This window comes from Pinus tabuliformis, chromosome 7, assembly GCF_031772625.1.
Source record: "Pinus tabuliformis cultivar Carrire ecotype Pingquan chromosome 7, CPIR1, whole genome shotgun sequence".
In the NCBI taxonomy this organism is placed as follows: Eukaryota; Viridiplantae; Streptophyta; class Pinopsida; order Pinales; family Pinaceae; genus Pinus; species Pinus tabuliformis.
In genome coordinates, this window is record NC_142293.1 from 1,529,394,840 (window position 1) to 1,529,466,928 (window position 72,089).

Here is a 72,089-nt window from a genome sequence, read left to right on the forward strand (position 1 = left end):
TCCAATTAAAATTTGTTAGAAACCTTAACTTTAGGAATACTGAATTTAATAGTACGCTCACCTTTATAGTACCGCCCTGCAGTCTTCTCTTTAACCATCAAAAGGACCACTGTATAAGACCTACAAGAGTATTAAGCAGTTAGCCTTAAGCTGTACCAATTTTACTATTCCAAGTTCCTTGAACAGAGATTATTCCGTTGAATTTTTATTTCCATCTTAGTTAAAGCCGACACTGGCAACACCTACTTACATCGATGTCTCGATCATCTCATAGGGAATGTTGACCATGTGCTTATCAAATCACATATTTGATTAAGTGATTTTTGAACAATGACATTACAGTTTACAACATCAACCATCACCCTTTAACAAAATCATAACTGAATCAAACACAGGTACTGAATTTATTGCTAGGAAAGACATTATAGACAGCTAGCCTTCACATCTGCCGTAAAAGCTGCAGCAGCCACAAAGCGCCCATTTGGTGAAAGAATAGTAATGTTATTTTTCAACTGATTTGTGTCCGTAGCTCCCAATAATTTTCCATTCTCTCCTTGCCAATGTTTGATGTCTGTACCTTCAGAGCATGAAGCAATGATCGTACTGCCATTAGCACTGCCATATGTTGCAGAAGTGCCAAGAAGAGTTAAGATTCCCTTTTTGTCATGCACTTGGTCCTTCTCCTATTTCAGTTCAGGCAGGGGTAGTTTGGATTGCTGATTTGCTTCTTCAGATGATTTACCTGATGCCTCTGCATACATGTATAAGGATGATCCCAACCCTTACGAAATATGTTCGGCCTATTGTGTCCAACTGAAAATTGGGTTCCATGGGTTTGAACTTCCGACCGATCAGCTAACTATCACCCAAGCATAACATACGCTAACCATCTGTTCTTATGGCCATTCCACTGTTACAGAAATTAGTCATATTCAAACTTTCAGAATAGGGATATCGTTGAAACTTATAAAATAACTCCTCGTTGCATAACTCAGATCGATTTTTTTTTTATCTGTAGAATGGACTTTAAAGCTTACAGGTAAATACGAGGCCAGGCTTATATCTGACACCCGCCTAGTTAACAGACTGCGTGCTAAGATATGGCGCGAGGTTTGTAGCTTATCGACGCGTAATGGTATATATATGCTCCATGGGCTCTTACGTTAAAGACCATAGGACATGATATTCGTGTAAATGAAACATTGACCCATTTGTTACGTTTGGGGCCTGACACCTATCATTGGTTAAAAACCCAATGCTCCATTAATAAAAGGGAGTGGTGCCCAACAATATAATTACATATCATAGGGCTCCATAAAATTAAAACTTAAACCTTGATTCAACTACCGATTCAAATTATATATAACTATTTTACAATGTAAGGTCGGGTCACTGTTTTCAGTATCCACAAACATAATTCTCAATTATATCTGTACCTAGATTTATCATACCATTTCCGTCATATTTAATTATTATATTTTATTTCCATAATTTAATTTTTGTCAATGGAATGACAACAAAAAAATTTGGTGGTGGTTCAATCCAGAAAAACACCAAATTTCAATGTTCAGTTACTTGTGACTTAATCGTCCAAACCATAATATTCCTTTGAAGTATGTAGTCAATTAAAGGGTGGTTAATCTTCACCTTTTTCCATAAAATGTGAAGTACATGCGTCGTGCCTACCGTTGCCTCGATACTCTGTGTTGAGGCCAACATCTAGCAGTGAATCACCGCATGTTGTGATTTTTTCCTCTTAACACCGATTGATAACCGAGTTCCAAACCTCATATTCACCTTGTTCATTTTTGACCTACCATTCGGGTGGGGCAGAACACCGGGAAAATGGAACCCCGATAAACGACTTAGTGGTACTTTGTTAATCAGAAACAAGGGAACTGAGGTTCAGTGGCATTTTAGTGTTCTGTTGATTCCCTTGGGATTGAATTCTCGGGTATCTTGTATTGAACACAATCAAACTCATTGATACAAGTATAAATAGATTTCTTTAATTGAAATTCTTCGCGTAAAAACATCTACATCTAATTGGACGAACGTCCAAATGTATCTGTTACGGTATATAGGAACATTAGCAAATGGTAGAGGCATTTTGTTCCTATCGTGACAGTTTGTCTATTTGCCTTTTAAACTTTTGATTTTGATACCCTACTTTGGCTTAAAAAAAAAGAGGGTGTTATATATTATAAAACACAAGCTATACAAGACGAAAAACACTTCCTCCTACTAATCATTTTAAATTAATAAATATGTGTAAATAGGTAAGACTTTTTATCGCATGATAACCACAATGAGCTTGGAATTTTATAATTTAGCTCATGGAAAAGAACTTGAAAAAAAAAAATTGAATGTTTACTTTTTTTTTAATTATTGGACAAAATGTCGAATAGACCAAGTAGGGTTGATTTATTTTTAGATAAATTGTAAAGTTGAAAGAGTTTATGTTAAAAAAAAAAGAAAAAAAGAAAATTATCAAGACCCATGCATTAGAATAAGTATTATTATGCATTAGGATAGAATACCTTGCATTAGGACAAGGAGGTCGCGAGATCACCCTCCTTGACCTCGGTACTAGTAAGATCTGCCTAGCAGATAAAAATAGCAAAACAACTATACCCGTTTATAAATGTGAAATTGCAAAAACTATATGTTAAATCTGAATGTATACCTAAATTTTTTATAAAATTTTATTATGTATAGAGGAAACATTACAATGGTAAGGACATATGGGCAACGACGACATGATCGAGCAGCAGCACCGTTATTAATGCCACCACCATTGTCATCATCATCCCCATCGCCACCATTATCATCATCGTCTCCACCGAGACCATCATCAACACCAATCGCTCCAGCACCGGAGTTGACTGTGATAATGAATTCATTGGAAGCCTTATTGGAAACATTAAAAGGGTCAACTATGGCTGAGAACAAAGAAGAACTCCAACCCTTAGCAACCAATTCAGCGGAACCAAAGAATTTTCAGCATAAAAGATCCAAAGAAGATATTTCTAGGGAGCTTCAAAAGATTAAACTCCCAGAATTTTCAGGAGGTTGAGCAGGTGAACGTGCTGAGGCATGGTTAGAAGGAATGAATAGATATTTTAGATTAAGAGAATATTCTTCTTCTTCAAAAACAAAAATTGTTGTATTTCACTTAAAGGAAAGTGCCTTGATTTGGTGGGGAAATCTGGAAAAACAACTGCACCTTACATCGTATAATGTCCCTTGGGAATTGTTCGAGGAAAGATTCCGCACAAAGTATTTACCTACAAACTTTCAACAATAGCAAGCCAGAGCCTTCCATACATTAGTTCAGGGTAATAAAACAATGGAAGAATATGAGATAAGGTTTATGGAGCTTGTAAAATACATTCACTACTTAGATTCTGATGAACGTCAAGCTGAACGCTTCATATTTGGGTTAAATCCTCGCATCAGGGCCTTGGTGAGCATGTGGAAACCATCATCAGTAGCTGAGGCGGTAGAATGTGGTCGTTATGCAGAAGAACATCTAGGAATAAAAAAGGATGTAGGGCCAACAAAACCTTTACAATCAGGATTTCCAGGAAAGACTCCCCAAAATTTCTTCAGGGGAGGTAGCTCAAGGCCACCTTATGGTAATAGATTTACCCCAAGAAATGTAGGAACAAGAGCTCCCATGGCAGTTAATACTATAGCCGCTGAATCATCAAACACCAGTCCATGGACATCTCATGGAACTGCCAATAGAGGAAGAAATTCGAGAGGAAACAACATGAGAGGACGAAGCTCTTTATCTAGAAATTCACGTCCTGATTCAAGAGGATCAACGCAAGTTAATTGTTGGGTATGTGGAGGACGAAATTTTCAACGTGATTGTTCAGAAGCTTCATCAAGTATATTGCATAGGACTGGAAAGGAACCAATATCAAATAATCAAGGTAATCATAGAATTCGTGCAGTAGTCAGCAATGACCAAGCAGCACATCAATCCACTGTAGTGGAATCTTCAGGTATTATTAATGGTATAAAACTCAAAATCTTATTTGATACTGGTGCCACAGATAGTTTCATTTCGTCATATGCATTAAACAAATGTGGGTTAGCTACTCACAGACAAAATGATTTTAGATAGGTAGAAATGGCCTCAGGAGAACTCCAATCCATAGACTTAAGTGTGGATCAATGCAAAATTGACCTAGGGGTCTGTACGACTAAACTGAAAGTTTATGTCACAACCTTAGGAACTTATGATCTTGTCATAGGTATGGATTGGCTAGAAGTTCATCAAGCTTGGGTAGACTGTTATGGGAAAAGAATTCTAGGTATAAATGATGAAGGAGAAGCGATCCAAATTCAAGGAATCAAAAGAAAAGTATCTTTACGTTACATATCCACAATGAAAATGAAGCATTGCTTAAGAAAAGGTTGTCAGGCATATGTAATTCAAGAAATAAGTAAAGAAAAAGGACCATCCTTAGAACAATATCCGATGTTAGCCGAATTTCCGGATGTATTTCCAAAGGAACTACCAGGATTACCCCCTGTAAGAGAGCTATATCTCACTATTGAATTGAAACCTGGTACTCAACCAATCTCTAAAACACCTTATAGAATGACAACTCCAAAACTTCAAGAATTGCAAATTCTATTGAAGGAACTATTGGATATAGGACATATTCGACCCAATATATCACCTTGGGGTGCTCCTGTAATTTTTGTCAAAAAGAAAGATGGATCCTTAAGATTATGCATAGATTAAGATGCTGCTGTCTTTTCAAAATTTGATCTTCGATCAGGCTATCATCAACTAAGGATTTCTGAAAGCAATATTTCTAAGACTGCATTCCGGACATGTTTTGGACACTATGAATTTACTGTGATACCATTTGGATTAACAAATGCACCAGCAGTATTCATGAATCTTATGAACAGTGTTTTCCATGAATATCTTGATCAATTTGTACAGGTCTTTTTAGATGATATTCTCATATATTCCAAGAATAAGAAAGAGCATAAAGATCATTTACGGATAGTATTGTCCTGCCTTAGAAAACATCAGTTGTATGGAAAATTATCCAAGTGTTCATTCTTTCAAGAAAAGATTCATTACTTAGGTCATATCATATCAGGTGAAGGGATTTCAGTAGACCCTGAGAAGGTAAAATCAATCATGGAATGGCCAATACCAAAAAACGCACATGAAGCATGAAGCTTTATGGGTTTAGCTGGTTACTACCGACGATTTGTGGAAGGATTCTCCAAAATTTCAAAGCCTATTACAACCCTTCAGCGTAAAGGTGTTAAGTATGAATGGACTGAGGAATGTAATAAAACATTCTTTGGACTCAAAAGACTACTGACCAGCGCACCAATCTTAAGAGTCCCTGATATGGACGAAGATTTTACGGTATGTACTGATGCATCCAAACAAGGGCTGGGTGCAGTATTGATGCAGGATAGAGGAGTAATAGCATATGCCTCCAGAAAGTTAAAACCTCATGAGGAACTCTATGCTACTCACGATTTAGAGTTAGCTGCTGTAGTACTAACTTTAGAGATTTGGAGACATTATCTAGTAGGGTGAAGTTTTATGCTTAAAAGCGACCATCAAAGTCTACAATATTTGTTCACCCAAAGAAACTTAAATGCTAGACAAAGACGATGGAGTGAATTCCTAAGTGAATATGACTTTGAAATATCATATATTAAGGGAAAAGAAAATGTAGTAGTAGATGCTTTAAGCAGAAGACCATGGATATTCTCTCTCATACCTATCAAAGTAGGCTTAAGGAAACGAGTACTAGAATATCTCATAAAAGATAGCTGTTATTTAAAGGTGAGATCTGGTCTTGAGGGTAAAAAGCCAAAAGAATCTAAGTTTGAAGGATATGAACTAGAAGATGATGGAATCTTACAATTCCATGGAAGGATGTATATTCTTGATAATAAGGATCTTCCAGACACTATCCTTAAGGAAGCCCACAGAGCAGTATATTGTGCACATCCTGGAGTAAAGAAAATGTATACGAATACTAAGAAACTCTTCTTCTCGTCGAGCATGAAACATGATATCGTTCAATTTGTTGAAAAATGTTTAGAATGTTAACAAGTAAAAGCAGATCATTGTCATCCAATGGGTCTCTTACAACCTCACGACATTCCTATGACCAAATGGGAGATTATTTCTATGGATTTTATCACTGGGCTACCTCTTACTTCTCAAAGACACAATGCCATTCTGGTAGTAGTGGATAAATTAACAAAAAGTGCCCATTTCATTCCCATAAGAGATACCTATGAAGTTGCTGACGTAGCACGAGTATTTATAAATGAAATTATCAGATTTCATGGAGTACCTAAGAAGATTATATCCAATAGAGATTCACGATTCACTTCAGGATTCTGGACTTGCATGCAGTTAGCCTTAGGAACCCAACTAAATTTGAGCACTGCTTATCATCCTGGAACTGATGGGAAAACAAAAAGGGTAAATCAAGTACTTGAAGATATGTTGAGAATGTATGTTATGGATCAGCAATCACACTGGGAAAAGTACTTATCCTTAGACGAATTCGCATACAATAACAGTTACCACAGTTCGATTGGAATGCCTCCATTTGAAGCATTATACGACAGACCTTGCAGAACACTGTTAAGTTGGGATAAGTTAGAAGATCGAGTGATAATAGGACCAGAATTAATCCAAGAAATGGAAGAGCAGGAAAGACAAATTAGACAACGGTTAAAGGAAGCATAAGATAGACAAAAGAGCTATGCCGATGCTCACAAAACTGATAGGAAGTATGAAGTAGGGGATCAGGTTTTCATCTGCATCAAACCAAATAAAAGTACTATTCAATTTGGAAAAGGGACAAAGTTGTCACCTCGATTTATTGGAACATTTAAAGTCATGGAAAAAGTTGTACCTGTCGCCTATCGTCTTGCACTGCCACCTCACTTGCATAAAATTCATAATGTCTTTCATGTATCTGTATTAAGACATTATATAGTTGATCAATCTCATAACCTTCAATGGAAGGAACTGCAGGTATTGGACAAAGGAATCATATCGGTCGAACCATTACGTATACTGGAACGTAGGGTTTGACAGCTCAGGAATCGTCTGATAGACCAAGTTAAGGTCCAGTGGGACAAGTATAGTCCTGGATCAGCTACTTGGGAAGATACAGAGAACATATGTCAAAAATACCCTAATCTGTGTCAATTTTGAAGAACTTTAAACTATGTTTTGTATATATTTACTTTACTGCAAGTCAGAGACTCAGAGCCATTTTGAATAATCATATATAAACGTGAATTTTTATGACATAATATTTGTTTAAGTTCGGCTGGTACATGGATACCAAGGCAGAATATGTTATTGATCTTACTAAATTATAGTTCTCAAAGTAAAGTTTAAAATATTTAAGTGATTTTGCTTCTGATGGGAATTAAGATATTATAATTCTGTTTTATTTATGTGTATCAATATGATTGATGAGATAGAAATCAAAGAATAATTACATTTTAATATGAAAGTCAATGACATGAATAGAATATGGCAAAATATGTTATACTGTAGTTGACATGTGTGAATTATACATAAGTTATTTATTTTTGAATATGTTAATGCAAATTTTATAAATGCATGGACAAGTGTTTATGATTGCAGATAATATCCGTTACTAAAATGACCACGTGATGACAAAAACCTCAGAACAATTAAGGCTCAAAGAGATTCTATGACAGGGTATTAACCCTAATTCTATTGGGAAGGGGGGAGGTGTTGCCCACCATCTATCCTCCAAACCTTGGAGTCATGGGAGGACTGTGCGAATCACACTCCCCTAGACATGTGATGATGACTACTGGATGCTTACTGGGAATCAAGTCGGTATAACCAATGCTGTCATCCTTAGAGTTTATGAATGGTTAGGTCAATAAAATTGACACCATGGCATACTCCAGTAGAGGACGGATAGGATGGGAGCGGAAGAGATTAGGAAGGATAGGATGATTTTAGAATAGCTTGGGAACCTGGTTAGGGCAAAGCATGACCATTAAAATTATAAACCTAGAAGTATTCAAAACACCAATTTTATAATATCCTTACATTAAATAAGAATTTAACCTCGATTTACAATCCTACGAAGAATGTACTAATTTCTATCATAAGTAATCATATAAAATAAAAAAACTCTAACTTCGGGATGAAGTTTTCTGAAGGGGGAGTGTATGTAATGACCTATCTATAAATTATATATTTCAGATTATTAATAAAAATTATATTAATAAATTAATAAAATGATTATATATATATATATATATATATATATATATATATATATATATATATATATATATATATATATATATATATATATATATCTATATATATATATATATATATATATATATATAAGAAATAATCTTAATATCAAAAGAAGTACTTTAATAAATCATAAAGAAATATAAATAAAGAATTTAGGCTTCTCTGATCCATATCAATTTTGTGATCCATAAAGAAATATAATTAAATAAATTATGCCCTTCCTAGTCTAACTAGCCGTTCCGTGGTCAATCTCGCTGTTATTATTTTAGCCGTTACCCGATCTGGAAATTTGGTCATCGGACATTCTGCCCGATCTATTTATAATGCATAGCAAGATCTGCTTATTCAACTTGTCCTGACGATGAACCACACTGGTTGGTTCGAAACGCGTCGACAAAATAATATCTCTATGTGATTTTCGCTGAAGATTCTTCTAAAAAAAAGAAATATAATTAAGTAAATTATAAATGTAATAAATACATACGTGACCATAATAGAGATATATATGATACGTGACATGGAAGATGTCACGAGAAGGCTAAGCAGTGGGCTGCTGGTGGAAGAGTGGCCACCGCCAAGAAAACAGATAAAAACCACTGAGCAAAATTTTAGAGGGAGTCGCGGGGTGGGGGGGGGGGGGGGGGAAGAATGAAAAGAACGGAGGAAAGGAAAACTGAAGGAGGAAGAACATGATAAACTGAAATTATCCACATGAAGAGCGTGGATTGTTCTGAGGTTTCTAGGCACGGGGGAATAGTCTGCTTCAACTAAGAAGCTTATTGGACTGAGTAGCCAGGTTTTGCTCAGTTTGGCTGGGTGGATTCGGTATTTTGGTAACCAAAGCAAGGTAGCTGGAGGCATCATTAACCATAGGTGCATAGGTAGGTACCTCAGCAGTTCTGTTAGTTAATTTTGTAAGTTTTCAAGAAATTAATTACAGGTTCATGATATAAACTCCTTTACTGTATTTGCATCTGTTTTTTGGTTCTTACATGAACTTATAAAGAGTGAATGGCCAAAGACCAAGAACATTTGCAAAAGTAACTATATACCGCCTCACCATAAATAATTTCCAACATTCTGTTCAGAATCTGTCTAGGGACGAACAATAAATGATCTCTTCATTTTAACTGAAGCAGTTGGAAATTTTCCCAATGTACCTTTGTATGATTCAATTTCTTGGAGAGTCTTACTATCAAGAAAAAATGTTGAGGAGAGGCCCTTAGCTGATGCAACTACCTCCATAAGCTCTAGTCAATCATCATTAATGAGTTCCATAGGCTTTTTTGCCAGTTTATGTGTCGTGGCCCTGTCATCAACAACTCTTTGTCTGGAAAATTCAACCATATTTTGTAGTGCTTTTTGAATTGAATCTTCTATCCCTTTTCTCAATCAAGGCTGTCTTTCACTTCATTCATTCCTAGTGTACCCCCACGACAAATTTGTAAAGCTTTGGAGATGTTGATTCTCATTTGTTCAAGGATGATGGGGTTTGTTAGTTGGATTGGGATTATTATTATTATTTTTAATTGTTTATTATTTATTTATTTATTTAATTATATATTTATATATTTATTATTTTTTTTAAGAAGAAAAAATATGTTATATTTTATAAATAAAAAGAGAGTACATATACATAGATCTTAGAATTTTCCAATCTTCCTGTTTCTTGCATAGGAACAAACTTTTCAACTCTATCACTAGCAATGGCATGTTGGAACCAAAAAGCCAAACAAAATCCAATCACTTACATTTTGTCAAAATGATCTTTCAAAAGAAAATAGAGCAGTTACAGACATGAACAATCCTACCAAAAAGCATATTAACTCTCAAATATTCAAAATCTAAGTTCAGAAAAATTTAGAAAATATGAAAGCTCCTAGTGTTGACCCTATTGTCCTGTATATATGAAGCGTAGGAGATGACCCCAGGTGTGCTAGTCACACCTCTTTTGGGAAGCATATCTACAATATGGTTTTTCTCTTGGAAAATGTGCGCAAATGAGATGTGCTGAAAGTTACGCACTATGGATCGAATGTGCTTCATCCAATATGACATCATTGGAGGTTGAAAGAAATTGAGCCTTTTGATCCAATCAATGCAGCCTTTTGAGTCCCAAAATACTTGAATATATTTGATGTTGAGCCATTGATCCGAGTATAGGAGACCCCAAAGTGCAATAATTTCTACTCGATTATTAGTACCCCTGCCATCGTACCACCATAAATTAAAATAATGTCCAGGTTCCCTAACAATGAGGGAACCACATCCACACTTATTAATGTTGCATGCAGCATCAAAGAAGGTAACTGGAAACTTCCTCCAAACATCCTACGTAATGAGCTGTCTCCATTTGATGTCACGCTTCATGGGGCCTATCTTAGAAAAATATGTTGCGATTGCCAAGACAGTTTGTCTAATGTCCACCTTCTTGTGTTCAAAGATATTGCTATTCTTGCATCTACATATGACCTAGATGATATAAAAAGGAAAGGAACAAAATTCTTGATGAGTAGTAAACCATAGTTTGAAAAAAGCCTCCAAGTTGAGATGCGTCTGGTGTCCATCAATCTGAAATAAATGAAGAACAAAATGCCAGATTTTTGTAGCTATAGGATAGTTGATAAGGAGATGTGAAACATCCTCTGAATAAAGCATACAAAGCGGGCATATACCAGGTCCATAGAAGCCTCTTCAAGAGAGATTACTCCTGGTGAGTATTTTGTCATGTAGAGCGAACCATCAAAAGCATTTAAGTTTTAATGGAAACTCCCACCTCCAAATATTATGCATCGAGTTAGGAACCTCAGTAGTTCGGAAAGAGGATTGGTGATATGTTTGTAGATATCACGTAATGCAATTTAGCTCTAGAAAGTGTTACCAAACAAGGTCATCATGTCTGTCTCTTCATTGAGATAATTCTAGTGGCCTCAACCTATCTAATGTAGAGGTCCCATTCTGTAGCCAATGAACCCGTAAGTTCAATGTCCTCTGCCCAATACCAAGATTGAATATGAGGAAATGAAAACCTATGAGAGAAAAGGAACATATCTCTGCCATGCAAATGCTGGAGAAGAGGAGAAGATAGGGTATGAGAGACCAAAAGACCTTTTACGATGTCTAAGCCAACCGTTGTCCTGTTTCCATTGCCCACCTCCCAACAAAGATCTACGGAAATCCAATGTCAGTTCCTCATCATGCATCACCAGATATAAGAGGATGAGGGTGTGATAATGGCGCCATCTTTAATCCATTCCTCTATGTCCTTATAGGCCATGTATTTTCCACGAATAATCAGTGACCAGATGCCCCTACCAGTTAAACCTCTCCACAAACTCTTGCAGATGAGTGCACGATTAAAATATAGAGTATCGAGGATCTCCCATCCCCCATTGTCAACAACTTTGGTAAGAGTAGCTAGACAGATGAGATGGGTCTTTTTATGTTCACCTAAACCAGACAATAGGAAGCTAGTGAGTATGGCATCAATATTTTTAATAATGGCCATTGACAACATATAAAGATGCCTCCAGAAAACAGAAATAGTCTGTAATATAGGTTTAATCAATATAAGTCTACCCCCCATGGTAAGCCACCTATGGGACCAATGATTGATTCTATGCTCAATTTTTTTAATGATCCAACCCCAATCTGAAATCTGGTAACAATTTGGTTTAATGTGAAATCCTAGGTAGGTGAAACCAGAGTCCAAAGACTGGGTTTTGATCCCAAAAAGTTGGAAAATTTGTTCAACCTCTCTCACATTCTCATGCTCTATTATCAATTTTGATTTGATAGAGTTCATAAAGAGGCCAGATGCAGATCCGAAAGAAACAAGGATGTGATGAAAGCATTTCCACTATGAGATAGAAATAACACCGTTGAAAAGGAGATCATCCACAAACATGAAATGTGTGACCTTAACTTGACGGGTCATAGTAATACCAGTGATCAGTCCTCTATCCCTATAGTCGATGATCCTCCTACTGAGCGCTTCCATGACCAGAATGAAAAGAATAGGAGATAGAGCACACCCTTGGCACAAACCTATAAAAACTTTGAAAAAGGAAGTAGGAGATTCGTTGATGATAATAGAAAAAACAGAAAAATTCACACATGCCATGATCCATATGACATTCTGGTGAGATATTCCAATTTTGAATAGGATTAATCTCAAAAAATCCCAATCTACATAGTCAAAAGCCTTGTTGATATCAATTTTCATAAGACATGATTTATGCCTCCTTACCTTAATAGTATGAAGACATTCTTGAGTGGTAGCCACCACATCTTGGATTTGCTGCCCCTCAATACACCTGAATTTCTCCCGAGAGATGTGAGTTGTCAAATATAGTTTAAGCATGACTGCAAGGAGCTTAGAGATAATATTATAAACAACATTGCAGAGAGAAATAGGCTGAAAGTCTCGAAATGTGACATGATACTTCATCTTGGGGATAAGTGTTATAAATGTAGAATTAATGGCACCTGAAACATATCCCTTTACCTTGGATTCCTCCACCACATCCAGAAGGTCTTTAGACATAGTATCAAAGAAATGCAAGTATAGTTTGACCCCCTACTCATCTGGGCCAGGACTCTTGCCCTTGGCACATGCTTGTAGTACAATAAATCATAGTAGGCCGACGCAAAATCACATTCTCTTCATCCTGTACCATCTTCGGCATGAGATTGATAAAATCCATTTGGTGCCGTTAAGATTGGACTCTATATGAGAACACGGTTTTAAAATGAAGATAAGAAGCCTGTTCGATATCAGATTGAGATGTATAAGTGGAGTCCCTTTCATCCTGAATGCTTTAGATACCATTTTCTTGCCTCCGCATTGATGCAAATATGTGAAAGAAATTTGTGTTCTTGTTGTCGGCCGCAACCCAAGTTTCCTGACTTTTTAATCTCCAAGACAATTCAAGTAATTTGTAGAAGGCTCACTTGTTAGCTTCTAGCTCCATAATCGAAGATTGATGAATTACATAATGGAGGGGTGGGTGATCTGGATCAGAAAGTTCCATAAGGGAGCTCTCAATGGAAACCAGAATTCGAGTCTCATTAGATTTCAATATCTTAACCCACTTATGGACCTCCTTTTTCAAGAATTTTAATTTGTAGCAGAAATTAACCATGGGGCTTAGCTATGTTTGAGACTCCCACTAGACCTTGTGTACAATGTAAGTGAACTCCACATGCTCTAACCATATCTGATTATATTTGAAAAGAAGGGCCTTATGCCCAAAATCCCCATCCTAGGAAAGAGTAATTGGGAAATGATCCAAAAGAGGGAATAATCGAAGATGTTAGTTCGTGCAGTCCCACTGCTAAATGTTCCTTAATCAGAAAATGATCTAACCGATTGGATATTCCATTAATCCCTGTCCTTCCATTATTCCAAGTGGGTACAATCTTGATAGGAGTGATATCATGGAGGGACAATGAATAGAAGAGTGCGTTGAAGTATGCCTCCAAATTGTGAGCCTTCACCTTGTGTCCCAAAATTTCATTAACATTAACAATCAAGTTGAGATCTCTGGCCACGACCACTATAAGAGAGGACAAATCCAACAATATAGAGTTCAAAACCAGTTCCCAGAAGCCTCACCTACTTGAGTAAGGCGCATACATGTTGACAATATGAAGACGGGTAGAGGATACCCGTGGATGTCCAAAAAGTAGGATACATGCAGGATTCATATAAGCCAAAAACTTAAGATGGGAGGGCTTCCAAGACACCAATAAACCGCCAGATAAACCAATAGAACTATGTGCACAGACATGCCATCAAAGGCACGTGTTGAGAATAATTTCCCAAGATTTCTCCTTGGGAATCATGGTTTCCTGTAACAAAATCACATCTGAATGGTACTTGTGAATGAGGCCTTTCAGGGAGAGAGAGTTGTGATAGGCCCCCAATCCTCTAATGTTGTAGGATAGAATGATCATGGGAGACTAGAGAGACAGGCTCGTCCACTCTAAGGACTTGGGTGTCAAGAGAATTTCCAACAGAGAGATCACCAAGTAAAGGCACAAAGTCTTCAAAATGAGAGGTTGAGGTAAGACGAGAGAGTAACGTCTTAAATTTGATAAGTTTCTTCTTGCTGGGGTTGGAGGTGTTATCTCAAAATTAGGCCCTGATAGGCTGCTGGTCAGGTTGACTCTAAGTAACTATTTCAAACCTACTTTAGGCTGAGGCTTAGCCTCCTCAACCTGAGAGGGCTCTCTCAAAGGGTTAATGATATTGATTAAAAAATGGATAGATGGCTAACTCTATGGTTTGTGATTTTATATGTTTGTAGATTGGAAGATGAAGACTTGCTACCATTGGGCTATGGAGTCAGTGACAGAGATAAGGATAACAAATAGCTCTTCTTATAAAACTGAGGCTTGTATATACTTCAATGAAAGAGTGACACATTCAAGAAAGTCTCAACAACTTGAAGTTCATAGGAGTCAGAGCATGTGGGCATGAATTCTGAGTCAACAACACCTCAATATAACAATGAACTCAACCTTACATGGAAGTCAGGGCATTCAGCATTTAAACATTCAGAACATAAACTCATAGGGGACCACACAGTTTATAAATGTATACAGGAAGTCAGAGCACATTCAGTGAATTCTGAGTGATTATACATCCATACCACTGTAAGAATTAAGAAAAGGACAACATCACATATTCTGAACATAAAAAATCCCTCATGAATCCTGAGAAGTAAAGTCAAGCATGTATTACTGAACTCAATTCACCATAGTTTAACACTTAAAGGAAGTTAGAGCATGTTCCTCCATGAATTTTGAGTAATAAGCATTAAGACTATGGAAGTAAAGCGTTTCAAAGATAAAATATGAAGCTCACTGAAGTACACTAAGAATCTCAGCTTCAGAAAAGTCCAACTGCTTCTGTATATATCAATCCCTGCATAGCATTTACAAAAGTAGTCTTTTTCTCTAATATTTTCCAACCCTTTGCTAATTCGACCTCTTGCTCTATATAAAGCATTTACAATTAGGATTCCATCATCCCTCATCAAGAGAATTCGAATTTTCCATCAGTGACACCTATTCTAACCATAAAACAAACCATTAATTAGAACTAGCTGTTAACTAGGAGTGCTAGTGACCTAATACAACTAGGAGTGTAACTCCTTATTATGATTACAACAACCTTATCTAAACATTTAAAACATTATTTGACACCTAAAACTCCATGAAGTCGAATTTGATGAAGCCTCCCACGTGGTCACCCAACTGCTGATGACAAACCCTAGAAATTAGGGAACATGTTTCCCTGTTTTTAGGTTTAGATCCTTGAAAATTGGCACGTGGGACAGAGCCTTTATCTCTTCATCCATGACACATTTTATGAAACTAAAGGAGGTTTTTGTAGCCCATGTTGTCCAGAACAAAAACATCTCCTGGTTTTTTAAAACATTTCTCCAGCTGTCCAGAAACTGTCCTTGAAAAACACGTGGCAAACAAGAAAAATCCGTTTTCTGAAAGTAGGGTCTCAATGAAAGCTTAGTATCTCCCAACTGAAAACACTTATGAATAAAGTGAGATAGGTTATTGTATCTGGAGAGTTTATGAAGAGAAACCTCCCTCAGAATTCCAAAATACATCTTCTTGTAACCAGAAACGGATCTTGAAAAAGATTGCTAAAACCAGAAGACAAAGCTTGACTTTCAGCAGTTTCGTAGCGCAAGTTTAACCATAAATTTCTCCCACCTCAGAATGGAACTGAAGAAACTGAAAGAGGTTTATGTAGTTCAGCATGTTAGAAAGAAAAGCCTCTTTCAGTTTGCAAAATTAAGTTCTCGGCTGCTCAGGAAAGCTTTTGGAAGTTAACTAGTAAAAACAGTTTTTCTGCTAAAACAGGCTGCTACAGGGGTTTCGTAGCGCGCTACGAAAACTCCTAGTTCAATGATTTCGTAGCTACTTTCAAAATTTCTCCAAAATGATGTGAGATATGACTTATAAACACCTGGTAAGACTTCTAAAACATGGAATGAGGCTGTCAAACATTATTTGGAAAAGAGATATGATCTTAAAAGACTTCTAACCTTATGACCTAACCCTTAAAGCATGAAATGACCTAGAGACCCTTTAACACCATGACTAGAAGAAGGGTTTGTAAATGAGAATGAAACTAATTGTGATGAGATGAATAAAAAATTATAAGACTATGACTAGAAACAAGGCAACTTACCAAAGCTTAGAAACAAAGATTTTAGGGTGATAACAGTGGCTCCACTAGGGATAGTGTGCCCTTGTGGTATACTAAGAACTTGTAGCTCCAGTGCCGCTATCCATCCTCTAGAAGAAAACTCTGAACCTCTGCCCAATTTTCTCCTCAAGCCTTTTATGTTTTCTGAACGAAGAATTCAAACTTCACCTACTGAAATAGATGCTCAGTCAACCTACCCTGAGCTTATTTGCACATTCCTACCTACCCTATCAGCTGCATTCTCCAATTGTAGCTCAAGGAACATGAAACTTCCAATGAAGCCAATCATCAATCTGATCTGAAACTTGGATCTCCTTACTGTGCTTGAAGCATAGATAAACCAGATACTGAAATAACCAAGGAAGCATGAGGTGTAACTGTTCTTCAAGATGAACATATAATTAGAAGCCTGAACAGTAAATCTTTTCCATGTAGTCAGCTATAGGGTCAAAAAACACATGGTTAGTTTGATGATTCTCATAACATTCTATATCTTCAAACAACTGATCCTCAGCCACACCAAATTTATTTGATATGCTATCCAACTGCCTTTCTAAATGATGCCCACAAACAATGTAATTTTCTTCATTATAAAGATCATTCTTTGATGCAAGCTGCTGCAAGGAATCACAAAAATGAACAACCTTTTCCTCCGCCTGAGGGTCATAGAAAATTTCCTCCAGTATTTCTTCTTGCTGTGTGTAATCATTTTCATCTTCATTATGATTCGAAGACTGAGAAGTCTGCTGCATCTCTACATCAATCTCAGAGGATGTAATATGATTTTCATAAGTAAACCCCTGCTGATCTTCATGCTGCATTTCATGAGATGTTATACTTTCTTCTTGGTGCTGAAATGCATTGTTATGAAGAGCCTCTAAAATTTCTTCATCCATAAATTCATCATCATCATAACAATCCTCCAAGTACTGAATAAGACTTAAAGAATGTCTACAGCAATCTTTGAGCAACAATAAGGAAGGATGACATTCTTTATATATGTCATAGAACACATCATGGAAATCAGCAAGAGAATATAATGAACCATTTTCCAAACTTTTATACCAAGACCATGCTTTTCCTTTTAAAGTGGTCATAAACATCCTCATGAGACAATCCTCAGGAAAGTGAACCTTAAGACTGCGTACATGCATATGAAACCTAACCAAATGAAGAGCAGCATTGTCTTTCTTTTCATCTTTGAATATCGGAAGATCCTCTAACCAATCAACCTTTGGCATAGGATTTGGAAAACCAGGGATATGAGACCGATTGATAGGAGCATACCTGGAATTCATTCTTGCAGTGGAATTCATCTTGAAACTTCATCAAGCTACTGATCTTCTAGCAGTGGAGTCACCTTCCAATTTCTTATTCGATGTGTGGAGTCGCCAAGGTAGTTTTGCAGCCTCAAAAAGATGTCTGAGCTCCTGCTACCTTCAGAAGTTCAGCCTATTGATTTCGGGAATGAATAATCTTCAGGCTCCCGGCAGACGCACCAAAATGTTATCACAAAATCAGACTCTGATAGGCTGCTGATCAGGAAGACCTTATGTAACTCTTTCAGACCTACTTTAGGCTGAGGCTTAGCCTCCTCAACCTGAGAGGGCTCTCTCAAAGGTTAATGATTTTGATAAAGATTAGATGGCTAACTCTATGAAACAAGTGAAAAATATGAATGGTTGAACATGATCAGTAAACATCCATTGGGCTTATGGAGTCAACAACACCTCAATATAACAATGAACTCAACCTTACATGGAAGTCAGGGCATTCAGCATTTAAACATTCAGAACATAAACTCATATGGGACAACACAGTTTATAAATGTATATAGGAAGTCAGAGCACATTCAGTGAATTCTGAGTGATTATACATCCATACCACTGTAAGAAATAAGAAAATGACAACATCACATATTCTGAACATGAAAAATCCCTCATGAATCCTGAGAAGTAAAGTCAAGCATGTATTACTGAAGCTGAGTCTTACATAGGCCAAATGCAAGCTTTTTTCATAAAATTTCCAACCCTTTGTACAATAGATCTTCTTCTATATATAGAGCTCTTTACATAACTGAGATTCCTCCTCCAGCATGAGGGGAATTCGAATTCATTCTACTATGACACCTATTGATACATAAAACTAATTATTAAATGCAAATGACACCTAACTAGCAGTCCTAGAGACCTAATGCAACTAGGAGTGTAACTCCTTATCATGATTCAACAACCTTATCTGAGCATTTAAAGCATTATTTGACAACTTGCAACCTCAAGAAGTCGAATTTGATGAAGCCTCCCATGTGGTCATCTGACTGCTTAAGACAAACCCTAGAAATTAGGGAACATGTTTCCCTGTTTTTAGGTTTAGATCCCTGAAAATTGGCACGTGGGACAAAGCCTTTATCTCTTCATCCATGACACATTTTACGAAACTGAAGGAGTTTTTTGTAACCCATGTTGTCCAGAACAAAAACCTCTCCTGGTTTTTTAAAACATTCCTCCAGCTGTCCAGAAACTGTCCTTGAAAAACACGTGGCAAACAGGAAAAATCCGTTTTCTGAAAGTAGGGTCTCAATGAAAGCTTAGTATATTCCAACTGAAAACACTTATGAATAAAGTGAGATAGGTTATTGTAGCTGGACATTTTATGAAGAGAAACCTCCCTCAGAATTCCAAAATACGTCTTCCTGTAACCAAAAACTGATCTTGAAAAAGACTGCTAAAACCAGTAGACAAAGCTTGACTTTCAGCAGTTTCGTAGCGCAAGTTTAACCATAAATTCCTCCCACCTCAGAACGAATTTGAAGAAACTGAAAGAGGTTTTTGTAGTGCAGCATGTTAGGAAGAAAAGCCTCTTTCAGTTTGCAAAATTAAGTTCTCGGCTGCTCAGGAAAGCTTTTGGAAGTTAACTAGTAAAAACAATTTTTCTGCTAAAACAGGCTGCTACAGGGGTTTCGCAGCGCGCTACGAAACTGCTGTGTAATCACGAAAACACAGCTTAACGCCAAAATTCAACTGTCTTGAGCTTCTTTATCTTGGAATGTCCCTTTCATCTGTCCTAAAGTTGTTCAAAACTGAATGCAGAGGCATCATTCTTCAAGGAAAAATTCAAAAAGGTAAATCATCAAAATTTGAGGACTTAACCTTACTTGCTGCGTAATTTTCCTTAGTTAAGGAAACCTTTCCCGATGTATCTTGCTTCCTTTATTGCAGGTGAAGTATTGAGCATGACAATTGACCACAGAGCCTCCATTTTTTTTGAAATGAGCTTCCTTGATTGCATGTTTCCTTGAGGTTTTTCTTAGTTTGGCAATTTCAAAATTTACCAAATTCAACTTTCTCTTCAACTCTTCAAAACTACATTCCTCTTGTTGAGAGATGACTGCCTTACCTCTGTCATTTTTATACAGCTGTGATGATGTTTCCTTAGCCCTAGGGCTAAGTCCTGTTTCAGCTCCTATGATATCTCCCTTTCTTTGGACATTTTCTCCTTTGAAATCACTTTAGATAAATCAACCTGGAAGAAAATGCCTTGCTTAATTGAGGAGCTTCCTCGCTTAAATTTGATGAAGATTTCTAATCTCTGATCACCATGGGCTTGTTTGCTCAAACTAAGAATTGTATCAAATGTATATTGCATGAACACGACCAAGATCAACATGAGTATGTCTAGGATCAATTAACCTTTACCTTACCCTTTTCCTTTGAAATCTTTTCAGTGATAACAGGAGGATTTTGCAGTGGTAGAGTAGTAAAGGAGGTGGAAGAGGGACCTTTCCCATCCCTTTGGTGGAAGAAATATTTCTTAATAGAAAGAGGCTCCATCCCAAATGAGTCCGAGAAAGAAAGAGTATCTAATTATCAATATAGAGAGGAGGGAGATGTAGGAGAAGCGGGCAAGGGGAGATGTAGGAGGGTCAGGTCAAGACCAGATAATGGGGAATCCAGGGAGGGAAGGACAACAAAAGGTGTAGAAGGTTCATCAAAAACCTCGTTCGGCAAAGCGACTGAAGACAAAATAGGGGAGGAAAAAAGAGCAGGAGGCGAGGATAGAGAGAACAAAAGAAGATAACGAAATACCTGGAGATGTCGGTGAGGGTTCGTTCAAGTAAAATCCATTCTATGCCCCAATCAATGGTAGGTTGGTGTGCCTCCAGCGTGTATATCGATCTGTCTGAAATCGTCCTGGGTAGGTATCATAGAGATAACTCGTCGAATGGCAAATCAGACCTCTGTAAGGAATATCTGAGTAGTCAATACCAAGGTTGTGGGTGAATGAGTCCCAAGACAGGTCCAGAATAGAAATAAGACCACCTCCAAGATCAACCTCAACGAGCACCCAAGCAATTCTTTTATCCATCTGTCCTGAGCTCCCGTCGTCCAAGTAATAGAAAATTCCAATGGAATTAGCGATGTTGATGATTGCCAAATGTGTCCATAGTTCAAGTGGAAGGCCAACAACTTGGCCCAAACGATCTTCCTTCGAGGGGTAGCGGAGAGAGGGTTGAAAATAGCTTTCTAAGCCTGTAACAGAAGGAAACCTCTGCATTTAACCCAAGGCAGTCCAAGAATGAGTTCCGCGTCCGCTAGGTTAAGAAAATGAGTACACACCCAATTGCAGCATGCTGATGCGAGGGCGATAGCCAAGTTTTGGAACCTAGAAAGAGGTCATCCACAATGCTATTTGTTCTCCTAAAAGGTGTAAAAATTGTCATCTACTGAGAAGAGCATGCAACTTTAGTCGCTCGTTATTTTCCCAGAACATCGAAGGAACAACTAATCAGAGATCCCCAAGTCGTCACGATCAATAAATAGTAACAGTTCAAAATGTATCGGGTTCTGCCAATGGAAAAAACTAGAGAGCAGCCTGGAAAATCAATGGATGATCGAACCCTCAAGCTTCCATTAGACATCCACAGTGCTCTGCGTTCTTCTTCCTATGAAACTTGTATCATATGCATATCTAGAAATCATGAATTAAAATTTTATGTGTTGCTCAGTCTTATGTACCCATATATGCTCTCCTGTTATCAGCTTCGACAACCTCCTCCCTAGCTTTGTTCTCCTCGAAAATATATAGTTTTAAGACAACTACTATAATATCCTTCTTCCTGCAAAATCTTTGTGTTAGTGTGTGTTCCCAACAGTGATGCTCTATTATGAGAGATTTTCATTGTCTTCATCCTCTTTCTACTCCTCTTTTTGACTGGTTATATCCACGTCTCTCCTTCATGGTCTTGCAGTGCAGATTTAGTTTGTTTCCCGTTGCCCCTTATGGTTTAGAAAAGAGTATGGCTGTCATCCCAACGTCCTGCTCCATCTATGGCTCTTCGTCTTGCTCGTCCAGGTGGTTTTATCTGTGTTTCGCAGTAACAAGAATCCTTGGCTCTCTCCCTCCTTCATGCTCCTACAATACATAGTTAGTATGATTCCCGCAGTCCCTTGTGGTCTAGAAAAATGTATGGTTGTCATCCAACATCCTACTCCATCCATGGTTCTTCGTCTTGCTCCATCCATGACTCTTCCACTCTCTCCCAATGATTAATTGTCCCGTCTTACAATGGCATTCATCAATGCCGAGCCACGCCCCAGATGTTTCCTGGTTAGTCATGCCTTTCTGTCCCGGAAAATGAATTAGATATCACCTTGATGGTTCCAATGTGATGAATATTTATTTGGAGTCTAAGGAGTGCAGAAACAGAGCCATTTGAAATTCCAGTTGGATTGGGAACTTGAATGTAATTCAAATATAAGGTCTCACGCTAGTAATATATTTCAGACTTCAATCCCCATAGCTACTTTTTCCGTGAAGACCTTCCCTTATTTGAATAATTGTGAACTTCAAAAATCATAGTCTTGTAAGCTGTCTGGTTATACTTTGCATGGGATGCCCTCTAGTTCATATCAACCTGCCACTTACTCAATATAATAAAGCAAAGAGTATAATTTTAATGTGTAACTCTGTCTCTTAACAGTGTACACAAATACATAAGTGTGATTATTTGTAAATCGATTCCAAACAACAAAATTCTTAGTCATATTTCAATGTTATTCATATTTATAATAGTGTTATATTAATTAAACAAATATAATACTCATAAGAAAACTAACTTTTTTTTTATTGATTTAGCGTAGAAATGATTTGATGCTTTGAAAATTAGCATACTAATTTATAAGAGCACTTTCGAAGAGACTGGTGAAGCAATATATTGCTAAATGCCCTATCCACTTACAATGTCTTTGATGGTAAGTGGTTAAACGTGTCCAATTGATAAGATAATTTTATAACCACAATTTTGTGTATGCAACCTTGGCATGTGATCTTCTCCTTTGTAAAGCACTCACTGCGTTTTATCACCCAAATATGGGATATATCCCACATTCACAAGGCGAATATATATTGTGTTTTTTATAATATCCATTGCAAATTTTGCCACTCGATGTATCATGTGGTTATGTTGCATGTGGTTATGTTGATTCCTTCGTGGGATACTCCCTTGGTTTGGCAGGTTGAGTGTTTGAGATTTCTTGTCAGGTTGAGTGTTTGAGATTTCTTGTGGGATTTGTCGGCTTGGTAAGCCCTGAACTCTCATGGTTATACTCGATGGGAGTAATACAAATAAAGCTTCTCTGCATAAGAGGACGAGAGCAAGAAAATGTTACCACGCACCAGACTCATTTATTTTAAACATAAATTTTATTTTTTAAATTTAACATAAATTTTATTTTTAAAACTTAATATAAATTTTATTTTTTTTAAACATAAATTTTATTTTTAAAATTTAACATAAATTTTATTTTTTAAATTTAATATAAATTTTATTTTTTAAACCCAAGATAAATTTTATAAAAAAAATTGTAAATTTAACATAAATTTTATTTTTTAAACCTATTATAAATTTTATTTTTTAAACCTAAGATAAATTTTATAAAATTTTTTGTCAACATATTATGGAGAGTAATACAAATAAATAAAATTGTCAAGTGATATATTGAGCTCCAATAGACATACCATGGGGAGTAATACACCAAACTCATCTTTTTTTTAAACATAAATTTAATAAAAAAAATTGTCAAGTGATATCTTGAGCTCCAATGGACATACTATATTCCTTGCAATGCATTGGTGAACTCCGATGGTATATATAGCATGGAATGGGGACTTGGAGATTGGACTTCGGTCCCAATTATTGTAATATAAATAAAACTTTTCTGCATAAGAGGCCGAGAGCAATACTATGCTACTAAAAACCCAATTTTTGCATCAAACTTTGTTTTTTTTAAACATAAATTTATAAAAAAAATTGTCATGTGATATCTTGAGCTCCAATGGACAAACTATCCTCCCTACTATGCATTAAGGAAACTGAAGACTCATTGTCGTCCTTAAATTCAAAAAGATCCAATATGTTGACTGTGCAATATTGAGCTGCAACACCTCCCAGGCCATCCATAGAGAATTTTCCATAATTTCACTACCAATAGTTCAAATTCTTCCTATTACAGTGTCTATTGGGTAGGAAAACCATGAAGACTTTTGTGATTCCTTGGTTGCTTAACACAATATGAGCATGAATATCTCGAAATACTGTAGGCTAAAACAAGGAGCATGAGTATCATCCTCGTTGACAATTCATCTGCGCTTTGTCTACTAATCTTAGCATATGCCCTCTTTTTGTTTTCATCTACAAATGCACTCTTTTTGAACAATGCTTTGAAATGGATAAACTGCAATTTGTTCTTGTTTAGTCTGATAACAAGACCATTTATTGGGATGATTAGAAAACATCTCCATGAACACACTTTTAGCATGATCCTTCACTTCCATCTCTTTCTAGGGTTTCTAGATCATCATCTTCATGGGAATATTTTGCATAGTCATTCCTTAAAGTGCACATCATGGTCATTGAGACTAAACCAACGAGGAAAACAATCATGATAAAGGAATTAAATATTAAAAACTAGTGAATTTGGTGCTTGAAAAAATTGATATATATGTCAAAATGCTTGGGGAAGGTTATACTAGTATCAACCCCTTTGGACAGAATATGTGAACTCTAACATGCTTCCTGGTAAAAGTTGTTGAGGATTTTCTTGAATAAAATTGTAGATGTATTATTTGGTCCTTAATTGAGTATAAATAAAATGCCTTTGATCCGCTTTCTTGTCTTGATGTTGTTTTGTCACAAATATTCAAAGAGATGGATTCATCCATGAAGAATTCAGACCAATTCATGTTCTTGGAATGTTGCACTTTCTCGTTGTCAAGTTCAATGATACAAATTTTTCTTTTATTAAGATTGCTTTTTTTAGTATTGATCTGACTATCAATTGAGATTATTTCCCTCCAGAACTTATCCATGTCCACCCCACTTATGTGTAGGGTTGCTTCCTAGATGACAGAAAGTAGGACTATAGTAATTATGTGTTTCTTGAGGATTGTTGTAAGGACAAATTTATTTCACCCAAAAAGTTACATGGTCACCTACATTATACTCAATATTTATGTCATAATTATGTATGTAACAAGACATTTACAAAGTCTACATTTTGTGCATGCTACAATGCATTTCTTGCACACCTTGCATGGAAAAGCCTCATAATTTCATAGCACGGGGCCCTTGTAATTTATCAAGCATTATAAGTTTCCAATCATCAATATTCTCACTCTTGAGCCGAGGAAGGATAAATTCCACTTCCAATGTCTTTGTATATCATATTCAAGGGAAAATTTTAGCTTTTCCAAAGCATGGTAATTCACATCATTTCATCTAGCCTCGACTCATTAGAGATATTCTTTCATGCAATGAATCATGTTATATTATTGTCACCTGTGAGGCTTCTATATTTTCAATATCTGCATGCATCCAGTCTTCCTTATATGACTTCACCCATATTATCTTGTCCCTTTATTAGTTTTTCAACAAGAGCCCATGTGTTTGCATTCTCATTTTCTAGGTATGTCTCCCTTTGTTTGTTTCTGCAATTTGATTTTGAACCTTTGCTTCCTTTTGCTCATTTTCCATTAATATAGTTTCCAAAGAAGCTTCCCTCTCATGACTTATAGTAAGATCTCTTGTAATATCAACAAAGACTGCCTCGCTATGGCCAACTAGGTAATCTTGGGACCAATAATTTTGACCATACTTAAGATATTTGCTCTTCCAAAATTCAATTCTTGTGTTGCTTGCAAACCATACATTAGTTTGCATTCTATTGTGATAGCTTGTAAATTTTTAGCTGTGAACTTTAAGTCCATATTTTGCTTAATCAACTTAGCCTTGTCCTACTTTGATGTTGTGACCATCATTACCAAATGTCAATCCTTTTCCAACTATGGTAAGCTTGATCTTAAAATTTCTAGTTAGAGGCTTGTAACAATGGTGAATGAACTTTGAAGGCTTTGTAGATATTGTAGCCACTTCTTCACATTGTTGTTTTCAGGGTCATTTACAAGTTTCCAAGTTGGAACAACACTGAAACAACTTGCTAGATATACTTAAAATTCTATTCAAACTCAGGACCACTACCAAGTCCAAGAAAGTCCAAACACTATAAGAAAGAATTTTTTTCCTCTGACTTGAAACAAGTGTCCTCATAAATACCTAGAAGTACCCCAGTTGGCATAACAATATCTATTATCATAAAGATATGCTTTTGATGGCAATAAAACTCCTAACTTGATTGCAACCTTGTTCAGCACCCTAGGTACAAAAGGAACACAAAAGGATGGTTTTGGAAATTTCTTAAAAACCCTAACTTCATTAATCTACTTAGACACCAGTGGAGAGGTTAAAACATTTTCTGTAAAACAAATGAATGAAAAATGCCATAAACCCTAATGTCAAGGATGAAGCAAAGAAGACACACATAGGCAGTGTGTCTCATGGACTTGCTAGCGCTTGTTGCCTTTGATGAAATGAGCCTGACCATTAAAATTGACAGGGATATCTGTTAAGACCTTGAAAATCGCAAGGGGATTGAAAATTTAGATATACGCGTTAAAATTTTTGGGTGTTGTTGTAGCGGCTATAATAATTGGTGAACTACTTGTAGAATCCAACATCTTTGCTCACGTTCCTACTACAGATCGAGTCTTGTGAATGGCGTGAAGAAGTATTGAATAAACATTGTTCATACCCCTTGTGTTACTTGAACTTTTTATAGATATGCCCTTCCTCTGTCTCTTAGTTAGGTCCTATTGTTCTGCACATGCTAAAACAAGAACCCACACACGTAAGTATTTGATGATGATGTAGGCCTATTCAATACCTCAACGAATTTACTTGCATCACCTCTTTGTGCAGGAAGTCGTTATCAATCCTTTTACCCTTTTTAAATTAGCTTTTTTCAAATTGAAATTGGCATCATTTTTTGGGAATTTATTATGCTAGGGCGGACGAAGGATCCCAACTTATTTTACGAGCAAGAGAGGTTGTTCCTTGATTTCAGAAACTAAAGGAATTCACTGACTTAAGTTTTCCCTCATGTCACATTCTCACATCATATCTCCAACTAACGGGTGAATAACAGAAACATGCCATGTAATATTCAGGGTCATGCCAGAAAAAGGGTTTAGGTTACAAATATAGGTCATTTTAACTGATTAGGGTTCCCCACATGCACCTATTCTTATTTTCCCCAGTCATGAGTTAGGCTCAAGGGAAACATGTTCAATACATAGTTTTGATAACTGGATTTACGAGAGGCTGCTTCATGGAGTATCTATCACAACCACACACAACCATTGAATTAGGGTTTCATCATTAGGGCAAGGTGATCAAAGAATCTCTCCTAGGGTTTCAATAATAGGGAAAAGTGACCAAAGAAGCTCTTCTAGGGTTTCAACATGTGCAAAGAAGCATAAGAAAAACTCATCATGGCAGAAAATGACTATAGGGAGCATGCATAGAACAAGGCTTAGATGAAAACATGAAAGCTAATGCAGTGCCATGCAACATAGAGAACAAAGGCGATGTAATTAAAGAAGAAGTGAATGCACTTGCAAGAAGAAGATAATGCTAAGTATAAAATGAATGCATGTTATAATGCAACAAACAAACTACATGCAATATAGGAACAACAATGCAATGTAATATGATGTAATGCAAGAAAAAGCAACTAACTACGACTAAAAGAGCCATGTAATACTAATGCAGGTAAATGCAATGTAGTGAAGAACAATGCAAGAAGATGAATGTAAGACAAATGCATAATATCAAGAAGCAAAATAAACTAGCTGCAATAAAGAACATACAACAAAAGTATGTCTAAACCCTAACTAGGTTAAACCTAAAACTGTAGCAAGAAAACCCTAACTAGTATAAACATCAAACCCTAATTTAACCAAAGAGGAAATTGGGTCATGTGAGATCGAGATTTCAATGCATCCACCTTAGTTACTCCCGACCTACAAAAACAAAGATGTCATCAATTAGAACCAGTATAATGTATTGTGCAAAACCGAACATACTTACCTCTAAATCATGCACAAGAGAAAGAAGGTCACACATGTCGGCAAGAAAGTGTGCCAGAAAAGATTATTCCAATGAGGCCACAATTATTTCATGATAAATAAAATGATAAAATTTAAAACCATGAATGTTTCTCCATGGTATGCATTCATTTGTTCTTAACCCTAAATATATGACAAGGGAGATGAGATGCCACCTACTTGTAGAGGAATTCACCAGATAAGACTCATTTAGCCAATCAACATTCCTATCATGATATTCAACATAACCAACTTGAAAATCTTGAAAGTATTTAAATAATGAGAATTCATCAGAAAACCTAATTTGAGCCTGTTCATGGATTTTGTCAAGCGTGTGAGGACCTAACGTAACAATCGACAAGAGATGAAGTGCCTCATTGTCCTGACAAACCTTTGAACCCTCAAATGTTAGATCATCAAATATCAGTGGTTTCATACAATCAATAGATGAATGCATGCGGTCATCATCAAGTCTAACAACAAAATCATCATTGAATATATCGTTGGTTTGATCAAATGTTCTAGTATTCACAGACTCGTTGCTCAACAAGTAAGATCATGTAACTCCTCCACCCACATTTACCCACTTTTACAAGCTCTCCAGGGTAAACATGAGCAGAGTGTCACTATGATATGACTCAACTTCCAAGTCCTACATGTAATAGTCTTGGTTAAAAATCCGTGTAATAAAAGTTAATAAAGGAAAAATAAGACCACGGTTAAGGGACACTTATTCCAAGCTAAATGTTCGGCAGGACATCCTGGTGTAGGTGTTCATTCGGTTTATTATGAATAAGGAAATTGGCAAAGGCAAAGGCATTAAAAAGAAAAAAAGAAATTTTTGGCACACTTATTTATGAAAATAAAGGAAAATAGGAGAAAAGGAAGGTGAAAGCTCACAGGTTGCATGTGAAGAGGAAATTGAAGGAAAATAATGGAAATCGAAGAAAATAGAGGCATGATTGATAAAAAGTCTTTTGAGGATCAAGGTGGGGAAGATTTTTTTCAGAGTTAATCTTGGTCAATGAAAGCTTGGCCAATTTAGTTTTGGAGCTCTCTCATCATTCTCTCTCTCTCACTCTTGGAAACTTATAGTTTTCTTGGAGCACTCTAGCTTTGGAGCAAGGAAGGAAAAACAAGCAAAGGAAAGCAAGGAAGAGCAGGATCAAGCAACTTCAATAGGAATACTTGTAGGTAACATATTGCATGTGCAATTTCCTAGCTAGTTTTGACATGCATGGCTTTGCATGTTGGTGTATGGTTCTCTTGCTGTAAGTGGCATGGTTTTGCCGGGTTATGACAATGGTTTTTAGCCTAACCTTGCCTTTTTTTGGATGCCATGGCATGTTGGGATGTTGATCTCGGTTTTGAGCTTTGGAATTGTTGGATGGATTTCAGAATCTGGGGCAGAGGTGGTCTCAACGTTCATTCCCAAAGGCCTAGGAATCCATTGACCGGTTTTGGCGGGATACACGGTAAAGCCTAAGAGACAGGGAAACGAAAAATTCTTCAAGGATAGTGATGGATTCCCGATGGCATTCCAAGTTTGGTTCAATTTCATGATCGGAGCACCAGTTTTGGTGTGATCATGGCATGGTGAGGGTGGAGGTGGTTTAACCTCTAGATTCCCTTGCTTGTGTTTTGGATTGGTTTATCCATGAGATCCCACATTCATGCTTGGAATATGGCATGGGGGTGACTAGATGAAAGAAATATTTGGTTCAACCATATTTACGGTTGGTGGTACATGGAAGTACTGAACTTGGTCGGATTTGCCTATGTTTAATAAAAGCTAAGTTCTCTTGATTTTGCACTTGTTTATATGTGGATTTAATGGATGTTATCTCATTGTTATTTCCATGGTTTTATGCTGAATATAAGAATTATTAATTGACTAGTTCATGTCATGGTTATTTCATGTATTTACTTGTAATGGTTAAAATGATGGATGCAAGACCTAATTGATGTCATAATAGTTCAAGGGAGAAGGTGGTGACCCTTATTGTCATGTCTCATAAGAGTTTTCAGTCATTCATGCTATTTCTTGTATCCTAGACCTGTAGATTGCAGTGATGCCAAGTGTTTGACAGAATGTCAGTCCCTGTTCGGGATGCTTAGGCCTAGTCCTGGAGTTAGTTTTTGGTTTCTTAGTCTTCTCATCATGTGTTTAATGGATTCTGGAAGCTAAAAAAAGTTTTGGGCAATGGTAAGAATTCTGGGCTTCAAACGTTCCTTAAATCCGGCGGACTCTGGAATAGGTCCATTGGAAATAGCCCCTAGACGCACGCATGCAGGCTTGTGGCAGCATCCATAGCTCTTTGGATGTTGGCATGCCCATAACATGATAGTGTATAGAAGTTTAATAGCTTAAAAACTCAGTGGGACCCAGGGGCATGATATTAGTGTCATTGGGATGGCTCTTGGGAGTGTTGTTGCTGATGTGGAAGGTATGATTGATGTGTTTCTGTTGATTCCACTTCCTTAAGGTCACCTAGGAGGTTGAATCATATCATAGTAGTCTCTCGCCACATGTTTACCCCGGTTGGCTGGTTATGTGGGTAGATATGGCAGGAGGGTGTTACAGAGTGGTATCAGAGGGGGTTGTGCTCTCTTTGTGTCATATCTAATACCAGAGAGTGGTATCAGAGCACAGTTCACCCCTCAGACTGGATGGGTGGTGTGTTGGTCATGCATTCATTTTGGTTGCATATGTGTTGGTTATGCTTGTAGTCCATGTGCGTGTTGCATTTATATGGTGTTGATCATGGTTGTAGTGATGTCACCATGTGAAGGTTGAGGGCATTGTTGTGGGATGTGTTGTCATAAGTGTATGGTTGTATATGAATTTTTTTATGCATGTATGGTAGGTCAGACATGCATTGTGAGGTCATTGTATGCAATTAGGTCATCATAATGTTGTTTCTTGTTATGGTGTTGATGTGTTGGCTAAGAAAGAGCAGGAGATGTAGATCATTAAAGTGAAGTTGTAGCATTGGACCTCGAGGCAAGAGCATGTTGTCATACATGTTTGGATGTTGGGCATGCAGGTATGTTAGTTAATGGATTGTTATATGAATTAGGGTTATATACATTATGTTTATGTACATGTCTATTGATGCTATAGTTGCATACATGATAGATGCTATTTGATTAGTGTAGTCATATGCACATGTGTCAGGTAGTCTTGAATGATATTAACTTGTTTTTATATGCATTGTTGTTGTTGTTTTATATTAGTTAACTTGATGATTATGTTATATGTTGTTGATGAGTATGTTATAGGTTAACTTGTTGTTGTTATATGACATTTAGCTTGATGATTAAGTTATATGTTGTTGATGAGCATGATATATAACTTGTTGTTGTTATATGCTAGTAACTTGATGATTAGGGTTATTACATTAAGATCTTGATGTTATATGTATCATGCTAAATTGGATTGGCCTATGCAGATGGTTAGGGTTATGACATTCAAGTATGAGTCAAATTATTTGTGCTATTGTGTTGTACTAATCTAGATTGATTGTACATACATGATTTCTATGCATAAATGACAAATGTTTATGAATTTATGATGTGAACATGTTAGCTAGTGACTATTATAGATATCATGACCTTATTTATTTTATAGTTGATATGTCGTGAAGTTATATCATACTAATCTGGATTGATTGTGCAAACAAGATAGCCTCCCCTAAGATACATTAATGTATGAGCTTGCTTACGTCATCTACTTTGTGCTTGAATGTTTGATTATGTCGTTTAATTGGTGTTTGAGTGTTGGTTTCTATTATGCCACTTATCTATTGTATGAATGCTTGATTACTTGCATGATATGAGTATGTGTCTGTAAGATTTCCTGAATGAACAATCTTGTTTTAAGATGATTGTACTAACACATATGTGTTGAGATAGCTGATATGTATGCGAGTGTAATAGGTGACATTTGTAGTATCATCTCTAATGACGATGAGTTATATATGAATTATGACATGATTACTAGTCTTGGTAAAGGTTGATTTCAAATTGATAGATATGATTGTCTTGATATTTGGAACATGTGTTTGACATGTGTAAATAGTGCAAGAAACAAGCTTGGTGTTAGCATGACAAGTTAATAGTTGATGTGTTTATATAATTAACAATTGGGTGATGTGACAGTGCATAGTAACACTCAACTGCAGCAATGAAAAGGTCAAAGAAAGGAATTGGGCAAGAATTCTTTTGGCTATGTTTGGAAAACCGTGGGAAAACCTAAGTCCAACCAATTGAGTACTTTGCATACATGAAGTATTCTTAACCTTAATCTTGTCTGACATTATGTGGTAATGTGCTAGATTCATGAACTTGTATTTGCCAGGTATATTAGCTAGTCTCTAGTTATAGGTGGATTTGTCAAGAGAATTGGAGTCCCTTGAGAGATATCGTGGATGTGTTTAGTTGCAAGAAACATGCTTAGCACATCAAGGTAAGGTAACCACTATATTTTTATGTTTATTTAAGTGCTGACAATTATGTGTTGATGGCTGAATGATGCAAGGGATTGCATGGAAAAGAAATTTCCATGGAATCTTGAAGAAGGCTCAAGTTGAGCTTTCCCTGGGAAGCACTAAGAACCATGGGGATTGACCCATGATGTCTGTTGTTAGTCTTGTGATTTTGGTCTTTTGGTGATTTGTTGTGCTTGATTGCATTTTTTTGCATCTTTTTCATGGCCATGCCACTTTGGTTGTGGTGTCGTATTGTTGTTGGTTTTCCATGATTTTCTTCTTTTTTGTTTCTTGTCTTGCCTTTTGTGTTTGGGGTCTGGGAAATTGGTTGGGAAAGAGGAAGGTTAATGGAGCCTATGGAGAGATGAATGAAACCTATCAGGGAATGTAAGTTCTGGATGAAGCTCGGTGCATGTATAAGGGCAGTTGAAGGCAAGAGTATGACAACCAGTTGGACTAGTTGGGTCCATTGGTGTAAATGGACAATGGAAGGATAGTCACGAGAAAGGTAATCAAGAAAGGTAAGGTGAATAGATTTGAGGCATCATATGCCTTATCTACGTTGGGAATTTTTGTCCTCAATGTTGTATGTGCATTGCACAGATAAAGGAAGTTCTCTTAAACTTGACCTTATGATATCTGGTAATTATGTTGCGATCATGATTGTGTTGATGTATATATATGTATGTTATGTCATTTTCTGATGAGATCATGACTGTTTTGTGCTAATGTCATATATATGTATGTATTTATGTATCTATGTCACTATCTGATAGGTTCATCAAGAATCATTCTTGTGGAGGAAAGATTGCTTATGCAGGTGAATGGCATGAAGAGGTTCTTGGTTTACGAGGAATCAAGTGGGAAGAGTAGTCTGAGAGATCTCTGAGGTCGGTATCATGTGGATATGAATTGATATTATGTGTTTATACTATGTTTATGTTATGGACAAGCTAATGCTGAGAGATACATCGGCGAAATGAAAACAACGTGATGCGTGACATGTTAGGATAAGCATGGATGGTGGAGAGACACTGGAAGCAAGGTTGTTTGGTTAGAGACATTGTGGTTTTGGATGTGTGGTACTACTATTGTGCATATATTTTATATGTTGTACATGTTTCATTTGTGATGTTGTGCGCATGTGGTGTTTTGTATATATAATGCGTGTACATGTTGTTATGCAAAGTTATGTACAAGGTGGTACATATAGTGTTGTGTGAATATTGCATATGAAGTTTTTGGGCATAGATGATGCTATGTACATGTTGGGTATGCGACGTTGTGTGCATATGGTGTTGTGCACATGTTGGATATGCAGTGCTATGTACATGTGGTGTTGTGTGCATGTTGTACATGTGTGCTATGTACATATGGTGTTGTGTGCATGACTGTAAAAGTGGTGTTGCGAGCATGTGGTGATGTGTACATGTTGTACATATGGTGTTGTGTGCAGGTGGCACTGTGTACATGTCAGGCATATGGTACTGTGTACATGTAGTGTCATGTAGATGTCGTGCATGTGGTGTTGTGTACATCTAGCATTGTGTACACATTGTATAGGTGGTACAATGAACATGTGGCGTTGTGTACATGTTGTACAAGTGGTGCAGTGGACATGTGATGTTGTGTACACATTATGCAAGTGGTGTTGTGTAAAGGGTGTAGTGTGTACATGTGATACTGGTGTACATGCGGTATTATATGCATGTCGTACATGTTGTTCTCTATATATGCAGTATTATATGCATGTCGTACATGTTGTGTTGTGTACATGCGGTATTATATATGTTCATGGTGTAGTCGTGGTATCATGACATGTGTATTCGTTGTGTTGTACTTTGTGTACGTATATGTATTGTGTGGTACATCGGGTGTAGGTGTATGTATTATTTTGTGGTGTACATTGGATGTAGGTGTATGTATTGTGTTGTGTTGTACACTAGATGTAGGTGTATGTATTTTCTTGTGTTGTACACTCAATGTAGGTGTATGCATTGTATGTCAGGTATAGGTGCATGTATTGCATGGCGTTGTATGTTGTGTGTGGTTGTATGTGTGTGATGCACACTATGTATATGTGCACATGGTTGAGGAGAACGCTGGAAACTGATCCAGAGTGCGTACAAAATAAAGACAAAGGTAGAAGCTAAGGATTGATTAAAGGATAAGTACCAATATTTTATTTTAGTTTTATTATGTGTGTGAATTATGATTTTGGTTTATGATGGTTACACGTGATTTATGATTTTGATCTATGATAGTTGTATCTTGAGCTAACCTGATGTGATATGTTTATACATGATAATTTGGTCAAAGATGCTAGTTTGACTTATTGTGACAGGAATTAAACAAGATTGCAAGTGTACCTTATTGATGAGCTACCAATGAGGTATGATTTGAAGTTATTGTTGGGTTGTGTTATATTCTTTCTACAACTAGCCCACGTAGTTAACTAAGGGGTTAGAAGGGGGGCAATGCTCCCCCTTCGTTGCGCCGATTGCGTAGGGGGGGGGGGGGGGGGGTCAAAAGGGGGTTTGAGGGGTGCAGGTAACCCCACTCTGATTGATTAAAGGATAAGTACCAATATTTTATTTTATTTTTATTATGTGTGTGAATTATGATTTTGGTTTATGATGGTTACACGTGATTTATGATTCTGATCTATGATAGTTGTGTCTTGAGCTAACCTGATGTGATATATTTATACATGATAATTTGGTCAAAGATGCTAGTTTGACTTATTGTGACAGGAATTAAACAAGATTGCAAGTGTACCTTATTGATGAGCTACCAATGAGGTATGATTTGAAGTTATTGTTGGGTTGTGTTATATTCTTTCTACGACTAGCCCACATAGTTAACTGGGGGGTTAGAAGGGGGGCAATGCCCCCCCTTCGTTGCGCCGATTGTGTAGGGGGGGGGGGGGGGGGGTCACAAGGGGGTTTGAGGGGTGCAGGTAACCCCACTCTATGGGGTCCGGGGTAGCGCCCCAGAAAATTTTGGTTTTGGACCCTATGTTAGGTTGGGCGGACCTACCTATGGTTTTGTGCATGATTTTCGCACATGGTTTTGGATGCGATGGTTTTCGGTCCATTTTTTTGGACGCGATGGTTTTCGGTCCATTTTTTTGGACGTGATGGTTTTCGGTCCATGTTTTTGGACACGATGGTTTTCGGTCCATGGTATTAGATGCTTCGGCATGTATAAATATGTATTATAACATTGAAAGGAACATAATGAAAAATCAAGCTGGTAGTCCTGGTTTTGGGATCCAGGGGAAAATCTCTGTGTATATGTGTTTTATGTGTTATGCTCTTGCATTGTTTATTTTCTGTGTTTTAGAATTCGTATGCAGGTAATTTCTGTATGGGGTTAAAACCTACATTTGGTATCAGAGCTGTTTTGGCTTCAAGGGGACGCCTTTGTTACTGAGGGGTTTCGCTCAGGCTTGTGGTAGACCCTGTTCAGTGGGAGATCTGCAGGATCAATTTTGGTGGTGAAATAAAATGGTGAGCAGTGGAAAGATAGAGATCGAGAAATTTAATGGTCAGAGTTTTGAGTTTTCGAAACTCAAGATGGAGGATCTATTGGTGGATAAAGATTAGTGGATTGCGGTAGATCCGGGTACTAAACCAACGGGAGTGTCTGATGAAGAATGGAAGAAGTTGGATTGGAAGGCAAAAAGCACAATACGATTGTGTGTCTCAGATTCAATATTGTTGAATGTATCAGGGGAAGCTACGGCGAAGGATTTGTGGGACAAGTTAGGGACTTTGTACCAATCTAAGTCTTTGGTGAATAAACTGTTCCTATGGAAAATGTTGTATAACCTAAGGATGAAATATGGAGACTCGGTGACAGAGCATCTGAATGCGTTTAATACTATGGTAAGTCAGTTATTGTCTGTTGATATCAAAATTTCAGATGAAGATAAGTGCATTAGTTTGTTGTGTTCTCTACTAGATTCATCGGATAGTCTGGTTATTGCAATAGGTAGCAATGCAACTACCTTGCAGTTTGATGAAATAGTCTCATCCTTGCTGACGGAGGAGATGAAATGAAAAAATATGGAGAGCCAGAATGGTGATGCCTTATCTGTACAAGGACGGTCCCAGAATAGAAACAAAAATAAGTCATCGAGTGGGAGATCTAAATCTAGAGGGAGATCTAAATCTCCAGGAAAACCTATAAAGGTGGTGTGCTGGAAATGCAGAAAGGAAGGACACTACAAAAGGGATTGTAAATCTAAAGCTCCTAACAAAGGAAAGGGATCCGATGATGCTCTTTCTGTAGAGGCGAAAACCACCTCAGATGAAGGTGGGGATGTGTACTTGGATTCTTCAAGTACACATGTAGATCATGAGGCACGGTTGATTGACTCAAGTGCATCCTTTCACTTTACTCCCCATAGAGAGTGGTTCCGCGAGTATGAGAAATATGATGGTGGTGATGTCTTCTTAGGGGATGATAGGAAGGCTAGAATCGTTGGTCGCAGAAAAGTAAAGTTGAAGTTGCAAGGTGGAAGGATTAGAACACTTTTGGGTGTCCTACATATTCCTGCATTGGCCACAAATATGATTTCTGTAAGCAAGCTGGATGCTGCAAGTGTAAAATCAGTGTTTGAGAAGGATGCCTATAAGATGGTTCAGGGAGCACTGGTATTGATGCAGGTAGTTCGGATTGGAACTATGTACAAGCTGCAAGGTAGCACCGTTGTTGATGGGTGCAACAGTTCTGTGGTTCCTGAAAGTGGAGCAGAAAATTTAGTGGTCTCTGGAGAGAAGACCATGTTGTGGCATCAAAGGCTTGGACATATTGGAGAGAAGGGCCTTCGAATACTTCATGGTAAAGGTATGGTAGAAGGTATGAGTAATAGCTCTTTGGATTTTGATTTCTGTGAAAATTATGTATATGGGAAGCATAATCGGGTGAGTTTCCCCTCTAGTGTTAAGAGAGCGAAACATATATTAGAGCTTATGCACAGTGATGTGTTTGGACCTGTGAAGGTTCCATCACTGGGTAATTCTGTGTACTATGTATCATTTATAGATGACTTCTTAAGGAATACATGGATATATTTCCTTAAGAAGAAATCTGAAGTCTTTGACAGGTTTAAAGAATTTAAGGTTCTGGTGGAAAACCAGATAGAGAAGAAGATAAAGGTGCTAAGGATAGATAACAGTGGAGAGTTTTGCAGTAAGGAATTTGAAGAATTCTGTAAGAAGTGTGGTATAGCACGGCAGAAGACTACTCCATATACACCTCAACAAAATGGAATTGCAGAAAGAATGAACAAGACGTTGATGGAAAGAGCAATAAGCATGCTCAGTGGTGCCGGGTTAGGACAAGAATTCTGGACAGAGGTGGTGGAGACAACATGTTACCTGGTCAATAGATCACCTTCATCAGCATGGAGTTGCTAGCTGGAAGGAAACCCATTGGTAGAAAATGGGTGTTCAAGAAGAAGACAAATGCAGAAGGAAAGGTGGAGAAATACAAAACTCGGTTGGTAGCAAAAGGTTATTCCCAGGTGTCGGGAATAGATTTTGGTGATATTTTTTTCCTGTTGCCAAGGTAACTTCTATTAGATTACTTTTATCTGTTACTGCTACTTTTGATTTTGAGGTAGAATAGATGGATCTGAAGACAACATTTCTTCACAGGGATCCGGAAGAGGAGATCTACATGAAGAAACCTGAAGGCTTTGCGGTGAAGGGTATGAAAGAACTGGTATGCAAGTTAAAGAAGTCTTTGTATGGCTTAAAACAGTCACCAAGGATGTGGTATTAGAAATTTGATACATTTATACAGGGACTTGTCTTCACCAGAGGTAAAGCAGATCACTGTGTGTATTTTAAATTAATTGGCGACCGTGTTATTTATCTGGTCTTGTATGTGGATGATATGTTGTTGGTTGGAAATGACAAAGAAATTATCCAGGATTTGAAGAACCATTTGTCCTCCAAATTCAACATGAAAGATCTTGGTGATGCAAACTATATTTTGGGCATGGAAATTAAAAGAGATCGGACAAAGAGGAAGCTCTGGTTAAACCAGAGCAAGTATGTCAAGAAAATATTGTAGAGCTTTAATATGCATGATAGTAAACCGGTGAAGGTTCCTATTCCTGTAGGTGTAAAGTTATCTACTGAATAGTGTCCCAAGACACAAGAAGAGGAAGAGGACATGTCCCGTGTTCCATATGCAAGTGCAGTCGGTAGCTTGATGTATGCGATGGTCTGTACTACACTAGACATTTCACACGCAGTGGGCGTATTGAGAAGATTTATGTCAAAACCAGGGAAGGAGCACTAAACAACAATGAAGCGGGTTTTCGAGTCTTTGCGTGGCACTAGTGATTATGGTTTGTGCTACCATGGAAGACCAGGATTGGACAGAGTGTTAGATATTCGTGTCTTTGTTGATGCAGACTGGGCTGGAGATCTGGATCAGAGAAGATCTACATGTGGGTATGTGTTTAACCTATTTGGAGGTGCAGTCAGTTGGATGAGTAAGAAACAATTTGTAGTGGCACTATCAATTACAAAGGAAAAATACATGGCAGCCACTCATGCAAGCAAGGAAGCAGTTTGGTTGCAGAGATTGTGTTCAAATATGGGGTTAGTACAGGGAGCTATAAGGATAGACTGTGACAACCAAAGTGCAATTTTCTTAGCAAAGAACCATGCATATCATTCAAAGACAAAGGACATTGATGTTTAGTATCACTTTGTGAGGGATATGATAGAAGAGAAAAATGTGTTGCTAGTAAAGGTGGACACTTTGAAGAATACTATAGATGCATTGACAAAATCTGTGAGCTCTGAGAAGTTCTTTTGGTGTAGAGAAATAATGGGCGTTGCAGGGCTGGATAAATGACTAAGCTCTCTTGTGGCCCCCTGTGGAAAGAAAACAACAAGTGGGAGAATGTTGGGTTGTGTTATATTCTTTCCACGACTAGCCCACATAGTTAACCAGGGGGTTAGAAGGGGGGTGGAGCCCCCCCTTCGTTGCGCCGATTGCATAGCGAGGGGAGTCACAGGGGGTTTGAGGGGTGCAGGTAACCCCACTCTATGGGGTTCGGGGCAACGCCCTGGAAAATTTTGGTTTTGGACCCTATGTTAGGTTGGGCGGACCTACCTATGGTTTTGTGCATGATTTTCACACATGGTTTTGGACGCGATGGTTTTCGGTCCATGGTTTTGGACACGATGGTTTTCGGTCCATGGTATTGGATGCTTCGGCATGTATAAATATGTATTGTAACATTGAAAGGAACATAATGAAAAATCAAGCTAGTAGTCCTAGTTTTGGGATCCAAGGGAAAATCTCTGTGTATATGTGTTTTATGTGTTATGCTCTTGCATTGTTTATTTTCTGTGTTTTAGAATTCGTATGAAGGTAATTTCTGTACGGCGTTAAAACCTACAGTTATTTCAATTTATTTTAATCTAATGGAAGTTATTTGCTTGGTACAGGAAGCACAAAAATGCCCTGTTGAGTGGTTGAAATCGAGTGCAAGCATTAGGAGCAACAAAAAAAGGAATTGTAACATGCAAAAGTATGATGGTAAAGCACTTTAGGAGCAGGACCATTGTGGGACACTGGAACCCAATATTTTCAATTGATTTCCATGAGCATGTTATGACTGGTATGATGGTTTAAGGTAGGTATATGCCTTGGTTGCTTTACTTTCCGATCCAAGGAAGCCTTTCTAAGGGATGGATCGCCCGGGATAGGGGATGTTGAGGAACTTGGAAGGTGAGTGACTGCACGTAAGGGGTGACCAGATTGACCGAGCGACTATGTAGTAGAGAAGGGAAGGTCGGGAATACATTTGTTTTGTTCATTAGCATTGCTAGATGGAATCAAATGCACATTGGGAGTGCGGCCTGGAACAATGAGCCGATAAGTGTTCGTTGAAAGGACAAGTGGTGAAAGATTATAGCACTAGACATTGGGCATTGGTGAATCCTAGTATTACTTTGAGGGTGGAGGTGTAAGCCTCTAGATTCCCTTATTGCGAATGCAAGCATCACATCCTTTTATTTTATGGTTTAGCAAATGTGCATATGTGTATATGTGGTTATTATAAATACTGTAATGAGTTATGTTATAAAGCTCCAGTAAGCGATATGGTTGTTATCTGGTTGTGTTGTCATGATGTTTTTCTTTTGATCAGGTCTTTCATTGTTAATACTGCAATGAGCTAGGTTATAAATCTCCATGGGTAGTATGTTTTCTTTTTAGCGGTTTTAGTGAGGTATAGATGTGGTTGAACACCAAGGATGGTGTTCCCCAAGGGGGAGGGTTCTGTAACATCCCTAGTTAAAATTACATGTAATAAAGGTCAATAAAGGCAAAATAAGACCACGGTTAAAGGACACTTATTCCAAGTTGAATGTTGGGCTAGACATCCTGGTGTGGGTGTTCATTCAGTTTATTATGGCTAAGGAAATTGGTAAAGGCAAAGACATTAAAGAGGCAAAAAATCATTTTTGGAACACTTATATATGAAAATAAAGGAAAATAGTAGAAAAGGAAGTTGAAAGGTCACGGGTTGCATGTGAGGAGGAAATTGAAGGAAAATAATGGAAATTGAAGAAAATAGAGGCCTCATTTATCAAAAGGCTTCTGAGGATCAGTGGGGAAGCTTTTTGTCAGAGTTAGGCTTGGTCAGTGAAAGCTTAGTAGTTTAGTTTTGGATGTCTCTCATTATTCTCTCACTCTCTCACTCTTGGACACTTAGATTTTTCTTGGAGCACTCTAGCTTTTGAGCAAGGAAGGAAAAGTAAGCAAAGGAAAGGAAGGAAGAGCAGGATCAGTAATCTTCAGTAGGAATACTTGCAGGTAACATATTGCATGTGTGATTTCCTAGTTGTTTGTGACATGCATGGATTTGAATATTTTTGTATGGTTCTCTTGCTTTCGATGGCATGGTTTTGACGGTTATGATAGTGGTTTTCAACCTAGCCTTTCCTTTTTTCGGATGCCATGGTGTGTTGGGATGTTGATCTTGGTTTTGAGATTTGAAATTTCTAGATGGATTTCAGAATTTAGGGTAGAGGTGGTCTCAAGGTTCACTCCCAAAGGCCTAGGAATCCCTTGACCAGTTTTGGAGGGATACATGGTAAATCTTGAGGGAGGTGTATCAGTTTAGGGCCTAGTGATCGAGGATTGGATTGCGGTAAATCCAGAGAGACAGGGAGACCAAAAATTCCCTAGGGATAGTGATGGATTCCGGATGACATTCCAAGTTCTGTTATGTTTTGTGATCGAAGCGCTGATTTTGGTGTGATCACAGTATGGTGAGGGTGGAGGTGGTTTAACCTCGGGATTCCCGTGGTTGTGTTTTGGATTTCTTTATCCATGAGATCCCACACTCATGCTTGGAATATGGCATGGGGGTGACTGGATGAAATAAATATTTGGTTCAGCCATGTCTATGGTCATGTTACGTGGAAGTCCCCAACCTGGTGTGCCTATGTTTAATAAAAGATAAGGTCTCTTCCTTTTGTACTTGTTTACATGTGGATTTAATGGGTGTTATCTCATTGTTATTTCCATGGTTTTATGCTAGATATATGCATGGTTAATGGATTGGTTCATGTCATGGTTATTTCATTTATTTACTTGTAATGGTTAAAATGATGGATGTAAGACCTAATTGATGTCATAACATATATCATTTTTTAGGATTCAACTATGTTAAGTAAGTCATTCATCTATGACCATTTCCATGAGAGGTAGCCGCAACTGATTAATTTCTCATGATTTTTGAATAGTCCACTTAACAATAATTGCATCAGGTGATTCTCACATGGGTGAAGAAGTGGGATTGAAGCTAGTGAAATGACTCAAATAGTGTCAATCATCACTTTCGGGGCTTACACATGGTAACCAAGACTTCCTGGGAGGTCACCCATCTCGGAAGTGATGATTGATGCTATGTGATTCATTTCATTAGTTTCAGTCCCACTTCTTCACCCCTGTGAGCATTACCCAATGCAATGAGTGCTAACTGGACTATTCAAAAATCATGAGAAATTAGTGAGTTACAACTACCTCTCATGGAAATGGTCATAGATGAATGACTTACTTAACGTAGTTGAAACCCAATAAATGATATCTAATATAATGCACTGGGAAAACCCCTATATACTTGATGTAATAACAGTTCAAGGGAAAAGGTGGTGATCCTTCTTGTCATGTCTTATAAGAGTTTTCAGCCATTCATGCTCTGTCTTGTATCCTAGGCCTATAGATTGCAGTGATGCCAAGTGTTTGTCAATGTCAATTCCGGTTGGGGATGGTTAGGCCTAGTCCTGTAGTTAGTTTTTGGTTTATTAGTCTTATCATAATGTGTTTAATGGATTCTGGAAGCTACAACAAGTTTTGGGCAGTGGACGGAATTCTGGGCTTGAAAAGTGCCTTAAATCCCACAAACTCTCGAATAGGTCTACTGGAAATAGTCCCTAGACAAAGGCATGAAGGCTTGTGGGAGAGTCCATAGCTCTCTGGACACTAGCATGCCCATACCATGGGAGTGTACAAAGGTTTAATAAATTAAAAACTCAGTGGGACCCAGGGGAATGATATCCGTGTCGTTGGGATGGCTCCTGGGAGTGTTGTTATTGATTTGGAAGGTATGTTTGATGTGTTCCGTTGATTCCACTTCCTTAAGGTCACTTAGGAGCTTGAATCATATCATAGTAGCCTCTCGCCAGATGTTTACCCCGGTTAGCTAGTTAAGTGGGTAGATATGGGAGGAGGGTGTTACAGAGTGGTATCAAAGTGGGTTGCGCTCTCTTTGGGTCATATCTGATTCCAAAGAGTGGTATCAGAGCATGGTTCACCCCTCAGACTAGATGGGCGGTATGTTGGTCATGCATTCATGTCAATTGCATATGTGTTGGTTATTCTTGTAGTCCATGTGCGTGTTTCATTTACATGGTGTTGATCATGGTTGTAGTGATATCTCCATGTGAAGGCTGAGGGAATTGTTGTGAAATGTGTCGTCATAAGTGTATGGTTGTATATGCATTTTTTATGCATGTATGGTAGGTCAGACATGCATTGTGAGTTCATTGAATGCAATTAGGTCATCATGATGACATGTTGGATAAGATAGAGTAGGAGATGCAAATCATTAATGTGAAGTTGCAGCACTGGACCTCGATGCAAGAGCATGTTGGCATACATGTTTGGATGTTGGGCATGCAGGTATGCTAGTTAATGGATTGTTATATGCATTAGGGTTATATACATTAGGTTTATGTACATGTCTATTGTTGTTATGGTTACATACATGATAGATGTTATTTGATTAGTGTAGTCATATGCACATGTGTCAGGTAGTATTGAATGATAGTAACTTGTTGTTATATGCATTGTTGTTGTTGTTTTATATTGGTTAACTTGATGATTATGTTATACGTTGTTGATGAGTATGTTATAGGTTAACTTCTTGTTGTTATATGGTAGTTAGCTTGATGATTAGGTTATATGTTGTTGATGAGCATGATATATAACTTGTTGTTGTTATATGCTAGTAACTTGATGATTAGGGTTATTACATTAAGATATTGATGTTATATGTATCATGCTAAATTGGATTGGCCTATGCAGATGGTTAGGGTTATGACACTCAAGTATGAGTCAAATTATTTGTGACTTTGTGTTGTACTAATCTAGACTGATTGTACATACATGATTTCTATGCATAAATGACAAATGTTTATGAGTTTATGATGAGAACATGTTAGCTAGTTACTATTATGGATATCATGACCTTATTTATTTTATAGTTGATATGTCGTGAAGTTATATCATACTAATATAGATTGATTGTGTAGACATGATAGCCTCCCCTGAGATACATTAAGATATGAGCCTGCTTATGTCATCTACTTTGTGCTTGAATGTTTGATTATGTCATTTAATTGGCGTTTGAGTGTTGGTGTCTATTATGCCACTTATATGTTGTTTGAATGTTTGATTACTTGCATGATATGACTATGTGTCTGTAAGACTTCCTGAATGAACGATCTTGTTTTAAGATGATTGTACTAACAAATATGTGTTGATATAGATGATATGTACATGAGTGTAATAGGTGACAATTGTAGTATCATGTCTAAATACTATCAGTTATCTATGAATTATGACATGATTACTAGTCTTGGTAAAGGTTGATTTCAAATCGATAGATATGATTGTCTTGATATTTGGAACATGTGTAAACAATGCAAGAAACATGCTTGGTATTAGCATGACAAGGTAGTAGTTGATGTGTTTATATAACTAACATTTGGGTGATGTGACAGTGCATAGTAACACTCAATTGCAACAAGGAAAAGGTCAAAGAAAGGAATTGGGCAAGAATTATTTTGGCTATGTTTGGAAAACCTAAGTCCAAACGATTGAGTTCTTTGAATAAATGAAGTCTTCTTAACCTTAATCTTGTCTGACATTATGTGGTAATGTGTTAGATTCATGAACTTGTATTTGACAAGTATATTAGCTAATCTCTAGTTACAGGTGGATCTATCAAGGGAATTGGAGTCCCTTGAGAGATATCACGGATGTGTTTTGTTGCAAGAAAAATGCTTGGCACATCAAGGTAAGGTAACCATTGTATTGTTATGTTTATTTAAGCACTGACAATTATGTGTTGATGGTTGTATGATGCAAGAGATTTCATGGAAAAGAAATTTCCATGGAATCTTGAAGAAGGCTCAAGTTGAGCTTTCCCTTGGAAGCACTGGGAACCATGAGGATTGAGTCATGGTGTCTGTTGTTAGTCTTGTGATTTTGGTATTTTGGAGATTTGTTGTGCTTGATTGCATTTTTTTTTGTGTCTTTTGCATGACCATGCCACTTTGGTTGTGGTGTCGTATTGTTGTTGGTTCGCCATGATTTTCTTCTTTTTTGTTTCTTGTATTTCCTTTTGTGTTTGGGGTCTGGGGAATTGTTTGGGAAAGAGGTAAGTTAATGGAGCCTAGTAAGAGCTGAATCAAAACCCATAAGGTGATGTAAGGTCTGGATGAAGCTTAGTGCATGTATAAGGGCAGTTGAAGGCAAGAGTATGACAACCAGTTGGACTGGTTGGGTCTATTGGTGTAAATGGACGATGGAAGGAATGTCATGGGAAAGGTAATCAAGAAAGGCAAGGTGAATAGATTTGAGGCATCAGATGCCTTAGCTACGTTGGGAATTGTTGTTCTCAATGTTGTACGTGTGTTGCACAGATAAAGGAAGTTCTCTTAACCTTGACCTTATGATATCTGGTAATTATGTTGTGATCACGTTTGTGTCGATGGATATATATGTATACATATATGTATGTAGGTATGCCATTTTCTAATGATATCATGACTGTTTTGTGCTAATGTTGTATATATGTATGTAGATATATATCTATGTCACTGTCTCATAGGGTCATCAAGAATCATTCTTGTGAAGGAAAGATTGCTTATGCAGGTGAATGGCATGAAGAGATTCTTGGTTCATGAGGAATCAAGTGGAAAGAGTAGCCTGAGAAATCTCTGAGGTTAGTATCATGTGGATATGAATTGATATTATGTAATTATACTATGTCTATGTTTATGTTATGGACATGCTAATGCTGAGAGATACATCAACGAAATGAAAACAACGTGATGCGCGACATGTTAGGATAAGCATGGATGGCGGAGAGACACTGGAAGTAAGGTTGCTTGGTAGAGACAATGTGGTTTTGGATATGTTGTACTACTGTTGTGCATATATTGTATATGTTGTACATGTTTCAATTGTGATGTTGTGCGCATGTGGTGTTGTGTATATATAGTGTGTGTACGTGTTGTTATGCAAAGTTATGTACAAGGTGGTACATATAGTGTTGTGTGAATATTGAATATGAAGTTTTTGGGCATAGATGGTGCTATGTACATGTTGGGTATGCAATGTTGTGTGCATATGGTGCTGTATGCATGTTGGATATGCAATGTTGTGTATAAAATATGCTATGTACATGTTGGAGATTCAGTGGTATGTACATGTGGTGTTGCGTGCATGTTGTACATGTGGTGCTATGTACATATGGTGTTGTGTGCATGATTGTACAAGTGGTGCTGTGAGCATGTGGTGATGTGTACATTTTGTACATATGGTACTATCTACAGTTGGTGTTGTGTACATGTCGTGCATATGGTACTGTGTACATGTCGTGTATGTGGTGTTGTGTACGTCTAGCATTGTGTACACATTGTACAGGTGGTACAATGTACATGTGGCATTGTGTACATGTTGTACAGGTGGTTTAGTGTACATGTCATGCTGTGTACACGTTATGCAAGTGGTGTTCTGTAAAGGGTGTACTGTGTACATGTGATATTATATTCATGTCGTACATATTGTGTTATGTAAATGCAGTATTATATGCATGCCGTACATGTTGTGTTGTGTAAATATGGTATTATGTATGTTCATGGTGTAGTCGTGGTATCATGACATGTGTATTCGTTGTGTTGTACTCTGTGTATGCATATGTATTGTGTTGTACATCGGGTGTAGGTGTATGTATTGTGTTGTGGTGTGCACCGGATGTAGGTGTATGTATTGTGTTGTGTTGTACACTGGATGTAGGTGTGTGTATTGCGTTATGTTGTACACTCGGTGTAGGTGTATGCATTGTATGTCAGGTATAGGTGCATGTATTGCATGGCGTTGTATTTCATGTGTGGTTGTATGTGCGTGATGCACACTATGTATATGTGCACATGGTTGAGGAGAAGGCTGGAAACTGATCCAGAGTGCGTACAAAATAAAGACAAAGGTAGAAGCTAAGGATTGATTAAAGGATAAGTATCAGTATTTTATTTCATTTTATTATGTGCGTGAATTATGATTCTGGTTTATGATGGTTACATGTAATTTATGATTGTGATATATGATAGTTGTATTTTGAGCTAACCTGATGTGATATATTTATACATGATGATTTGGTCAAAGATGCTAGTTTGACTTATTGTGACAAGAAATAAACAATATTGCAAGTGTACCTTATTGATGAGCTACCAATGAGGTATGATTTGAAGTTATTTCAATTTATTTTAATCTAATGGAAGTTATGTGCTTGGTACAGGAAGCACGAAAATGCCCGATTGGGTGGTTGAAATCGAGTGCAAGAATTATTAGCATCAAAAAAAGGAATTGGAACATGCAACAATATGTTGGTAAAGCACTTTAGGAACAGGGCCATTGTAGGACACTGGTACCCAATAGTGTCCATTTATTTACATGAGCATGCTATGACCAGTATGATGGTTTGAGGTAGGTATGTGCCTTGGTTGTTTGACCTTTCGATCTGAGGAAGCCTTGCCAAGGGATGGATCGCCCGGGATAGGGGATGTCGAGGAACTTGGAAAGTGAGTGACTGCATGGAAGGGTTGACCGGATTGACCGAGGGACTCTGTAGCAGAGAAGGGATGGTCGGTGGTATATTTGTTTTGTACATTAACATTGCTAGATGGAATCAAATGCACATTTGGATTGCGCCCTGGAACAGTGAGCCGATAACTGTTCGTTGAAAGGACAAGTGGTGCAGGATTATAACACTGGACATTGGACATAGGTGAATCATGGTATTACTTTGAGGGTGGAGGTGTGAGCCTCTAGATTCCCTTGTTGAGGATGCAAGCATCGTATCCTTTTATTTTTTGGTTTAGCAAATGTGCAAATGTGTATATGTGGTTATTGTAAATACCATAATGAGCTATGTTATAAAGCTCCAGTGAGCGGTATGGTTGTTATTTGGTCATGTTGTCATGATGTTTTTCTTTTGAGCAGGTCTTTCATTGTAAATACTACAACGACCTAAGTTATAAATCTCCATGGGAATTATGTTTGCTTTTCAGCATTTTTGCTGAGGTATAGGTGTGGTTGAATGCCGAGGATGGTGTTCCCCAAGGGGGAGGGTTCTGTAATAACCCTGGTTAAAAATCCATATAATAAAAGTTAGTAAAGGCAAAATAAGACCACGGTTAAGGGACGCTTATTCCAAGTTGAATATTGGGCAGGACATCCTAGTGTGGGCGTTCATTCGGTTTATTATGGCTAAGGAAATTGGTAAAGGTAAAGACATTAAGGAGGAAAAAGGACATTTTTGGCACACTTATTTATGAAAATAAAGGAAAATAGGAGAAAAGGAAGGTGAAAGGGTTACATGTTGCATGTGAGGAGGAAATTGAAGGAAAATAATAGAAATTGAAGAAAATAGAGGCCTCATTGATAAAAAGGCTTCTGAGGATCAGTGGGGAAGCTTTTTGTCAGAGTTAGGCTTGGTCAATGAAATCTTGGTCAGTTTAGTTTTGGATCTCTCTCATTATTCTCTCTCTCTCTCTCTCACTCTTGGACACTTAGATTTTTCTTGGATCACTCTAGCTTTGGAGCAAGGAAGGAAAAGAAAGCAAAGGGAAGAAAGGAAGAGCAGGATCAAGAAGCTTCAGTAGGAATACTTGCAGGTAACATATTGCATGTGTGATTTCCCAGTTGGTTTTGACATGCATGTATTTGCATGTTTGTGTATGGTTCTCTTGCTGTCAGTGGCATGGTTTTGACAGGTTATGGTAGTGGTTTTAAGCCTAGCCTTTCCTTTTTCTGTATGCCATGGTGTGTTGGGATGTTGATCTCGGTTTTGAGCTTTGGAATTGTTGGATGGATTTCAGAATCCAGGGCGAGGGTGGTCTCAAGGTTCACTCGCAAAGGCCTAGGAATCCCTTGACCAGTTTTGGCGGGATACACAGTAAAGCTTGAGGGAGGTGTCTCAGTTTAGGGCCTAGTGATCCAGTATTGGAGTGGGGTAAAGCCTGAGAGACAAAGAGACACAAATTCCTCAAGGATAGTGATGGATTCTAGATGAAATTCCAAGTTCAGTTCGCTTTTGTGATCGGAGCGCCAGTTTTGGTTCGATCATGGTATGGTGAGGGTGGATGTTGTTTAACCTCTGGATTCCCTTGGTTGTGTTTTGGATTACTTTATCCATGAGATCCCACATTCATGCTTGGAATATGGCATTGAGGTGGTTGGCTGAAAGAAAGATTTGGTTCATCCATGTCTACGGTCGGGTGGTACGTGGAAGTCCCGAACCTGGTTAGTTTTTCCTATGTTTAATAAAAGCTAAGGTCTCTTGATTTTGTACTTTTTATATGTGGATTTAATGGCTGTTATTGCATTGTTATTTCCATGGTTTTATGCTGGATATAAGCATGGTTAATTGAATAGTTCATGTCATGGTTATTTCATTTATTTACTTGTAATGGTTAAAATGATGGATGCAAGACCTAATTGATCTCATAACAGATATCATTTTTTTGGATTCAACTGTGTTAAGTAAGCCATTTATCTATGACCATTTCCATGAGAGGTAGTCGTAAATGACTAATTTATCATGATTTTTGAATAGTCTAGTTAGCACTAATTGCATTAGATGATGCTCACAGGGGTGAAGAAGTGGAATTGAAACTAGTGAAATGACTCAAATAGTGTCAATCATCACTTCCGGGGCTTGCACCCAGTAACCAAGACTTCCTAGAAGGTCACCCATCTCGGAAGTGATGATTGACGCTATGTGATTCATTTCACTAGTTTCAATCCCACTTCTTCACCCCTGTGAGCATCACCCGATGCAATGAGTGCTAAGTGGACTATTAAAAAATGATGAAAAATTAGTGAGTTACGATTACCTATTATGGAAATGGTCATAGATGAATGACTTACTTAACGTAGTTGAATCCCAAAAAATGATATCTAATATAATGCACTCGAAAACCCCTCAATACTTGATGTCATAACATTTCAAGGGAAAAGGGGGTGATCCTTCTTGTTATTCATGCTCTATCCTATATCCTAGACCTATATATTGCAGTGATGCCAATTGTTTGATAGAATATCAATCCCGGTTAGGGATAGTCAGGACTATTCTTGGAGTTAGTTTTTGGTTTATTATTCCTGTCATCATGTGTTTAATGGATTTCATAAGTTATAGCAAGTTCCGGGAAGTAGCTGGAATTATGGGCTTGAAAAGTGCCTTAAATCCCACAGACTCTGGAATAGGTTTGCTGGAAATAGTCCCTGGACGTAGTCATGCAGGCTTGTGGGAGCATCCAGGGCTCTCTGGATCCTGACATGCCCATAGCATGGGAGCTTCTAGAGGTTTAATAGCTTAAAAACTCAGTGGGACCCAGGGCCATGATACAGTGTGTTTGGGATGGCTCCTGGGAGTGTTGTTGTAGATGTGGAAGATATGTTTGATGTGTTTCCATCGATTGCACTTCCTTAAGGTCACCTAGGAGGTGAAATCATATCATAGTAGCCTCCTGCCACATGTTTACCATGGTTGGCCAGTTACTTGGGTAGATATGGGAGGAGGGTGTTACATTATTTATGTAAGTGGGGCCAACTAACTAGAAGTAAACTAACATCCCTTAAAGACTACATACCAATCAGGAGCCTAACAACCACCCTAGGTGGTAAATCCCTGAGCTAAAACTCATTTTCACTGGCTAAACTCCACAATCACACCCATAACACAACATCCATGTGGTTTGGAGGCTATAACTGCTCCCATAATCCTATCGCCATGCGGTTATGGCCCAAAATCCTTTGTTTTGTGCCAACGGTTGTGAAATCTATGACATTTTTTTAGGGCTAGCCTCTAGGCCTTTGCCCATAAGTGCCCAAAATGTTCCAAAATCATGTATAAGATGATAGAAATGATAAATAATCAATACCTAAGCATTATCTTGACCAAACATTCCTAGTACAAGATGGACATTTCATCAAATAGATAGTAAACATAGAAGCTATAGGTCATGAATGCATATCTAATCATAAACTTCTAAACTTCATCTAAGAATCACCAAGAAGATTCTATGCCCTCTCAAGGTAGTCGCAACCACACTTGTTAGCCCATGCTTTCATCAACCATTCAATAGCTTATCAAATCATGAAAAAGAGTCATAGCTAGAGCACATCATAGAACCATGCATATAACCAACATATAACCATAATAGAGACCATGACAAATCAACAATAAAATCACATAATAACCAATACATGTTCTCATTGATCACAATAGGTAAAATAGTTCATATTAACATATGAAAATTCCAACCAAGTCAGGGAATTCCACGTACCACTCGACCATAGATTGGGCTGAGCCAAATCTCTCTTTCAACCAATCAATCCTGTGCCATATTCCAAGCATGAATGTGGGATCATAAGGGTTAAACCATAATAGAACCAACTAGGTATTCCAGATGCCAAACCACATCAACCCTTAACCACAGTGATTTCACCTCATTGGTCCTTAAATCACTAATACCAACCAGATCGGCCTCATCCCAAGATGTCTAGTCCTCCATAAATTCTATCTCATCCCATAACCTCCATGGATGTAAGCAATTACAAAGCTCTAGAGAACTACCATCTCAACCCATAGCCTCCAGGGACCCAAGTTATTCCAGAGCTCCAGAGATTCTATCCCAAGCCAAAACCATAGTGAACCTAAGAGCCAATCAGAAAATTCAAATGGGAAACCTACTTCATCAAGTCTATCTAGGAAATGGAAAGGCAAGGTTGAAATCAATGTCAATCTAGGAAAATCTCCATGCCAATGACAACAAATAGTCATGGCACCACATGCATGTATCATGCATCCAAAAACAAAAAAGAAAAGCACACATGAAACCTATTACATACAATGTATCCCTGTTGTAGATGTTGATCCAATCTTCCTATATGTTATCCACAATATTCTTTACTTGTCCTTTGCTTACTTGCTTTCCTTTCTCCAAATCTAAGTGAATTCTAGAATTCTTCACGAATGCTCTAAGTGTGCAAGAGGGTATGAGAGTGTAGGAGTATGAAAGGAGAGAACTAAAACTGAACTGACAAAAGATGTGAATTGATTCTTTGATTCCTTTTTATCATTGATCTTTCCTTTTTCATCATTTTCCTTCATTTTCCCTCTAATTTCCCTTGCATGCAAATTTGTGTCACTTCACCTTCCTTTTCTCCTATTTTCCTTATTTCTCATAATTAAATGCCAATTAATGCCTCTTTGCCTTTGCAAATTTCCATAGCCATTAATAAAACATAAGTGATGCCCACTATAGTGTTTACCCAAAATTTAGCTTTGAATATGTGTCTCGTGACCTTGGTCTTATTATTTTTCCTTTAATATCCTTTATTACATGAAAATTTAACCCGGGGTTATTACAAACCTGTCCCCCTTGGAGGAACACTGTCCTCGAAGTTCTATGACACCTATGGCCAAAAAAATGTTGAAAATAATACATACTTCCTATGGAGCTTTATCACATAACTCGATGCAATATTTACAATGACATCCTATTGAAAAGAAAAATAAACATATCACTTATTGGAGATTTATAACACAACACATTGTGATATTTACAACAACAACCATATATGCATATATATGCCAAAGACTCATTTTCTTCAACCAAAAAATAATGAAGGATATAATTCCCACATCTGATCAACCATCTCCCATGTAGCTTCATTGGGCCTAAAGTGCTTCCATTTCACTTTAACTTGCTCTATTGCTCGGTTCCAGAGCATGAGTTGTTTTCGCTACAAAATGCATTGAGGTTATGGCTGGAACTCTCCATATAGTTCCACTTACAATATATATCAATCAATCACATGATTAATATCCTGCACATATTTGGGAAGCAATTAAACATGGAAAACATCATGGACTTTCACTATTGGTGACAGTGCAAGTCTATAGGCCACTAGTCCAATCTTCTCAAGGATCTCAAAAGTCCCACAATATTGAGGTGGTAGCTTGGCACATGATCCAATCCTCAAGGATCTCTTATTGGGCTTGATGCACAAGTACACATGATCCCCAACTTGAAACTCATTGAGTTCTCTATGCTGATCGACATAACTCTTCTTCCTGTCCTATGTTTCATTAAAATTCCTTTAAATATCTACATCTCCTGCTCCATATCAACCAATATATTTGTTCCAATCAACACCCTGTTCAACTGAACACTCCAGCTGATAGAAGTGTTACAAGCCTGCCCATAAAGAACCTCAAATGGACTCATCTTCAAGGATTTATGATACCCATTATTATATGCAAACTATACCAGTGGAAGATACTCCTCCCACTTCCTCTTCTAATGCATGACATGCATCCTCAACATATATTCAAGAAACCTGTTTACCCTTCATGTTTTTCCATCTATCTACAAATGGTAAGTTTAAATGAAGGCTAACTCTATTCCCAAGCTTACACACAACTCCTTCCAAAAATTGGAAGTTAACTTGTCATCCCTATCTGATATGACATTCTTGGGAACTCCATGCAATATCGCTATTTCCCTGATGAAGATTTGAGCTACCTCACTAGCTAAATTTGTAGACTTCACTACAATGAAGTGATCTACCTTTCTCAACCTATCAACCACAACCATGATGGAAACATTTTTTCTCAATTTCCTCGACAAACCTATAATGAAGTCCATGGAAATGACCTCCCATTTCCATTCTAGAATTAGAATAGGCTGCAACAAACCAACTGGGTGCTTACACTCAAATTTCACCTGCTGATAATACAAACATCTTGCAACAAACTTATCCACCTCTTTCTTCAAGTTCAACCAATAGTAGAACTTCTTAATAATTGTCAAAGTCTTCTAGTACCCTGGGTGGCTTGAATATGGCTTGACATGAAACTTGCTTGAGATGAGCTTCTTCAACTCACTGCTATTTGGCACATAAATATTGTTCCTGAATCTCACTAATCCATTTTCCATTAGGTGATACTCCTCATCCATATCACCTTCACTTTGGTGTTGTAATCTCCACTTCAAATGTTGGTACTTCTCATTAGGTTTCCCTACATGCATGATCCACTCACGTAAATATATCCCATATGTTGAAACCTAATTCACTTGCAATCTCCTACTGAAAGCATCATCAACCTTGTTATCTTTGTCTTTGATGTACGTGATCTCAAAGTCAAACTCACTGAGGGTATCCAACCACCTAGATTTCCTTTCATTCAAATTAGGTTAAGAAAACAAGCACCTATGTCCACTATAATCACTCATGATAAGAAACCTCCTGCAAAGGAGATAATGTCTCCACATCTTCAATGCATGAATGGTAGTTGCCAACTCAAGATCGTGAGTCACATAGTTCTACTCGTGATAATTTAGCTTCCTTGACTCATAACATACCACCTGTCCTTCCTACATCAAGACTCCACCAAGTCCTTTCTTGCAAGCATCTGTACAAACCAAAAAATACTTATTAGGATCCACAATCTTCAAAACTGGAGCATTTGTAATTAATTGCTTCAACTGATCAAAGCTAGTTGCACACTCCTCTGTCCATTCAAAATTATTTCCTTTTCTCTGTAAGGATGTAATAGAATAAGTAATCTTAGAGAAGTTCTTGATGAGCCTCCTATAATAACCTGCTAGCCCGATGAATGATCTAACCTCATCCACAATCCTAGGAGCCAGCCACTCCATGATAGCTTTATTCTTTTCCAGATCTATTGTTATCCCTTCCTTGAAAACAACATGTCCCAAGTAATGAATCTGAGTTTGAAAGAAACTACACTTGTTGATCTTGGCATACAACTAATTCTCTCTCAACAATCTCAACATTGTTGTAAGGTGGCGATGGTGGCAGAGTAGCCAAAATAGAGCGAGAAAACATGATAATCCTAGTGAAATGACTGAGAATTTTTCTATTGGTCTAGGGAGAGCCCACCTAAAAACTTTTCTCAATGGTAATAAATCAACATATGCACCTCGGAGGATTGCAAATAGCACGCAAATTTTAAGTGCCAGAATGTAGTGGGCGGGATGACGCTAACAGGTGACGCCATCTCGACAGAGCCCACCCGACTGAGATAACCTGATGGTATAACCCCAATGCGACCTTACAATGAACAAAGAGGAAGTGTCAGGCAGTGGGCACCAGGACATGATGGACAAATAAACAACACAACAAAGAATTTTGATTGGTTGAAGTGAAGCCCACACCATATCCTGGCCCAGTGGAGTTACCCCGATGGTAATAACAGGGAGGAATCGTAAAGTAGCATGTGAAGGATATCTAGCCTAAAGAATATTGGAGAAAAACAAAATAAATGGCTGAGCACCCTTTAAAAATATAACAAAGGAAATCTACGCAAAACAGGCCTCCATGACCCTTTCTCTCTCCTCTCCGACAGGACAGGTGGTAGCATATTATTGGCCTAGAAGATGCAAGTGATGACATTAGCATAGGCTAATTAGTGGTGGACATGTGGTGGTCATATTTGGCATTTTTGGGAAACCAAAAGGCTCATTTATGGGTGACATGTGTCACCAATCATTGGTCGACGCGTGGCATAGACGATGTCAGCATGATGTCATCTCACTAGTTCGATCCCAACAGTTTATTAATGAGGCACAAATGAAAGCGTCAGGTAGCAGGAGATGGGACACATCAACACTGACAAAACATAGAGTAGTAGCCAATTAAAAAGGCACTGGATGGTTACCACAAGACACATTGACTCGATGACATGACCACAACATATGTATAAAGAGGCATGAGCTTGGTGCACTGGGCTGAGACAAGTGCCGAAATACGAAGGCATTATGACAACTAATGAAAAGGGTCGTGAGCAGACCCTAATATACAACACATCCCGCAGGAACCCACCCGAAGAACTCCTTTGGTGCAGCATAAAAAAAGCGTCGAGATAGGGATCTCCCTCCTTAGCACCGACACAAAGGCATATGGAGTAGAGAACCAAGGGCACGAAGGTTATAAAATAAAATAAGCTGCAAAGGCTGTTAAATAAGCTAAGTGTATCAAGCCTTGGGTGGAGGTCACAACCTCTCGTTATATGCAGGAAAATAGATAAGAGGCTCAACACCAGAAGCATAAGGAGCTTAAGGAAAAATCAGTGGATTTGGCAGTATTTTCTCTATTAAATTAAAAATTGCCATGAAGGCCTTTGGGCCTATAGAAAAGTGCTTAGGCATGGATGGATGAGTCGACAACTATATTTTACACCACGTAGGTCCAACGATAAAGTGATAGTTCAATGGCACTATTTGGCAGCTAAGCCAAACATAACAGTAGAACTCTAATTGCTTGAATGAGTTTCAAGAAGTTTAGAGGCAAAATTGGCAATTGTGACATATCTGGAGGTGCAAAAAAAGTAGAAAAACTCAACTAAAACATGTAACTCAACATAATTGAGGAAAATAATAGTTTAACTCATAATTTCTTGAAGTAACAAGTAAGGAGAAAAAGAAGACTTGAGGAACATAGTTAGAAGACCGAATTTGAACAAGACAAAGGAAGAAAAAAAAGAATTCATGCAACAATGCAAGAAAATAAAAGAGGCTAAAAAAATGCAGCTGAATTCTATATAAGCAGACTTGAGCGAGTAGGTTGAAACAAGAGTTTTTTGTGAAGAATTGTGTGTGAGTTGAAGTTGCTAGTGTCTCTGATGAGAATCACTTAGAAGAACAAAAATATCATCTTCTGAATGTTTTTGAAAATAATGGCTATAACAGAAAACAAGGCCTCAGAGCATTTCAAAGAGCCTGTAAACAATCTTGAGTTAAGCATGCTTGTGATGATCATAATTCCAACGTGTTGCTTCCCTTTATCCAGGGGACCACAGATAATATTGTTCATATTATTAAGAAGAATAGAGTTGTTGCTACTTTCAAGCCCCTTAATACCATTAGAAATTCTCTTAGATTTGTTAAAGACCTAGTTAACCCTAAAGACATGAAAGGAGTATACTCAATTCCTTTCCCATGTGGGATTTCTTACATTGGTGAGACTGTTCGTTCCATAAACCAAAGAATCCAAGAACATGCAGCAGACATTCTCGTTCCTAAGCTTTAGCTGAACATGCGGTGAAATATAAACACCATGTTTGCATTGAGGACACCCAAGTCATCGCCAGTTTGATCACTTCCATCATAGGAAGCTAAGAGAAGCCATTGAGTTTGAGAAGCATGCAATCAATCTTAACAGGGATGATGGTTGGAAATTAAGTAGGAGTCGGATTCCTGCCCTCTCCTCTTGATTGTTTTGAGTTATGTTCTCTATTTTTCTATTTTCATTTCTCTCTCATTTTATTTTACTTTATTCTTTCTATCTATTCTTCTTACTTAATTCTCTGTATCCTTTTTTATCTTCCTTGAGTTATTTTTTCCCTGATACTTCAATAATTTATAATAATATTAGAACTAATTCTAGTTTTTTTTTTTTTTTTTTTTTTAAATTAACTTTATTATTAATAATTATATTAACAATATAATTCTAACCACTTACCACTATTATTTCATCCATCAAATATTCTTTATTCTATTAAATGACAAATTAATAATTAGTAAATAAATACTACTACATTCCTTTTCAATTTATTTTATTACATAATAACTTTGAAAATGAAAATAAATAATTAATAAATTAATTAATATTATATCCCATTAACTAATTCTTAACAACCTTTTCCTAACATCTAGTTCATAACGACTAGTTTATAACAACTAGTTCATAACAACTAATTCCGGGAAAGGATGCTTCTATGTTATTTAAACATTTGTGAAGATTGATTTTTTCACCTTTGTCCTGAGGATGAACCACATTAGTTGGTTTGAAACATCGAACAAATCTCAATAATGTGATTAATCTGAAAGGCAATCGTATAATCATAGACTGTTGAAGGTATTGGTGATTAAGGGAGAAACTGATTTTATTTTCAAGAAAAAATTGGCATTCATGACTCTAGTATGAAAATAGATGAAAGATGAGCCAGTGAGTGTCAAGCAAGTTGTGGCTTGCAGATCAGGGGTTGGTGCTCCTTCCAGCAGGTGCCGGTAAATAGTTTGGTTTGCTTGTCATGCTTATTTAAATAATTACTAAAAGTACTCTATAGTGTCTTATTATTTTTACAAAAGTGAAAGAAAAGTTTTAAAGTGGTAAAATTCCTACAATATTGATTCATCCCCCCTTCTTAGTATTGTCCCAGTTTCCAACAATTGGGATCAAAGCAAGGTTACTTCAGATTAGTTTAACAATTGGAAGAAAGATTAAGGACCATGGAAAACCAGGAAAAAGGTTTTACCAACATGGAATGTATATTCAATGGAACAAACCATGTGTTTTGGAAAGTAAGCATGAAGACCTACATTAAATTAGTTGGAGCTGATGTGTGGGATGTTGTGGAAGAAGAATATCAAAATACTCCAACGGTGATTACCAAAGATCAAAAGTTGGAGTTCACATGCAATGCTAAATAAATAAATGCCCTACTTGTTGGCCTACCTGAATCCGAGTTCGTCAAAGTAATGGATTTTGCATCTATCAAAGCTATATGGGACAATATGAGCCGCTACTATGAATGAGATAACAAAGTAAATAAAGCTAAACTTCAAGGATTCAGGATGCAATTTGAGTTTTTTAAGTATGCATGATGATGAAGATATTGCAAAGTAAGTTTTAAGAGTTGATGAGGTTGTGAACACCATAAGAGGGCTTGATGAGAAGCTAGATGAATCTGTGGTAGTCCAAAAGGTGTTAAGATCTCTTCCTGAAAGGTTTAATCCCAAGGTGTCATCCATTAAATAAATGACCATATGAGCACTCTCACTCTAAATAAATTACTTGGTATACTCACTACCTATGAGATGAGGATTTCAAAAGGAAAGTCTCCAACCAAAGAATCAACCTTCAAAGCAAAGTAAGTTTTAAGAGTTGATGAGGCTGTGAACACCATAAGAGGGCTTGATGAGAAGCTAGATGAATATGTGGTAGTCCAAAAGGTCTTAAGATCTCTTCTTGAAAGGTTTAATCCCAAGGTGTCATCCATTAAATAAATGCCCATATGATCACTCTCACTCTAGATAAATTACTTGGTATACTCACTACCTATGAGATGAGGATTTCAAAAGTAAAGTCTCCAACCAAAGAATCAACCTTCAAAGAAAAGTAAATTTTAAGAGTTGATGAGGTTGTGAACACCATTAGAGGGCTTGATGAGAAACTAGATGAATCTGTGGTAGTCCAAAAGGTGTTAAGATCTCTTCCTGAAAGGTTTAATCCCAAGGTGTCATCCATTAAATAAATGACCATATGAGCACTCTCACTCTAGATAAATTACTTGGTATACTCACTACCTATGAGATGAGGATTTCAAAAGGAAAGTCTCCAACCAAAGAATCAACCTTCAAAGCAAAGTAAGTTTTAAGAGTTGATGAGGTTGTGAACACCATAAGAGGGCTTGATGAGAAACTAGATGAATCTGTGGTAGTCCAAAAGGTGTTAAGATCTCTTCCTGAAAGGTTTAATCCCAAGGTGTCATCCATTAAATAAATGACCATATGAGCACTCTCACTCTAGATAAATTACTTGGTATACTCACTACCTATGAGATGAGGATTTCAAAAGGAAAGTCTCCAACCAAGGAATCAACCTTCAAAGAAAAAAATAAGTGCAAGGATGAGAATGATGACTCATGCTATGAATTAGATGAAGAAGAAGCCAAATTTGTAAGGAAGCTCAAGCGTGAATCGGGTAAGTATAAAAGAAAGCTACCCTTCAAATGTTTTACTTGTGGCAAAGTTGGTCAATACGCATCAAAGTGTCCTAAAAAGAAGAAGAAAGATTATGATCATAAAGAAAAATTCAAGAAAGTCCAAAAGGATAGAAAGAAGTCTAAGAAGAGAGGTTTTTTATGTTCAAGAAGAGAGCTCCTCAGAAAATGAACCTAGCCAATCCTCAAATGAGGAAAGAGATGAAAATATCCCTAAATAATTTATGTTGATGGCCATATAAAATATACATGTCAATGCTATTAATTATGATGATGAAAAGGCTGAAACAGATCTTGAAGGATAACTGGTAAGTGCACTTGAGGAACTAGAGAGGATGAGGAAGAAAAATAAAGCTCATAAGGAGTCTTTGATAAAATAAAATATTGGAGTTGTTGATGAAATGATTTTTCAAATAGAAGAAGGTAGGATGATTCAGGATTCTATGAACCAACAACTGAATGAAAAGGTTCGAGCATGTGAAAGGTTGGAAGGAGAAATCATGTTGTTGAATAAATAGTTAGAGAAGGATAAAATGCAACACAGTTTCAATCGGAAATTTGGAAAAGGGACTGAAGATTTAAATGAGATATTGGAAGAAAAACGAGTCTCTAAAGATCATAGTGGTCTTGGCTTTGAAGCTAAGTCCAACACAACAACTGAATTAAAAGGAAAGAATGAAATTACATTTCTTCCAAAAGCAAAAGAAGGGATTAAGAAATAGGAAAAGGACATTGAGTAGCCTAAGAAAAACCAACAACAACAAAAGCAAAACACTGACCAAGAAAATCGAATTGGTTAGAATTCAGCCCAGCGTAGAAGACAACCTTCTAGGTACAATGATATTTTCCCAGGGTATTATTTCACATGCATGAACTATGGCCACAGAGAAAAAAAATGTAGAGTCAATATTTCCTACAGTAAGCTCAGATCTAGAAAAAGATTTCAACAAAGGAAAATCAAACCTGTGAACAATAATTCTTTTGCTCCTCTAAACTATTAGGTGCAATGTTTTAAATATCAAAATTTTGGGGATATAACAATCAATTGCATATCTAAGAAGAAGAAGACAAAGCCAATTGGACAGAAACCAAAAGTCATGAAAGAAAAGGAGAAATCAAAGAAATGTGATATTGCTTTGTATGCTCAGAATGAATAGAGCCATTGGTACGTGGACATTGTTGTTCCACGCACATGTCAGGAGACAGAAGCAAGTTTTTGACATGGAAACCAATTGAAAAAGGTAATGTGACTTTTGGCAACAATGCTCCAGTCAAAATTGTTGCAAACTGAGTGGCCAGTCTATTGAATGGAAAAGGAAAAGCTAAGAATATTTTATATGTTGATGGGCTGAAGCATAACACGCTTAGTGTATCTCATATGTGTGATCAAGTATATGATGTGATATTTAAAGCCAAAAATTGTTAGATCAAGTCCACAAGCACATGTGAGATAGTTCTTGAAGTTGTGAGAACAAATAATAATGTCTATGTGCTTAAGGAGAAGACAAAGAGGTGTTTCTGATCAAATATTGATGAAATTTGGACATGGCATAAAAGACTTAGATATCTAAACTTTGATCAGATAGTCAAGCTGAGTAAGAAAAACATTGTCAAGGATTTTCCCAGGCTGTCAAAACCAAATAAAATAATTTTAAAACCTTGCCAAATGGGAAAGCAAGCTCAAGAAGCTTCCAAGATGCTAAGTCAAGAATCTCTACTCAAGGTGATTCCTCTTCTTGAGTTTAGGTTAGAGTTCTGTAGTTTCTCAACACTTACATATAATTTCTCCTTTTGCTACCTTTAACAATAGGTCTAGTCTCTTGAGATATATGTGGAATTATATTGCAAGTTTGTCCCTTTATGGATTTCAATAGTCCCAAAAGGATGCAAAATTGATCTTTCTTCAAAGTGTCACAACTCGATGGAGTGAGAGTTTTCTATTTGGAAAGACTTGTATAAATATCATAATTTCTAAAGATAATTGTGGTCCTTTATGGTGACTGAGCTTTGGATCATAGGTTCCAAATGATCCTACAATGCCCCTATACATTTCGATGCTGGTCCCTCTTAAAAGTAGTTTCCTTGTTTCCTATTAGGACTACCTCTGGTCCACAAAAGAATACGAGTTTTACAATTAACTTGATCACCTTCACAAAATACATAGAACCTTATGATTTTCATATATTTGAAATTTGTTACAATACCTTTGAATTTGAGCACAAGTCTTCTATATTTATCCTAGTATTCTTAGCCTCGCGGTGATCCAACTCTACTTAAGGCGATAGACTGATCCTCTTCTTGAGTTAGGAAAGAGTTTTGTTGTTGCTCAACACTTACATATAATTTCTCCTTTTGCTACCTTTAATAATAGGTCTAGTCCCTTGAGATATCTATAGCGTTATATTGAAAGATTTTCCATTTAGGGCTTTTAATAGTCCCAAAATGATGTGAAATTGATCTTCCATCAAAGTGTCACAAATCGATGGAGTGAGAGGTTTCTATTTGGAAAGACTTGTATAAATATCATAAATTTTGAAGATAATTATGGTCCTTTAGGGTGAATAAGCTTTGGATCAAACCTTCCAAATGAGCTTACAATTCCTCTATACAATTCGGTCTTGGTACTTCTTAAAATTAATTTCCTTGTTGCCTATTATGACTACCTCTAGTCCACAAAAGATGAGCTTAACTAGTAACTTGATCACCTTCACATAATTGTACATAAACTTATGATTTTTGGATCTTTGAAATGTGTTACAAGACCTTTGAATTTGAGAAAAGGTCTTCGATCTTTCTCCTAGTATTCTCAACCTCACGATGATTCAAACTCTCTAGGTTTGTATTACTTATAAGCTGTATTGAACTCCTTACAGAATTTGAAGATGAAAGATTTGTTGTGTGTCTGTTGTAGTCATCAAGCCATCTAGTCTGCTCAATGAATTTTATTACTAAGCAATTGTAATATTTGTAAATTAAAATGGATTTTTCATATAATTCTTTCATATACATCGTAGATAGTAGAGTGTATCTATGACGTTCACAATCAACCAAAGGGAAATGTCATAAGCAAGTGCTTGAAGTTTCATAGATTGTCCACTAATCAACCTTGTTTTTTTTGTTTGTCAACTGGTCTAAGTTCTCTAGAGATTACATCAAGCTTGACTTGTGGGTTGAGAAACAGTGATCTAGGGGAATCTAATCCATCAAAATCACTCGAGGATTGCACCCATTCTGGGCCATACCAAACCTTGACATGAATGGATTTTTTCCCACGGAGTTTCGAACTAGTGACCTTCACATCACGAAGTGACTTAATAGTACACTCCATGACCGTCTATTATACGCCCTGTGAGCAACCAAATTTGTGATTGAATGGGAAGTGCTCATATAGGGGAATTTCAAGGAGTTTTAAGATGATTGGCAAATGAATTGTAGGGATCAACTGAAAGATATTTTTGAGGGCTACTATGTTGATCTTTGCAAGCCAATGTAGAGGTCGATAGATCAAATCACAAGACAATACATGAAGATTATGATATTATGAGTTATGCATGCTTATGATTAAATAACACCTTTTATTGAATATTGAATTTCATGAATTGACATTATTTGTTTCAAGATGCTCTTCTACTCACCAAAAGATGCATTGAATGTGTATTAATGATAGTGATTTAAGACATCCTATAACAATTGATAAAATTATTAGCTAAAGTCTACCTATACTAATTCAAATTACATGATTTTTTTTTAAATGCAACCATTAGTGTACATTGATTATTAATTAATAAAATTAATCACTATTTTCTACCACATAGTTGCTGATTTTATTTTTTTAATAATATTTTATTTTTTTGAAATGAACAATTACATTATAAATTATATTATTAAATGAAAAGCATATTATATCAATTATTATATTATTAAATAAAAAACCATATTATATTATTAAATCAAAAAAATATCATATTAATTATTATATTATTAATTTATTATCAATAATTCATAGCTCGTATATATGTTTTTGGCTTGTCATTGCATATGGTTTCCGCATAGAATGTGAATTTTCTCGGTGGCTCCGCTCCCTTATAATTTTTGGCATGTCATTGCATATGGTTTTCGCATAGACTGTGAGTTTTCTTGGTGGCTCCACTCCCTTATACATTTGATTTTTGTAGCAGACCCAAGGGTTTCTCGGTGGCTCCGCTCCCCACATTCGATTCTTGCAGCAGACCTCAGGGTTTATTAGTGGCTCCTCTCCCTACATTCGATTCTTGCAGCATATTTGAAGGTTTCTCGATGGCTCGTTCCCTACATTCGATTTGGCATTCCCTTGAGTGTTTCTCAAAGGATCCTCCCTACATTTGATTCTTGCAGAAGATCTAAGGGTTTCTCGATGGCTCCTCTCGCTACATTCGATTTTACATTCCCTTGAGTGTTTCTTGGTGGCTCCTCCCTAAATTTGATTCTTGCAAACCTGAGGGTTTCTCAGTCGCTCCTCCCTACATTCCATTCAATGTTCGCTTGAGTGTTTCTCGGTGGCTCCTACATACATTCGATTCTTGCAGACCGGCCTGGGTGATTCTCAGTGGCTCCTCCTTACATTTGATTCAACATTCCCTTCGTTGTACAGACTCCTTCAAGAATCCCTAGTAGTTGGCGGATTTAGACATCAGGGTTAAGCAATGGTAAGTCCACATTCCTTCTTGAATTATTGTAATTCTATGGTTTTCTAAAAAATGTCACAATCCTAAGGCTAGGCACAATTGAGACCATCTATGCCCTAAAAAAAATATTATTTTCTCAATGTATGCATTAATAAGATAGTAGTATCATGATTATCAGTTAATTAATCTGTTCATTCCTTCTTAAGTCCTTTCTTTAGTCATGGGCTATGACTTATTCATCCATCTATGAATACCTTATTTAGTCATGGCTGGCCAGAGGTGGTGAATTGAGCAACCTGTCGGTGATAACATGAGACCAATAAGTTCGTATGTGGTACCTGAAAGATGACATGTGGTATCTAAAAGAATTTATAAATTAAGTTAGGGTAAAGAGTTAATATACTACCCTGGATCCGGGTGTCCAGATGGCGAGTACCCCTTATAACTGATAGGCTTAGGAACATGGAGGGAGTCTAGCATCACATGGATCCAACCCAACATATTTACTCCACTCACCATATTGCGTCAGTTTGCATGGACCACCTTGCTTTTTCTCCAGGCTTCTTAAATTGCCACAACCTGCACTCCATGTTGTTCCTTCTCAGGTTTCTTGCCCTTCTACCCAACACCACCTTTCCTAGGCTCACTGCTACACCCACCAGCTCCTATACTCCAACCATGAGTGGGGAAAGAGGACATGACCATTGTCCTGGACATGGACGAGGAAGAGGGAGACCCCCCACCATCCTAAATGACCACTCCATTGCCACCATGTTCGACCATGCCATTCCAGAGTGTATCCACAGGAAAGTCGTGGCTATGGAGGAAGAGGAGACACACCATGGGCGCTTAGCCCTCTGGGCCCTGTGCAACCTTTTAGCTTGATGTTTGAAAGAACAAGCAAATATTAACGACAAAGCCACACATCAGATTATTGAGCTCTCTATACTCGTTATACACTCTTCTACCTCCTTGAAGTGGATAGCCTATAGGGACCTTGGCATTGATTACCCTCCCAACGTCCCCTCCCCAGTCGGGTCTCCTACACACTTCCCTCCTGTAACCTCCCCCCCCCCCCTCCTTATTGCAAAGCTCCCTCACCTCCAGTTACCCCCAATGCTCCCACTTCTTCCCCGCCCAGGCCTAGCCCTCATGGGTGCTTCATTCTAGAGGAAATCCTGGAGGAGGTCAATTCCCTATAGGCTCGTGGAACTTATCAAGTGCATGGTGGCTCTAACTTGAATTTTTTCTGGATTCAAAGTAGCTCGCCTCACCTAGAAACATCTTTAGCAGACCCAGGTTATTTTTTCTCCTTTTGATCAATGGACTATAGAACACTGTCTTGCTTCGGTAGTTACAAATGTCATAACACAGTTGCAACTTGGCCTAAGTGTGCTAATTTTGAGACTAAGGATATTTTTTCTATGCCTCAATGTGAAACTACCATTTCTTATCAATCCACAGTCCAGGAACTGTGAGGCCTTTCCCTCCCTTGCAGTTTTTATGGTTCTATCTTTTGGGAAACAATGTTAACTCTGGTTTCCCCCTCCAGGGGCAGAGAAATCCTGTCTTATCCCTCTTGTTTCCTCACTCTAAGGCAGATACGAAACTCATGAATGTACATATTGTAAATTTGGTTCATTTAATATAATTTAGACATGCCTACTTACAAAAAAAAAGAGTCAATATACTAATGTTGTATCCTTGCCCCTGGCTACTTTGGACTATAATTATTAGTGGTTTGTTTTTTTTTCTTTGCTTTGTCACATCTTAATTGTTTAAACTCGACGAATAGATTATCTTTGTGAAGATTGTGGCTATTCAGACTCTTTCAAACAATAATATTATTCTCTTCCAAAGTTTAATGATTTTGATTGCAAGTCTTCTGGACTTGAGAATAAGGCTATGTATGGTGCCCATAACTATGATCCAATTAGTAATGAATTCAATCTTGAGAGGATGGATTTATTGAATGTTCGGTCTCTTGAAAATAGGCTTAAGACACCTCTGCTTAATTTTGAATAGGACTGTTATTTTATTACAGTGATAAGGTCTTGGATTTATGCTCAGAACTTGGATTTTTACTTTCTTTAGAATCTCAGCCTCAGAGAAATTCCTTGACACCATAAGGTGGCACCATCTTGGCATCAAATGAGGGTATGGCCTTGCCACCACATGATGGCACTGTCTTGGAATCGCATGAGGGTATGGTATTTCCATCGCACGATTGAACTGTCTTAACATCGCATGAGCGCATGATCTTGGCACCGCACGATGGCATGGTATGACACATTACATATAGTCTCGGTTGCATATAATTTCAGTTCTCGGAATTTCATATATATGACAATCCAGGTATCATACATCGCATTTACATTACAATATTGGCATCACATGGTTCCTCTTCATATGCAGTCTCTTCTCCGTTGTCGACATTATTGTTCTAGGAACTGGTATACTATGGTATATTGACACCCCCTGTTGTATATATGCCACCTTTGTTATGTGACCTCATTGCATGGTATAAGTGGAAAGAATCATTGTAACATAATACAACATCATTCAACTATACATCATATTTATTGATATGATATTAGCATGGTGTGATTTACACATTGCAGCTAAGTATTGGCGTGACACTGCACATGTGTGCAAAATAGTAGTATGACACCATGTTTGATTTATTCATTGCAGTTCAGTATGCAACACATTAGTATGGCACCATGTAGCAAAGGTATCCATGCTATCATGTTTGAAACCTCAAACCTTAGTGACAATATTAGCATGACATAGTTGACAATATTACAGTAATGACAATTCATATATGTCAATGGTTTCAGTGTTTCTATGGCTAGTGTAAATTTGTAACAAGTGTCTCTATATGTGAATGCTTTTCTCCTTATGTTCCTTTTATTTTCATTGTATTGTTATTGTTATTTGTATAATTGCACATAGTGTTATAATCGTCCAATGTTAGTCCATTATCAATATTACTATGATGTGTTTATCATCAAGACAATGCTAATAAAGAAAATCACAATGCAAACAAGAACACCAAAAATAGGATCCATTAGCGAAAACCCCTGCACAGGGGAAAACCAAAAAAATTCTTCTGTTTTAGAAATTCAAGGCAGACTTCCAAGACCTTTGATCAAGACAATTCACCAAGTGATAGGATATCCACCCAAATAATAATGTTTCTTTCTTTAACTCGGTCTGTTACTCTTCTTTCACATGAAATATGAATTGAGATAACTTCCTTCCCAAGTATGTGAGCTTTCGAAACAAATAATTAATGCCCAAGTCAAGCAAACAAGATTTTCTTCCTTTCCTTGCTATCCGTCTCCTCTTTCTCACTCTGAATTTTTCTCATACTTATTGAAGAGGGAAAATTTCTTATCTATCTCCAATGAGGTTGAATACCTCTCCTTTTAATAATCTGTTGGTGAGGTACAAGGGCCTCTTGTAGGGCCGACTTGACGGGATGGTCGGCCTATCACATGGTAGCTTCTAGATCTCATTTTTACATTTATAATATTTATTTTACATCAATTCAAGATCCCTTCATGGGAATTTACATCATGACCTTGAATTTGACCTTGTCACAACCCTAGAGCACATAAATGGGTGCTAAACCTAAGACAAAATAATCAATGGGCAAGAAACCCATTCTTGAATAAATAATTTTCTTTTGCAAAAATACAATTTTCTTTTCTTTTTCTTTTGACAAGTACATTGATTACATCAAGTCATGGTACATAGACAATTATGAAGACCAAAGACGAGTAAGTATTCACTGACAATTCCTAACATTTCCACTCATGGATTTGGCAGTCTACATCCACCATCATTTGAGATTAATAATAGGCCTGAGACCTCTCATGTGGCACTTAATGTGGATGCTTTTGTGGGTATAAGTGTCCATAACATGACATGTAGAACTATCCCAATGGAAGTTGGTTCAAACTCTACGTTTGGAACTCTTCATCCCTTCCCTCCATTGGAGTGGGATTAATGATTGAGGATCATAGAGGTTCATTACTTGTTCCAAAACCAAGGTACAATAGTCATTGGAATGGGACAAGGCTCATCAAATCCCATGGGAATAATATTTCTCTTGTAGTAGGAAAGAATATTTTTCTTTATAAAGTTCAGGAATTTCTCAACAAAACATTAGTCAGTAAGTTGAGGAGTACAATATACATGACTTTTAGGATTTTCCATCCACAATATTGTGTTATTATACTTCTAACATTCTTGTTAATAAAAGAGTCGAAGCCTTCCTTTCCTTGAATAATTCCTTTCTTCTCTTTTCCCTGAACAACTCTCTTAGTTGTGATGCCTCAATCAACCTTCCAAATGAATAGTTAAGGGTTTAATCCTCTAAGTTTCAATGATTAAAATGTTCATCTTCATGTTCCCCTTTCAATTGCATAATGGTTTGAACTCATGTGATAATTAACTCAACCGTCCATTTGAAAATATCATGATCAAAGAAATACAAGAACTCATTGAAATATACCATTGAATCACTTAGTACTACTAAATAGGCCTCCTAATCTAGAACTAATCCAAGTCAATTCAATTAAAAAAAATATTATAGCCCATTGTCCAGTCACCTCATGATGGTTCTCATCCAAATGATGTCCAGTCCAATTAAGCTAACTCATTAAATTGGATTTTTTTATTGATCTAAAATGTTTCGTCAAATTCAAATCTTTGAATGTTTATAGCCGAGGATGGTGGAACAAAATTACAAGTTACACATATTTGATAAACAAGGTGATAAGGGGAAGGCACCATCCTCAGAGCAACCCACAAATGTTGTTGAGGAATTTCTTAGTGAAGTGTTTAATGATCTTGATTGGTTTGATGATGATGAGTTGTACATGTCTCTTGACCAATAGTATAATCAATAAGATTGTGGTTAGAACAAACAAAGAACTTGCTCTAATGATAATTTTATGAAGGAATAAGAAAACTATAATATTATTTTTATTTATGAATAATAATAATAAATATCAATTTAACATTTCTTTCTTGTTACAACTGATGATCCACCCCTCTTGCAGCAGTGTCGACAACGTCATGAGTACATGACCAAGCCATACAAAATAAAAAATAAAAAATAAATAAATAAATTATTGTACTAGTTATATCATTAGAAACATCACATACCATATTATGAAAACATAGTTTTGATAATTTTTTTTGAGATGAAGTATTTTGTGTCTATGATTAATGAATGAAAGAATGAATGCTATATGTCTCTTTATGTACATGACGTTGTTTCATATTATGTAAACATATTTTTTATGACAAAATTTATTGAGATCAAATATTTTGTGGATTTACGAATGAATGAATGAATGTTTTCTATTTGTTTTTTTTTTATGTATCTTAATGTCTTGCTTTCAACTATTTCCTATATAGTAAATAGATTGAGTAATGTGTAATTGAGAGTGATGTGGGCGGGGGGGGGGGGGGGGTAATGATAGCTTCCACCTTCACGTGGTTGGCCTTGTTAAGTAGAGAATAAATTAGGATTTGGATAATCTTGGAGCAAAACACCCTCAATCCAACAGAGCAATACAAAGTCAATGTTTCCTTCATTTTTGCTTCATCGAGTGGAGGGAGGTTTGCTCCAAGATTGAATTACTCCAAAAATTTATTCTCGAAACCAATAGGAGCTCATTAAGGTATTCAGACATGCAAGTCTTTTTAATTATTATTTATTCATGCAATTAAATTTAATATTTGGTCAAATTTAATCTAAGTTTTCCTCATTGGTCTCATGAATGTGTGTAGGGCAACTAGTTTCAACTCATATGTTAAAGTGGAATAATTATCTTAAGCAAATAACTCAAAATGGTAAGGGTTTAGGTGAGACAAGAAAAATTGTTTGATACTTGTCTTGTATGTCTTGGTCGAGTGGGAATTAAATAAAGTTTTATGAGAAATAACCAAACTTTCCATGAAAAAAAGTCATGTAGTATTTGTCTTTCTCTGACAATCGTGTTTTTATTTGAGTGAAAGATCATAAACCATCATTTTTCATGCAGGGAAGTAGGAGAAACTCTTACTCTATTAATTGGGAATAAGACACTATTGTGATTTTTCTTCTATTTTAGTAATTATTTATCGCATGTAACTTCTCCTCCTTCCTTTGTTTTGTAGGTACTTTCATTAAAATTTCTGGATTTGAAAGATTAACTATGGTTGGTGTCATATACATGAAAAAAAATCATTGATGTGCTGTGCAACTTTATCCCACCAAGCGCTTGGCTACCAGGTGTGTGATTTAGTTTTGCATTGCATTTTATTTCAAGCAATTTTTTATTTCTACACTACAAATCTTCCAAGACCATACATGTTGAGAAAAATTAGGGCAAACCGAATTAGTGTTTATTTTATAATGGTTAAGAGCATGTGTTTCCTCCTAAGAGGTCACAAGTTCAAAACCAAAGGGGGTAGAGTATGTATGCCTTTGTAGATTTAACATTCAAATCTCTACGCGGAGGTGGGTCCCTTGTCCCACAAACAAGGGGGTATCATACACCAATTTGGTGTCTGGCTTGGCTGTGACCTTAAAATTGGATAATAATAATAATAATAATGTTTTATCTTGTTATATTGACAATTCTTGTGATATAATTGTTGGACACCTAATCCTCAATGGGTTAGTGTGGAAGCCGAATAGACAAAGTAGTCCAAGAGACCTTGGGATGTGGAACCCAACGGTCACATAATGTACTATAAATGTATATCTCTTGTTAATAAAAATTGTACTCTCATGATTTATCTTTCATATTTCTCTTGCTGCCCATGTGTGTTTAACATGGTATCGGAGCAGGCGATTACTGGTCCTACTCCAATTTGAGTCACTTGTTTTGTGGTCTCTATATATATGTCAGTTCTGCCTTTCTCCTAATCAAACTTGAGCAGAATTGCCACCTTATAAAGCGTTTTAAAGCGTTTTACTGTGTGCAGACCTACCAGTTTTGTGCATGTCAGTCTTGCACCTTTGCCCATAATCCATAAATAGTAAAAATTGGTGTCCCGGGTCTGTAAATTCAAGCGTTTTCTATCATCCTGCATCACCAGGTCTGTCATATGCACAATTCAAATGCTAAGGCTCTATTGATACGCTGATGGTCTCCTTGCCTCTCTTCACATGCTGAAATGCTCTTTGTTGTCATGTTTGAAACTTGAC